The sequence below is a fragment of the Stegostoma tigrinum genome, chromosome 11 (assembly GCF_030684315.1).
Source record: "Stegostoma tigrinum isolate sSteTig4 chromosome 11, sSteTig4.hap1, whole genome shotgun sequence".
Taxonomy (NCBI): domain Eukaryota; kingdom Metazoa; phylum Chordata; class Chondrichthyes; order Orectolobiformes; family Stegostomatidae; genus Stegostoma; species Stegostoma tigrinum.
In genome coordinates, this window is record NC_081364.1 from 12352833 (window position 1) to 12412671 (window position 59839).

At 41.4% G+C, this 59839-nt stretch overlaps 2 protein-coding genes across 11 annotated transcripts; one reads left to right on the top strand and one right to left on the bottom strand.

Annotated features, from left to right (window-relative positions):
* Positions 1 to 1309: 1309 nt before the first annotated feature.
* Positions 1310 to 29586, bottom strand: glyctk (glycerate kinase). 10 transcript variants are annotated; one of them, XM_059649757.1, is made up of 7 exons: positions 29105 to 29586; positions 19287 to 19418; positions 16941 to 16998; positions 16174 to 16687; positions 11740 to 11891; positions 7976 to 8151; positions 1310 to 3288 (listed from the first exon to the last, which is right to left on the bottom strand). In XM_059649757.1, the coding sequence occupies exons 4-7, from the start codon at positions 16563 to 16565 to the stop codon at positions 2374 to 2376; spliced, it is 1635 nt and encodes a 544-aa protein (XP_059505740.1). In that variant the 5' UTR covers positions 16566 to 16687; positions 16941 to 16998; positions 19287 to 19418; positions 29105 to 29586; the 3' UTR covers positions 1310 to 2373. The 10 variants fall into 10 exon arrangements, with proteins under 10 accessions (XP_059505740.1, XP_059505742.1, XP_059505745.1 ...); XM_059649759.1 differs by lacking the exon at positions 29105 to 29586 and adding an exon at positions 24227 to 24472; XM_059649762.1 differs by lacking the exon at positions 19287 to 19418 and having other exon boundaries at positions 16174 to 16605.
* On the top strand, positions 28771 to 56257 carry wdr82 (WD repeat domain 82). The gene is made up of 9 exons (XM_048547449.2): positions 28771 to 29174; positions 31207 to 31304; positions 35926 to 35992; positions 38406 to 38505; positions 46855 to 46971; positions 47846 to 48001; positions 49754 to 49823; positions 50739 to 50881; positions 52856 to 56257. The coding sequence occupies exons 1-9, from the start codon at positions 29014 to 29016 to the stop codon at positions 52883 to 52885; spliced, it is 942 nt and encodes a 313-aa protein (XP_048403406.1). The 5' UTR covers positions 28771 to 29013; the 3' UTR covers positions 52886 to 56257.
* The last annotated feature ends 3582 nt before the right edge of the window (positions 56258 to 59839 follow it).

The window sequence follows — 59839 nt, forward strand, 5'->3', positions numbered from 1 at the left end:
GTTCAGGATTGTCTTAAGGATAACTTGCAGCTTCAATTGGCTGTTAGGAAGCCATATGCAATATTAGCTTTCATTGCGAGAGGGCTAGAATACAAGAGCAAGGAAATACTGCTGAGACTGTATAAGGCTCTGGTCAGGCCAAATTAGGAATGTTCTGGTCAGTTTTGTGCCCCATATAAAAAAGGATGCGCTGGCTTTGGTGGGGGTTCAAAGGAGGTTCACAAAAACGTTCCTGGGTATGAACAGTTTATTATATGAAGAGCGGTTGAGGACCCTAGGTCTGTAATCATTGGAATTTAGAGAAAAGGTCGGGGTGGATTCTCATTGAAATGTACAGAATACTGAGATAGAACACAGAACATAGAACATAGAACAGTACAGCACAGAACAGGCCCTTCAGCCCACAATGTAGTGCCGACCATTGATCCTCATGTATGCACCCTCAAATTTCTGTGACCATATACATGTCCAGCAGTCTCTTAAATGACCCCAATGACCTTGCTTCCACAACTGCTGCTGGCAACGCATTCCATGCTCCCACAACTCTCTGCGTAAAGAACCTGCCTCTGACATCCCCTCTATACTTTCCTCCAAACAGCTTAAAACTATGACCCCTCGTGCTAGCCATTTCTGCCCTGGGAAATAGTCTCTGGCTATCAACTCTATCTATGCCTCTCATTATCTTGTATACCTCAATTAGGTCCCCTCTCCTCCTCCTTTTCTCCAATGAAAAGAGACCAAGCTCAGTCAACCTCTCTTCATAAGATAAGCCCTCCAGTCCAGGCAGCATCCTGGTAAACCTCCTCTGAACCCTCTCCAAAGCATCCACATCTTTCCTATAATAGGGCGCCCAGAACTGGATGCAGTATTCCAAGTGCGGTCTAACCAAAGTTTTATAGAGCTGCAACAAGATCTCACGACTCTTAAACTCAATCCCCCTGTTAATGAAAGCCAAAACACCATATGCTTTCTTAACAACCCTGTCCACTTGGGTGGCCATTTTAAGGGATCTATGTATCTGCACACTAAGATCCCTCTGTTCCTCCACGCTGCCAAGAATCCTATCCTTAATCCTGTACTCAGCTTTCAAATTCGACCTTCCAAAATGCATCACCTCGCATTTATCCAGGTTGAACTCCATCTGCCACCTCTCAGCCCATCTCTGCATCCTGTCAATGTCCCGCTGCAGCCTACAACAGCCCTCTACACTGTCAACGACACCTCCGACCTTTGTGTCGTCTGCAAACTTGCTGACCCATCCTTCAATCCCCTCGTCCAAGTCATTAATAAAAATTACAAACAGTAGAGGCCCAAGGACAGAGCCCTGTGGAACTCCACTCACCACTGACTTCCAGGCAGAATATTTTCCTTCTACTACCACTCGCTGTCTTCTGTTGGCCAGCCAATTCTGTATCCAAGCAGCTAAGTTCCCCTGTATCCCATTCCTCCTGACCTTCTGAATGAGCCTACCATCTGGAACCTTATCAAATGCCTTACTGAAGTCCATTGATGCCTGGATGGAGTGGACTTGGTGAAGATACTTCCATTAGAAGGAGAGACTAAGACTTGAGGGCACAGCCTAGGTGAAGGGATGACCCTTTAGAACTGAGATGAGAAATTTCATAGTCAGAAGGTGGTTAATCTGTGGAACTCATTGCTGCCGACCTATGGAGGCCAGATCATTTGAGTATCTTTAAGACAGAGATAGATACGTTACTGATTAGTAAAGAGATTAAAGGTTAAGGGGAAAAGGCTGGAGAATGAGAAACACATCAGCCATGTTTGTTTGGCAGAGCAGGGTGGGCTGAAAGGCCTAATTTTTCTCCTATATCTTACGGTCTTAAAACAAGAAATTGAGTTTGGGTCTTTTCTGGTTTATCCAAAGGTATTCAACATGATGTTGCAAATAGGTATGCAGCTATAGCAGGGTCTTCCCTAATGCCATACACCAAAAACAAAACCCAGTAGTCTGCTTTTTCTGTTGATTGTGGATATAAGTTCCAATTCAGTTTTGTTTTACTGGGTTACTGGGGGAATTAGGTATGTAATTTACAAACCCTTAAAATTCTAAAAAAATTATAACCATGGCTTGTGTCAAAAAATATTGCCTAGATCTTAGAGCACTAATTTGAGGAAAACTTGAATGTTTACATCTTTATTTGAATAGCTTTGTCTGTGAGGTATGCAATAATGGCTCTCAAAATGCTGTGGCATATCTGATCCAACATCATTTGCTTTAACATGTAATGCCAATGCTCAACTTTGTTTCCTTTGCTGATAAAATACTATGTGAGGACAATATTATGTCTCTTTTTAAAGAAATTAGATACTTCTTCATCTCCCTTTATGTTGAGTGAAAGGCTAATGCTTGATTTAAATTTCATTGTATTGAATAATGATTGCTTGCACATCCATAACATTGGTATTTGTCAGTCCTGTCACAATTTGATCCATTCCATTATTAAACTTGTTAAAGAAGGTAAAGGAGTCATTGTTGTTTACAAAGTCCTCTGTGTTGAGCCCTTCAGCAAAGGCCTTGTCAACCAGTTCACAGTAAGCAAATGCACCAGCTGCTTCCGTGGGCCCATCCTGTCCATCAGTCCCGGCAGTAAGAAAAATAACTTCATGCTTTGTAAGTAGATCTTGTGGAAACTTTGATTTTGCACTGTGAAGTTCCAACGCTACATGCAAGGCCAGCTCTTGATTTCGACCCCCTTTACCTTTACCCTGGAGTTGAACTGTAGTTTCACCCCCTGCCAAAAGGCAAATTGATTTCTTGGAACTCTGTGCCTCCTCCAACAGTTTCAAACAGCCGTCTAGTTGAAAGTCAGGAAGCTCCAAGTTTACGACCATCTGCAGGATCTCATCTTTCAGTTTGCTTACATGTACGTATTTTGAACTGGCAGCTGCCAGAACTGAATACGCATATCTAATCAAAAGACTGTACAATTTAGCCACAGTCCTGACATCTCCACTGACTGCAGTAGACAGGACATAAGTATTATAACCCAAGCTTTCTGATTTGTGTTTTGCTTCCTCTAAAGCAACTGCATTTGATCCCACAATAAAATTGCAAACATGAGCAAATGTTTGAATTTCCTCTTTGTCCACTTTCATGCTGGACTGAGACAGAACTTCTTTTACAGATTCTGGCATGGATAATAATAAGTTATATTTTGACAGTATCTTGTGACAGTCATCTTTGCTTTGTAAGTTAAGTACAGTTGGGCCACTGGCTATAAACTCCAAATTGTCGCCAATAATATCAGACATGATGAGACTCACCACCTGCCAAATAAAGAGTTATGTTTTATATTTCTCTATATTTCAATCTCTCATACATACAATCAAACCTGATTATAATACAAGATAACAAAGTGTGAAGGTGGATGAACACAGCAGGCCAAGCAGCATCTCAGGAGCACAAAAGCTAACATTTCGGGTCTAGACCCTTCATCAGAGAGGGGGATGGGGAGAAGGAACTGGAATAAATAGGGAGAGAGGAGGAGGCGGACTGAAGATGGAGAGAAAATAATATAATTTGGAGTCTTCTGTTTAAGTAAAATGTATTTAGAATCCTAAATCCAAAGATGATCTCAATTATTAATACAATTTCTAATCAAAAGTGCCTGTTGGTTATATATTGTAATGCTCTGACCTTTTTATTGAAGTAACAGTTACTAAGTGTGCACATATAAATACTGTCTGCTTATTGAACTTGTCATTAAATCATTTTGTAATCCATCCATCCATGGGTGAACACACTACGTGGTGTGGTACTGCGTCATACATTCCAGTTTTAATTCCTAAGTTAGGTGGTGTAGGTAAAGAGGTGGAAGGGCTACAAATAAGCTCAGCACTGATCAAACTACAAAGGAATAAACAAGATTTTAATTTCAGCTCTTGACTGCCACCTCCTCTGCCCTTACTGCAAGTACTACCCTGTGACTGTGACAAAATTACAGGACTGGTTTCTCTGCTCTTATGAGCTGTTTAGGTATGTCCAACGAGAATAATCACCTGGTTTAGGTATTCAAGGGCAGTCAGCACTCTGAATCACACCTAACTTTGACTAGGTATCTGACTGAAGGAGTGGAGGTTGGGGGTAGAAAATAGACTAAAAACCTTTCAGATTCAACTCTGCCAATTTCAAAGAAAGAGACATCACCTGTAGGGAAAGCAAGTGAAGTTTCAGACTGTATGGAAAGTACCTTTGAGAGATAAATATGACAAATCTTTGTGATTTCTGCACTTAAGTTACTGTGCCTAGTTTTGGCCACTGTACATAGTGAAGGATATTGAGGGTCTTGAAATTGTAACTAAGGCATCTCACTTATGGGAATATTCCAAGAGTTCGAATTGTCACTTGAACATCAAAGACATTGTGGGATACATGGTTTTAAAAAAATGTAAAAATCCTGGATAATTTACTTGACAGGGTGAACTAAATGAAGGTAAAGAATCAGGTTAGAAAGAATCAGAGCTTTTATTTTCACAAGGATTCATTGCTCAGTATTAGAATATCTGAACTTGTAGTCCGTTAATGAAAAATGTGAGTGACGGTATGTTCAGTGAGAGAGATCTAAGGTACCAATAAAAATGAGGATTTGTGAGCAGCAAACAAAAATCGTTATTTTTCAGATAACACGGTGTGAAGCTGGATGAACACAGCGGGCCAAGCAGCATCAGAGGAGCAGGAAAGTCTGACGTTTCGGGTCGAGACCCTTCTTCAGAAATGGGGGAGGGGGAAGGGGAATCTGAAATAAATAGGGAGTCAGGGGAGGCAGATAGAAGATGGATAAAGGAGAAGATAGGGTGAGAGGGGACAGACAGGTCAAAGAGGCGGGGTTAAAGCCAGTGAAGGTGAATGTAGGTGGGGAGTTAGGGAGGGGATAGGTCAGTCTGGGGAGGATGGACAGGTCAAGGAGGTGGGGTGGGTCTTGAGGTGGGAGGAATGGTTAGGGAGGCGGGGACTAGCTGGGCTGGTTTTAGGACGTGGTCAGGGTAGGGGAGATTTTGAAGCTTGTGAAGTCCACATAGGAACCCTGCAGCCCAAGGGTATCAAAGTGAAACATGAGATGCTGTTCCTGCATCTTTCAGGTGGCGTCATTGTAGCAATGCAGGAGAGCCCCAGGATGGACACTTCGTCCGGGGGGGAAGGAGTTGAAATGGTTCGCGACTGGGAGATGCAGTTGTTTGTTGCGAACTGAGGGGAGGTGTTCTGCAAAGAGGTCCCCAAGCCTCTGTTTGTTTCCCCGATGTAGAGGAGGCCACAAGGGGAACAGCAGATACAGTATATCACATTAACAGATGTGTAGGTGAACACCTGTTTGATGTGAAAAGTCTTCTTACGGCCTGGGATGGGGGTGAGGGGGGAGTTGTAGCACTTACTTTGGTTGCAGGGAAAAGTGCCGGGGGTGGTGGGGATGGAGGGGAGAGTGGAGTGGGAAAAATGTCTTTGGTAGTGGTGTCAGATTGCATTCTCCCTCCCCACTCTTATGTGCTTTTCAGAGGGACCACTCTCTCTGTGATTCCCTTGTCCGCTCCACACTCCCTTCCAGCACCACTACCCCCGGCACTCTTCCCTGCAACCGAAGGTACTACACCTTCCCCCTCACCCCCATCTCAGGCCCAAAGAAGACTTTTCACATCAAACAGGTGTTCACCTGCACATCTGTTAATGTGATATACTGTATCTGCTGTTCCCCTTGTGGCCTCCTCTACATCGGGGAAACTGAACAGAGGCTTGGGGACCTCTTTGCAGAACACCTACGCTCAGTTCACAACTAACAGCTACACCTCCCAATCGTGAGCCATTTCAAATCCCCCCCCAACTCCTTGGACAACATGTCCATCCTGGGCCTCCTGTATTGCCACAACGGCACCACCCGAAAGATGCAGGAACAGCACCTCATATTTAGTTCGGGAACCCTGCAGCCCAAGGGTATCAATGTGGACTTCACGAGCTTCAAAATCTCTCCTCCCCCGACCACATCCCAAAACCAGCCCAGCTAGTCCCTGTCTCCCTAACCATTCCACCCACTTCAAACCCCAGCCCCCATCTCCTACCCACTAACCTCATCCCACCTCCTTGACCTGTCTGTCCACCCTGGTCTGACCTATCCCCTCTCTAACTCTCCACCTACATTCATTTTCACTGGCTCCAACCCTGCCTCTTTGACCTGTCTGTCCCCTCTCACCCTATCTTCTCCTTTATCCATTTTCTATCCGCCTCCCCCGTCTCCGTATTTATTTCAAAATCCCCTTCCCTTCCCCCATTTCTGAAGAAGGGTCTCAACCCGAAACATCAAATTTTCCTTCTCCTCTGATGCTGCTTGGCCTGCTGCGTTCACCCAGCTTCACAGTGTTATCTCAGATTTGCCAGCATGGGCAGTTCCGACTATCTCTGTAACATCGTTATTTTTCAGCTGGAAATGCACATACAATATAAACTCAGGGGTAATTTCTCCCCCACATTCCCCTTATAATTCAGTAGCCAGTTGACCCTTCTGGTCTTGTCTGATATAAAAACAAAATGAGTATTTAAACATAATGGAACATCGATACAGCATAACTAAGCATTTCACCAGCTTCAAAATCTCCCCTCCCCGCACTGCATCCCAAAACCAGCTCAGCTTGTCTCTGCCTCCCTAACCTGTTCTTCCTCTCAACTATCCCCTCCTCCCACCTCAAGCCACACCTCCATTTCCTACCTACTAACCTCATCCCACTCGCTTGACCTGTCCGTCTTCCCCGGACTGACCTGTCCCCTCCCTACCTCCCCACTCTACCTATCCTCTCCTCTATCCATCTTCGGTCTGCCTGCCTCTCCCTCCCTATTTATTTCAGAACCCTCTCCCCATCCCCCTTTTCTGATGAAGGGTCTAGGCCGAACCGTCAGCTTTTGTGCTCCTAAGACGCTGCTTGGCCTGCTGTGTTCATCCAGCTCTACACTTTGTTATCACCAGCAGGGGTTACTTGCTGGGTGGGAGAGATGAAAAATTGGAATTTGCGCTTTGTAACATACTATGAAGTACTTATATACAGGAAAGATGTTGTGAAACTTAAAAAATTCAGAAATGATTTACAAGGATATTGTCACGGTTGGAGCGTTTGAGCTATACAGAGAGGCAGAATTGGTTATTTTCCCTGGAGGGTTGGCGGCTGAGTGGTAACCTTCTGGAGGTTTATAAAATCATGAGTGGCAAGGATAGAGTGAATAGCCAAGGTCTTTTTCACAGGGTAGGAGAGTCAAAACTACAGGACATAGGTTTAAAGTGAGAGGGGAAAGATTTAAAAGGGACCTGAGGGGCAACATTTTCATGTAGAAGGTGATGCGTATATAGAATGAGATGCCAGAGGAAGTGGTAAAGGCTGGTACAATTCCAACATTTAAAAATCATCTGAATTGGTACATAAATAGGAAGGGTTTAGAGGGATATGGGCCAAGTGCTGGCAAATGGCTCTAGATTAATTTAGGACATCTAGCTGGCATGGACAATTTGGACCGAAGGGTCTGTTTCTGTGCTGTCCAACTCTATGACCCTAGCCCCTTTATAACCTCTCAGAATCTCAATTGCTTTATGTAATGTAATAGCTATAATGTCGGAAAAGCAGAAGTCAATAGCAGAAATAACAGTATGACAATAACTGGATAATTGTTGAAGTGATGTTGGTTTACAGATAAATGTTATCTAAGCCATTGGGAAATACTTTGTAATCTCACAGAGATTTTTTTGCATCTATTTCTCACAAAAAGGACAGAAGCTCCGACAATGTGGCACTGGCCCAGTACTGTATTGGAGTGTCGTTCTAAATGATGTGCTAAGGACTCTGGTGGGACTTGAACGTGTAATCTGACACACAGCTGACATTTTGACTACCACTATTACAGATTAAGGCCAAAAATTGATCATAATCTCATTCAAGGTTTCACAATCAACACATTCAGGCAAGAAACAGAAAGGTTACAAACCTGTGCAGGATAGGCAGCCCTTGCCAAACCTCCACCCTTCAACACTGACAGCATCTTGCGCACTGTATTGAGTTCCTGAATTGTTGCCCCCTTAGCAGCAAGTTGTTTGGTCACATATTGTTTCTCCTCCAAAGTGATAGGGGGAATTGGAGCTGGCAATAAAGCTGAACCCCCACCTGAAGAAGCAGTATTTAAGTATTGTTACAGACCTGAACATGCCGCGTCATTAGCACACTATTATTGTGTGGCCTAATGCAAGCTTAGGCGTAAAGTTCACATAGGTTATGTTAGGAACTGGGGAAAAAAAAATCCTGCCTGAAACTAGTGGGCATGTGAACTTGCTCAGTAGGAAGTTAACTTGTGGCCAAACAGACTAGTGGAAACGGTTGAAACTTGTTGAAAATTATAATTATGATTTAAGATATTGAACAATGTTTGATTTTCCCTTTCTCGTGCAGGTAGGGGATAGAAAGGTTTGGTAAGCAGAATAGCCTTTGCTTGTTCCTTATCTCCTCATGTAACCTTGTGTCTGCAATTTTACAAACACGTAGTGCATGTGGGGCATGCCGAACTGAAACCAATATCCCCGGGAAGCGGGAAAGGAAATTACGTTGTGAGTCAAGTATTTCAGATACTTCTCCACAGCTGGCTACAAACAGAAGCAAATTACTACAGATATTGGACATCCGTTATCAAAGATCTGAAATCAGAATACGAATGCAATTTTTTTTTGTTTAAGCTCAGGACATTGAAAGAGCCAGAACCTGCACAGAGGGTGAATCCCAAGGAATTACAGAAACGTATTTAGTTAAGTATTTTGGGGTTACTGTTTAGCTAGTTTATTTATTTAACTGGTTCGTGTTTCTCATGTTAGTTAAGCAGTCACAAATCCCTTAAGCTAAACAAACGATACTTAATAACTGGAAGCCAATATAGTAGAATGGCTGGGACATCTCTATACACATCATACACTCTATGAGTTGTCTACAACACTTCATAAGTTCTGGAACATCACATATGCAGCCTTCACAACCAGTTGCTCCAGTGTTACTTGAGGGCACATGGTATTATTAGAGTGCACGTGCAAGAGAAAGAAAAGCCATTAGGCCCTCAGAAACCTGCTTTTCTATTTAAAAAGATTAAGACATGCTCCACGTCAATACATTTTCTTACCCTATCCCTACATTCTTCTGGTGTCCAAATATCTTATCAGTCACATCTTGAATATCCTCAGTGACTGAGCATTTACAGCCATCTGTACTAGATAACTCCAAAGATTCATGAACCTCTTGAGTGCATTTCTCCTCATCTCAATCTTAAGTGGCCAACTTGCTATCCCAAGACTATTAAGGGGGAAACAACAACTCAGTGTTTATTTTGTCAAGTCCTAAGAATGACAACTTTGTGGACAGTATGTTTCACTAAGGTTCACCAGGCTGATTCTTGGGATGGCAGGACTGACATATGAGGAAATACTGGAATCAACTAGGCTTGTACTGACTGAAATTTAGAAGATTGAGGGGGGAGGAATCTCATAGAAACATATAAAATCCTGATAGGATTGGACTCGCCAGCTGTGGGAAGAATGTTCCCAATGTTGGGGAAGACCAAGACTAGGGGTCACAATCCATTCTGGACTGAGATTTCCAACAATTACTTCACTTAAGAGTTGTGAAGGTTCCCTATTCATTCACAGGATGAGGGGGCGTCGCTAGCTGGGCAGCATTTATTACCTATTGCTAATTGCCCTGATGGCAGTTAAGACCCATCGGTGTGTGTCTGGAGTCACATGTAGGTCAGACCAGGTAAAGATGGTAGTTTCCTTTCCTAAAGGACATTAGTGAACCAGCTGGGTTTTTCAAGCAATAGACAACAGAATCACTGTCATCGTTCAATTCTCAATTCCAGAACTTTATTGAATTCAAATTCCACCATCTGTTGTGGTGGGATTCGAACCCAGGTCCCCAGAACGTTATCTAGGTTGCTGGATTAACAGTCCAGTTGATAATACCTTTTGGCCATCATCTCGCCCCCTTAAAAATTCCTGCAGGAAGCACCTACAGGAAGCTGTTAGGGCCAGTTCATTAGATATATTGAAGACGGAGCTGGATGTGGCTGTTGTGGCTAAAGGGATCAAGGGGTCTGGTGAGAAAGCGGGAATAGGATACTGAGATTGCATGATCAATCATGATCAAATTGAACGGGTGGTGCGAGTTTGAAGGGGCCTTCTCCTGCACCTACGTTTCCATGACCACCCTGTAGCTACAGAGTTTAAAAGATCAAACAGTGCAAGATTCCTTTAGGAATGTAGAGCCCAAAGAATGGTACTCAGTGCTGGGTAATAGTGCATGCAACAACACCTTTAGAAAGTACAGTCAGAAGATAATCCACAATACAGAGAAATTTGGCTGTAGGGAGAATAAGAAAGCGTCGAATGCAATATTGTGTCTTTAAAACTATAAAGTGCTCAAATAGCAACAACTAATTTTTCGATTCAACATGGTAAAATTTCCATGACTCAACACTGAGTTCAGCTATTTCGGATCACAACTCTTGTCCCTATTTTGGGCCAAGGCTGCTGGTGGCAATGAGTCACCTTTCTCATGTTTTTCTTCTTTACTTGTCTCAGTAGCATTTCATTTGACTTGTCCCATCATCCCTTACATCATTTATGGATGTGACTTTGCTTGCTGAGCTGGAAGGTTAGTTTTCAGACATTTCGTCACCATTCTAGGTAACATCAACAATGAGCCTCCGGTGAAGCGCTGGTGTTATGTCCCACTTTCTATTTATCTGTTTAGGTTTCTTTGGGTTGGTGATGTCATTTCCTGTTCTTTTTCTCAGAGGATGGTAGATGAGCTCCAAATCAATGTGTTTGTTGATGGAGTTCCAGTTGGAATGTCATGCTTCTAGGACACGCACGAGTATTCCTAGAAGCATGGCATTCCAAACGGAACACCATCAACAAACACATTGATTTGGAGCCCATCTACCATCCTCTGAGAAAAAGAACAGGCAATGACATCACCAACCCAAGGAAACCTAAACAGATAAATAGAAAGTGGGACATAACACCAGCGCTTCACCGGAGGCTCACTGATGGATGTTACCTAGAATGGTGACGAAATGTCTGAAAACTAACGTTCCAGCTCAGCAAACTCACATCCAGAACCTCAACCTGAGCTACAAATCTTCTCAAAACTCACTTACATCATTTATCTCTCCTGCCTTTCACTTATTCTCTCTCTCTCTCTCTCTCTCTCTCTCTCTTTCTCTCACACCCTTCCCTCCCTTCCTCCAGTGCTTTGTTTTATTATAAGCAGCGATCAGGTCCAGCACCCGTACAACAGATGGCACTGCATTAACTCAATAAAGACTCTAAGACAGTCATTTTATTCATTTTAGTAAATATTTGAAAACTTGAGTTTTGAGAAGATTTGTAGCTCAGGTTGAGGTTCTGGATGTGAGTTTGCTCGCTGAGCTGGAAGGTTAGTTTTCAGACGTTTCGTCACCATTCTAGGTAACATCATCAGTGAGCCTCCGATGAAGCGCTGGTGTTATGTCCCGCTTTGATGTAACCTAGAATGGTGACGAAACGTCTGAAAACTAACCTTGCAACTCAGCGAGCAAACTCACATCCAGATTTGAAAACTTTTCCAATAGCAGTGCAGTCAACCTGCCGTAGGAATGATGGATATTGATCTGTGCTAAACTGTAGCTGATGGATTAATCTCTATGGTCAATTAACAAGAGGATTTACGTACCTGAGATAAGCACAAACAGCAGGTCATCTGCAGCAAGTCCTTCCACCAAATGACGGATAGTGTTGGCTGCCTTTAAAGCATTCTCATCAGGGAGGTTATGTCTGGCTCCTTCCATTGCTTGTATTTTTGTATTAGGTTTTAAAAGCATGTCCCTGTGGAATTATCCAGAATGAAGCGGTTAAACAGTGCATGACAATATGACGTATTGAAGAACTGTACTACTTCAATTCATAGGCATTTGCAAAGCATAATGCAAATTCAAGTTTGGATTGTTTTCTCAATAAATAATTTCCTCCCTTTCCTGGAGGCTTTGATTCCTCTTGAACACAATTCATTGACCACAAGTACTTGGTCCAGGTAGACATCTTGAATATGTGAACCTTGATAGTGCCTATTAAACCATGAAGGGTATCACAACTATGATTACTTTCACTTAATCTTGATCTCAAGAGCAAGCAGCCAGCAAAGCCCATCTCCCATGAGTGGGAAAAATAACCATTCTTATTTCAACCACAGCTCCACTCAACATCAACTGCAACTTGATATGATCCTAGTTAAATTATGTTGTAATGAACTCAGGTACACTGAGTCCAATTCTAATGTTTCCATCGCTGGTATTGTTGCAATAATCTAACTCAGCACAAAGTGAGAAATCAAACCCATTCCTGGAATTCCCTCCCCAACGGCATTGAGTCAACCAGCAATATGTGGCCTGCAGTGGTTCAAGATGGCAACTCACTACCTCATGAAGGGCAACCAGGGATGGGCAATAAAATACTGCCCAGCCAGCGATGGCCATGTCTCACAACTGAATAAAAACAAAATGTAAGTTCTGCAAATTGAGTAATTCAGTTAGCTACTGGAGGAAACCTCATGCTGTTATTCTTCATTGTACTAAATATCTGAAGTGGAGGAATGTGCAGGGACTTGAGGAGTGAATGGGAGTGTATAGCAATGCATTATTTTTTCCTTATGAAAGTCAGCATGAATATAATTGGTTGAATACATTTTTTCCTGTAATCTAACAATGCTATGGTCTATTCTATGCTGTGCAAACCCCTTACAGTGGGAGACCAATTCTGTAAGTTTTGCACCTGTATAGCTATCAGACTTTAACTGCACAAACAATTATTGGATAGTACTTTTATTCATTCATGGGAGTTTGAGCATTGTTGGTCAGGTCAACACTTATTGCCCATCCCTGACTGCTTCAAGGTGGTGGTGGTGAGCAATGTTTCTGCAACCTTGTTCCATGTTAATTATTGTACATAAAATGGTTTACAAAAAGACTGGAACTGAACACCGCACTGAAAAAAAAAACACTGGCCAACCACAACATGAAATTTTAAATGGGAAAGTTGCTGGTGAGATGTCAACTGAGTAATTTGCTAGGCAGTTTTATGGGCACTTAACACTCAGTCATATTAAAAGCATTTCCTAATGGAGTTATCAAGAATGAAGTAGTTACACAGTGTGATTGTTGTGAGTTGTATTGACCAACTCCACCCTTTCTTCTCTTTTACATTTTCAAATGTATAATTTGAAATGCAAATCAATTTTTGATTTGCTTCTTCTCAACTAATTTCCTGGGTCCACAGTCACGTATAGGTCAGACTTTAATGAACCAGATGGGTTTTTATGATAATTTGGTTGTCTCACACTTACCATTACTGATATTAAGCTTTTTATTGCAGATATTAATGTAAATAATTTAATTTAAATTTTCCAGGTGCAATGCTGGACTTGAACTCATTTCTCCAGATCAATAGCCCAGCTTCCAGATCGCTGGTTCAGTAACTCAACTATCATACTACTGCGCTGGAGGTTAATGTTTTAACATTTGCAATTTCCAACATTTTACTACAGATTTAAACTACAACAGCGTCAATGTGATATGGTTTACTTTGCATTATTACTCTACCTACAGCATAAGTTGGAGTCTAAATCAGGAGTCAAGGCAGACTACATCAAACCTCCAGAGCCTTGACACTCAATTTACACGAGAAATTTAGCATTAGCTATGCAAATGATGGTATATTAGTTGCTTTATTCGTGGATTGTGCTGGAGTAAGGTCCATGATAAGGTACAAAAGTGAGTTGGAGAGGTCATATAGAGGTAGATCATTACACAAGACCATAAGACATAGGAGTGGAAGTAAGGCCATTCGGCCCATCAAGTCCACTCTGCCATTTAAATCATGGCTAATGGGCATTTCAACACCACTTCCCTGCACTCTCCCTGTAGCCCTTGATTCCTTTTGAGATCAAGAATTTGTCGATCTCTGCCTTGAAGGCATCCAACGTCCTGGCCTCCACTGCACTCTGTGGCAATGAATTCCACAAGCCCACCACTCTCTAGCTGAAGAAATGTCATCTCATTTCAGTTTTAAATTTACCCCCTCTAATTTTAAGGCTGTGCCCACAGGTCCTAGTCTCCCCGCCTAACGGAAACAATTTCCTAGCAACCACCCCTACTAAACCAATCTTGTAAGTTTCTGTTAGATCTCCCCTCAACCTTCTAAACTGTAATGAGTACAATCCCAGGATCCTTAGCCGTTCATCATACGTTAAACCTACCATTCCAGGGATCATCTGTGTGAATCTCCACTGGACACGCTCCAGGGCTAGGAGCAAGGACAAGGAGCAATATCCTCTTAGCATCTACCCTGTCAAACTATCAGAATCTTAGAAGTTTCAATAAGATAAACTTCTTGTCCTAAGATGGTGATTAGTTGTAGCAAAGTACGATGGTTATTGGGCATCCTCAGTACCATGCCAAAAGTCCCAATTTTCTTAAAAATCGGAGTGTAGTCAGTGTTGAAAAATAATTCAACAATTTCCAATTCTGACCTCACTCGATATGAACAATTAGCTAAGAGTCAGGTGCACAGACAACAGTCCAGCTATCAAAGAAGTACTGGGACCAACTGTAGCTCCCATTTTTCTCCCCCAGCTGAGGTTACTTAAATCAACAAGAGTAGAAAATGAATCTGCAATAACAATGATCAGAAAAAGTCTATTTCACACTGGACAACAAATTTACCAACTAAGTTATTTAAGCAATCCCAAAACTAACTGGTACTTTTCCTAGAGATAATGGGAACTGCAGATGCTGGAGAATTCCAAGATAATAAAACGTGAGGCTGGATGAACACAGTAGGCCAAGCAGCATCTCAGGAGCACAAAAGCTGACGTTTCGGGCCTAGACCCTTCATCAGAGAGGGAGATGGGGAGAGGGAACTGGAATAAATAGGGAGAGAGGGGGAGGCGGACCTTCTCACACACCACCCTACCAACCTCCGGATTCTCACACACCACCCTACCAACCTCCGGATACAACGCATCATCTTCCGACACTTTCGCCATTTACAATCCGACCCCACCACCCAAGACATTTTTCCATCCCCACCCCTGTCTGCTTTCTGGAGAGACCACTCTCTCCGTGACTCCCTTGTTCGCTCCACACTGCCCTCCAACCCCACCACACCCGGCACCTTACCCTGCAACCGCAGGAAATGCTACACTTGCCCCCACACCTCCTCCCTCACCCCTATCCCAGGCCCCAAGATGACATTCCACATTAAGCAGAGGTTCACCTGCACATCTGCCAATGTGGTATACTGCATCCACTGTACCTGGTGTGGCTTCCTCTACATTGGGGAAACCAAGCGGAGGCTTGGAGACCGCTTTGCAGAACACCTCCGCTCAGTTCGCAACAAACAACTGCACCTCCCAATCGCAAACCATTTCCACTCCCCCTCCCATTCTCTAGATGACATGTCCATCATGGGCCTCCTGCACTGCCACAATGATGCCACCCGAAGGTTGCAGGAACAGCAACTCATATTCTGCCTGGGAACCCTGCAGCCTAATGGTATCAATGTGGACTTCACCAGTTTCAAAATCTCCCCTTCCCCTACTGCATCCCTAAACCAGCCCAGTTCGTCCCCTCCCCCCACTGCATCCCAAAACCAGTCCAACCTGTCTCTGCCTCCCTAACCGGTTCCTCCTCTCACCCATCCCTTCTTCCCACCCCAAGTCGCACCCCCATCTACCTACTAACCTCATCCCACCTCCTTGACCTGTCCGTCTTCCCTGGACTGACCTATCCCCTCCCTACCTCCCCACCTATACTCTCTCCACCTATCTTCTTTACTCTCCATCTTCGGTCCGCCTCCCCCTCTCTCCCTATTTATTCCAGTTCCCTCTCCCCATCCCCCTCTCTGATGAAGGGTCTAGGCCCGAAACGTCAGCTTTTGTGCTCCTGAGATGCTGCTTGGCCTGCTGTGTTCATCCAGCCTCACATTTTATTATCTTGGTACTTTTCCTTCCAGTTTGATGTCTGTGATTGGGTTTGTTAGGGAAGGATTGGGACGGAGCATTACTGTTGAATAGAAAAGAAAAATCCACATGATTATTTTTGTAGTTTCTTACTCTTTTCCTGCCTCACAAAGAATCCTTTGAATGCCAAGAGGAATACTGATCGCTCCTTGGAGTAGATGGTCTCCCAAGATCTCTTCCATAACAGCTGCCATTCCCAAAACAGCCTTTCCAAATCCAACAAGGGAGACATTTTTATGGACAGGGAAGCACTGATTTTGTATCATCAACCTGTCTCCTTCTATACTAATATTCTTCTTCATCATGTTTTGAGGCAAAACGGCATTGATTGCTGCCTGAAAGATCTGCAGACCATGCTGCCGAAGGGCCATTTCTTTATTAATTACAGAAGCACTGTGAAGATGAAGCCTCTTTAGGTTCCAGGTCTTGTAAATGAGTCGATTGTTGGAATGAAGCCACAAGTATCTTCCAAATGCAGTGACCATCTTAACCACAGAGATTCATTGATTGCTGAATAATTTCATCCTGCCAGAGACCACATGGGAAGCCAGTAAGAAGTTATTCAGTTCTGCAGTGTAGCAAGCACAGACGCAGCATCAAATTAAACCTGTAGGGTAAATTCCACAAGAAATAGTTAGATCTGTAATTCTCCACAAACTGCTTCCTTATCTTCTGGTTTCCAAATTCTCATTCCAGTGTACTTCAAAAATTTATATTTCCAAATGTCATTTTTATTTCATTTATTTTAAAATCCTACAAGAAGTGTTAGTAAAGTATAAACAGGAGTGCAATTGACAACTAAGACTTTATTTGTATTTTAACGATTTATACCAGGTAGATTACTAACTAGTGACTTGTACCTTCAATTCTTATTTCACAGTTCCTGGATTAACAGGGTTCAGAGTTCATTCAGTGTTACTTAGTGACAAAAGAAATAATAATTAAACAATTGCAAGTGCCATAAGTATTATAAAATTAAAAATGTCTGTTTTCACGCCTTACTCGGTTTGGTTGATCTAGTTCATAAAGGCTTCAACATCTTTGTAAATTAAATAAAAATATTATCATAAATTAAGTAGAAATGCAATCATAAATCATTTTGTTCCAATTTTGCAAAATAATTCAACTTAATTTACATGCACCTGTCGTTCATTCCAACTTGAAGGAGCTCAATGGTCTTAGCAATGAAGGCCAAGGTATTTCAAAGAATTCAAGACTCTTCTCACACAGTGCTACTGCTGTTACCCCTGAACCAGGAGGCCTGGATTCAATTCCCACTTGCTCCAGAAGTGAGAGATATTTTTCTAACTTGACCAGTTAAGAAAAGAAATACACAATCTGAAGAGATAGTAGGAACTGCTGATGCTGGATAATCTGAGATAACAAGGAGTAGAGCTGGATGAACACAGTAGGGCAAGCAGCAGAGGAGCAGGAAAGCTAGCGTTTTGGGTCGAGACCCTTCTTCAGAAATTCTGCCTAGCCTGCTGTGTTCATTCAGCTTCACACCTTGTTATCTCACACTATCTGAAGAAGAGTCTTTAACAGCGATCTTGTGGCATAGTCCCTATCTCTGTTCTGGAAAGTCTGGGCTTAAGTCCCAGACGTTCCAGATATGTTGTAACATATACAAACACATTGAAATAGATATTCTCTAATCAAAGAATTACAAAGAACAAGCCATTCAGAAATTATGTTCCATTCAAATTGCTCCCTCTCCTAAATTAATCCTATTTACATATTCTTTTGTTCCTTTATTCCTCATCCAGTTTTCTCAAAATAAAGGAACATGCTGTGACACGAATGAAGTCTTATGGCACTGTGGATAGCGTCTCTAAGCCACTGAGGTTGAGTCCCACTACAGTACTTGAAGGACAAGAAAGGTCCATACGTCGTGCATCCAAACAGGTTAAGTATCGATCTGAAAATCCTTTCAATGAGGAAATAAGACTAGGAGAGATTTCTAGTCAGTCATGCAATGTAAAAAACACCAGTGCCTTCACCATTACAATCTAGAATTACAGACTGCAACATATACATAGAAATGTATATGCTATTTGAAATCTCTGAATGAGCTCTAACTGACTACCATGACATTGTGGTACTCTCAGTTAAAGGCAGTTTCCAGATGGTTGCAATGGAAAACAAAAGTTGATTCCAATTTACCACAAAAGATAATTCAGAAAAGGAATATATTCAGCTTTACAAGTAGAAGAGGAATGTCTAGGAAAATTAGCAAGTGAACATTGCTTCGATAAAAAGGACTGAAGAGAAAGCAAACAGCACAAGCCACTGACTCCTTGCTATGCATGGAACTTGTGTCTCCTTCAAGCTGGAGTGAGCAATAGGTGTATGTAGATTAAGTTGAATGATTTGTAAAATTAAAACAAAATGACTCATCATAATATTGTTCCTTATGATATTTCTGCTTAATGCGCAAAGCTGTGAAAGTTATTCAATGTTCCAACTATAATTTTGTTTACATTTTAACAATGTAAAGATATGTATTTTTACAAAGACTTTCAAGATCTTATGTCATCCAAAAGCAGTCAATTAAGTCGTTTTGAATTGCAGTCACTGTTCAAATGTAGGAAAATAGTGCAAGTTGTTGTTAACATTCCCTTATATTGCAGGGACATAAAGAGAGGTTGCAATTGGTGCAAATCTGAACATTTTAAATATTTTTGGAATATGTAACCTGTATTCTATTAAATTAATTTATCAGTGCAACAAGCATACAGTAAGACAACAACCAGACAAAGGTGATTACACTTGTTGAGTTAGGACAATGTAGATCAGTTGTTGCATACCATATTCAGTGAGCTTACTGCTGTTCATTCAACCACCACCATAAGAGATGTGGACTGTCTCCAATGCCAGTGCATCTTTCTTTCGATCATGGGCCCAAAATTGTTCACAATATTTCAACTCTGGTAAAACTCGTGCCTTGTATAGTTTTAACAAGGCTTCCCTTTTTGTTAATATTCTATTTCCTTTGAAATAAAGGCCAATATTCCATGTGCCTTCCCAATGACCTGTGTGTATGCTAGCTTTTAGTGATTTTTGTACAAGGGCTGTACTGGTCATGGCATTTTATAAGATGTTCAGTGGTCACAAAGCAAATACATACATTTAAATAAAATTTAAATTGATAAATTTGTAAAATACAAGAACAACACAGATCAAAAAGATTTATTTGAAGGTCTTACACTGATATGTGTGGCTGTGAATCCACAAGACGGCATAGTTTAGGATAATGAAAGGCTCAAAGTGTTGAAGGCACCAGGCATCTCAAGTAATAGCAGTGCATGAGTAATCTGAGATAATGGGAACTGCAGATGCTGGAGAATCAAAGATAACAAAGTGTGAGAGATAATGGGAACTGCAGATGCTGGAGATTCCAAGATAATAAAATGTGAGGCTGGATGAACACAGCAGGCCAAGCAGCATCTCAGGAGCACAAAAGCTGACGTTTCGGGCTTAGACCCTTCATCAGAGAGGGGGATGGGGGGAGGGAACTGGAATAAATAGGGAGAGAGGGGGAGGCGGACCGAAGATGGAGAGTAAAGAAGATAGGTGGAGAGGGTGTAGGTGGGGAGGTAGGGAGGGGATAGGTCAGTCCAGGGAAGACGGACAGGTCAAGGAGGTGGGATGAGGTTAGTAGGTAGCTGGGGGTGCGGCTTGGGGTGGGAGGAAGGGATGGGTGAGAGGAAGAACCGGTTAGGGAGGCAGAGACAGGTTGGACTGGTTTTGGGATGCAGTGGGTGGGGGGGAAGAGCTGGGCTGGTTGTGTGGTGCAGTGGGGGGAGGGGATGAACTGGGCTGGTTTAGGGATGCAGTAGGGGAAGGGGAGATTTTGAAACTGGTGAAGTCCACATTGATACCATATGGCAACCAGCTTGTAACTGATGTCCATTTCAAGCCCACCGACTCCCACAGTTACCTAGAATACACCTCCTCCCACCCACCCTCCTGCAAAAATTCCATCCCCTATTCCCAATTCCTCCGCCTCCGCCGCATCTGCTCCCACGATAAGACATTCCACTCCCGCACATCCCAGATGTCCAAGTTCTTTAAGGACCGCAACTTTCCCCCCACGGTGATTGAGAACGCCCTTGACCGCGTCTCCCGCATTTCCGCGACACATCCCTCACACCCCGCCCCCGCCACAACCGCCCCAAGAGGATCCCCCTCGTTCTCACACACCACCCTACCAACCTCCGGATACAACGCATTATCCTCCGACACTTCCGCCATTTACAATCCGACCCCACCACCCAAGACATTTTTCCATCCCCTCCCCTGTCTGCTTTCCGGAGAGACCACTCTCTCCGTGACTCCCTTGTTCGCTCCACACTGCCCTCCAACCCCACCACACCCGGCACCTTCCCCTGCAACCGCAGGAAATGCTACACTTGTCCCCACACCTCCTTCTTCACCCCCATCCCAGGCCCCAAGATGACATTCCACATTAAGCAGAGGTTCACCTGCACATCTGCCAATGTGGTATACTGCATCCATTGTACCCGGTGCGGCTTCCTCTACATTGGGGAAACCAAGCGGAGGCTTGGGGACCGCTTTGCAGAACACCTCCGCTCAGTTCGCAACAAACAACTGCACCTCCCAGTCGCAAACCATTTCCACTCCCCCTCCCATTCTCTTGATGACATGTCCATCATGGGCCTCCTGCAGTGCCACAATGATGCCACCCGAAGGTTGCAGGAACAGCAACTCATATTCTGCCTGGGAACCCTGCAGCCATATGGTATCAATGTGGACTTCACCAGTTTCAAAATCTCCCCTTCCCCTACTGCATCCCTAAACCAGCCCAGTTCATCCCCTCCCCCCACTGCACCACACAACCAGCCCAGCTCTTCCCCCCCACCCACTGCATCCCAAAACCAGTCCAACCTGTCTCTGCCTCCCTAACCGGTTCTTCCTCTCACCCATCCCTTCCTCCCACCCCAAGCCGCACCCCCAGCTACCTACTAACCTCATCCCACCTCCTTGACCTGTCCGTCTTCCCTGGACTGACCTATCCCCTCCCTACCTCCCCACCTACACCCTCTCCACCTATCTTCTTTACTCTCCATCTTCGGTCCGCCTCCCCCTCTCTCCCTATTTATTCCAGTTCCCTCCCCCCATCCCCCTCTCTGATGAAGGGTCTAGGCCCGAAACGTCAGCTTTTGTGCTCCTGAGATGCTGCTTGGCCTGCTGTGTTCATCCAGCCTCACATTTTATTATCTTATAACAAAGTGTGAAGCTGGATGAACACAGCAGGCCAAGCAGCATCTCAGGACCACAAAAGCTGACGTTTCGGGCCTAGACCCTTCATCAGAGATGGGGATGGGGAGAGGGTTTTGAAATAAATAGGGAGAGAGGGGGAGGCGGACCGAAGATGGATAGAGGAGAAGATAGGTGGAGAGGGGATAGGTCAGTCCGGGGAGGACGGACAGGTCAAGGAGGCGGGATTGGGTTAGTAGGTAGAAAATGGAGGTGTGGCTTGAGGTGGGAGGAGGGGATAGGAGAGAGGAAGAACAGGTTAGGGAGGCAGGGACGAGCTGGGCTGGTTTTGGGATGCAGTGGGGGGAGGGGATGAGCTGGGCTGGTTTTGGGATGCAGTAGGGGAGGGGGAGATCCCAACTCATCCCCTCCCCTCCACTGCATCCCAAAACCAGCCCAGCTCGTCCCCGCCTCCCTAACCTGTTCTTCCTCTCACCTATCCCCTCCTCCCACCTCAAGCCGCACCTCCATTTCCTACCGACTAACCTCATCCTGCCCCCTTGACCTGTCTGTCCTCCCCAGACTGACCTCTCTCCTTCCCATCTCCCCACCTGTAATCTCCTCCCCACCTATCTTCTCCTCTATCCATCTTCGATCCGCCTGCCCCCTCTCCCTATTTATTTCAGAACCCTCTCCGATGAAGGGTCTAGGCCCGAAAAGTCAGCTCTTGTGCTCCTGAGATGCTGCTTGGCCTGCTGTGTTCATCCAGCTCCACACTTTGTTATCGTGCATGAGTAATCTCTTTATTTTACTATTGTCATTCCACTGGAAAAAATTACTTCACTTCTATATTGTTAGGCCATAAAAATCTGCTGTTGTGTCACATTTCAGGATCCTTGACTCTAAGAATACAAACTTAAATACATGTAATAGGTATAAAGACAATACTAATCACAAGAAAAAATACTAGGGAAACTTAATGGAGTTAAAACTAATAAGTTCCTTAGACATGATAGGATGTAGAGGTTCAGATTTTAATGGCTTGGATGAGGAAAGTTTGAGAATGAAAGAAAAATAAATGCAAAAGAAAGTGGAATATGGGAAAATGTGAGATTATGCACTTTTGCAGAAAGCACAGAGAAGCTGAATATTATTTAAATAGAAAAGCACAGAGGGATTTGGGAATCAATGTGCAAAAAAAATCACTAAAAGCTAGTATACATTCAGATAACAAGGAAGGCATAGGGAATGGTGGGTTTTACTTCAAAAGAAATTAAAGATAAAAGAAAAGGAAGCCTTGTTAAAACAATACCAGGCACTAGTCAGACCACAGCTGAAATTTTGTGTACAATTTTGAGCCCATTATTGAAAGATAGATATACTAGCATTGTCGGCAGTCCACAAAAGGTTGACTAGGTTGGAATGTGTAACCTGTATTCTATTAAATTAATTTATCAGTGCAACAAGCATACAGTAAGACAACAACCAGACAAAGGTGATTACACTTGTTGAGTTAGGACAATGTAGATCTGGATTTGGGGGCGGGGGGGGGGGGGGGAAGACAGTCTTAGGAGGAGAGGGTGACTCGGCTGGGCCTATATACACACTGGAATTTAGGAGAATGAATTGCAATGTTACTGAAACATACAAGATTCTTAGGGGGCTTGACAAGACAGTTTGTTCCCCTTGTGGGGGGTATTTAGGACCAGACAGCATAATGTCAGAATGAGGACTGCCCTTCTAAAACTGATGAAAAGGAATTTATTCTCTCAGAAGGTAGTGAATTTGTGTATTTTTTCTTGGCACACAGGTGTAGAGGAGGCTGGGTCATTAGGTGATACTTAGGCCCACGGATTGCTCAGGTCCTTGGATCAATTTCAAGATGGGCTTAGTTAATTGACCTCAATATGAACAGACAGCTGCTGAACTGATATAGAGAGGAAACATCAATCTAGACTTTGATTCTAATTGTAATCCAACTGCTGGTCAGCATTAACAGATTTTCGTGAAAGAGTTCTTGTGGCATAGTGTGAAAATCCCTGTCTCAGGACCAGACACCTAGGTTCCCTGTCAAAGATGTCACATAACATGTCCAAACAGGGGACTGACTGAACATAATTGTTGAATGTTTGTGAATTTGGACTCAGACTTGGTTCTGCTATTCAAACTGTTTGCCAATTTCATTGTCCTAGCTTTAATGCAAAGACAGTGCACAGGAATAAAGGAGGAAGCCACTCAGACCCTTGGTCAAATCTGACTATTTAGTTCTAATTCTAATTCTATCTCAGTCAATTCCATAAACTCTTACCTTCACCAAATAAAAACGTCATTTTAGCATTAGCATTTACTGAGAATAACTGACAGGCACTGGAGAGCTGATATCAACACCTAGTACCCAGTTAGGGGCATTACCTTTAGGGTGGGCAGGAGAGAAGAAAATTGTTGCGGGTGTAGATTAAAAATTTGAAAGGGAAGTACTGAAATCTCATTGGCTACCTTACTTCACTTCTTCAGATCAACAATTAAAAAGTCTCAAAAAATCAAATTGCTCAAAAAGTAAATTCAGAGTTGCTTCCGACAATCTAATTTATTATTTCATACCGGTAGAAGGACATAGCAGATTAAGAAAGGGACCATAATTACGAAATAACAGGGCACAGAAATATCCAACCGAGATGAGTGATAATCTCTTGCCAAATCAAAAGTTAATTATTAATAGAATACCGGTCACCACTGGAATGTTAATCTTTTTTGGAAAACAATCCTGACCCCAAGTTGTCCTGACTTCTTTTCGACACAAAACAGCGAGCTCGACGTTTAAAAGTTGCCACTGGACTTTTAAAGTTGCCAGGTCTTGATGATAAAGGGATTTTGAAAATTTAGCACCTGGGTGTCAGTTAAGTGTTATCTTCGCTTTCAGCCTCACCTTGCGCTCCAGTCTGGAAACTCTCCTTTTCTAGTATCAACCGCTACACTTGGACAATGTGGAACTGAGGCGCAGGGCGATTTGCAGGAGCAACTAACCCCTTGATCAATGCTCTTAACTTTGGTCCAGCGATGGCCGGCCTTTATCGGCGAAACTGCACCGGACAGAGAGGCTGTCGGCTCATGTGTGGAATGATAAGCGTTGGACAGGCATGCCCTGCCCCTCCTCAATCGCAACACTTCTGTGTTCTCCCCAGCTCCTCCTCTTCCCACCCACCCACTATCTCTACTACTACTTCCCTCACAGCGGTTTACGAAGCAACATTATTTAGTTATTAAAAGTTGCAGAGAAGATGGATCATGGTTGGGGAGGAGAAGGGCGTGGGCGTGAGACCAAATGAATATGCGGTACCCAGTACAATGAAGCACGGGAACAGGACCTTCAGTCCACCAGGATACCATTCTAAATTAAACCTAAAATATTCTTAATTCTGTAGTAAATGAGGACTAATCATTTGTAAATCCTGTTCACGGATCAAGAGCCAAATGGCACAGAGTTAGCTCATGTTGACACTGCTACTTATCATTGCTTTAAGGGCAGATAAAAGGCACTAGTATAGTTTGGTGGTTTGTTGGTCAGCATTGATACGGTGGGCTGAAGGACCTGTTTTTATGCTGTACGATTCTATGAGAAACAGCACTCATACAAGTGTGTGGTTAAGGCAATGTTTCCAAAACTTTTCTTTCCCACTGTGACCCTTGAAATTGTCAAGAGCAGGAAAAAGGCCAGTGATATAGAGGTGGGGAGTTTGAAATTTGCAAAGTTTCATTCAACTTGTGAACCCCATTTGGTGTCCTGGACCCATGCCCTCACTTTGGTAAGCCCTTGGTTACAGACTGCCATCCAGAGTGCTGGAGACAGGTTCAATCAAGCCATCCACTTCGGGATCATGGTTACCTGAAATGGAAGGATGTCAGGGCTGTGCAGAGAAGGCCAGAGGGGAAGAGTGGAAATAGCACCAGGGGAATTTCTTCTTCAGAGAACTAGCACAGACATGATAGGCCAGTTGGCTTCCTCCTAAAATGTAGTTGTTATGTGAATTCATAAGGAGTTCAGAATGTTTTCTTTTATCCAGGCAGTGATATTGGATCACACCATCACAAGAAATAATTTGAAGTGAAAGTTAAGAGCAAGTTGTATTTACATGGAAGCTAAATACACAGGTGGGAGACAGAAATGGAAAGGCATGTTCATTGGGTTAAATGGATTCAATTGGGAGGAGATTTTCATGAAGTATTAATGCTGGCATGGACCAGTGGGCACGATGGCCTGTTTCTCCTCTTCATATTTGTCAATCAGCACAACACTAGGATATTCAATCCTTCTTGGTGTCCCAGTTGTCTAATAGGACATTTTTCTGTACTGTAAATTCTATGTAAAAGTAAATATCAAGCGGTTCAAGGAGATAAAATATGACAGAGTAGATAGAGAAAATTTATTCTCTGTTGCAAGCAAATCATTAAGAATAATTCATTGATTTTAAAAAGTTGACAAAGATATGGAGAGGTAATGAGAAAATGTTTTTCATGCAGAATGTTAGTAGAACCTGGAATCGTCTACTTGAAAAATTGGTGCTAGCAGATTCTAACAATAATGTTAAAAGAGATTTGGTCGAATACTTGAGAATGTCGAACTAGCAGGACAGATAGAAAAAAAGCAGGGGCAGGGATGGGAGGAAAAGTGAGGCATGATGGGCCGAATGGTCTTCTTCTGTGCTGTAAATTTTAAAGATTCTATTACATGCAATAAACTGGAAATAGTGGAAACACAGAACAAGGTAGGCAGCATACTATAGAGAAAGAAAGTTAAAGTCTGAAGTGAATTACATTGTGTTAGGATTTGGAAAATCGAGAGGTGGAGCAGGTTTTAAACAATCTCAAGGACAGGACAGTTTGCAGGAGATGCTGGAATACTGCTAACTACACCAGGCTAGCAATCCGTAGGCCCAGGTTAATGCTCTGGGAAACACAGGTTCAAATTATACCGTGCCAGCTGGTGGAATTTATATTCAGATTATTCAAAATAATTCTGTACTATATAAAGAATATGACAACTATTTCCAATTGTTGTAAAAGCCAATCTGGTTCAATAATGCCCTTCAGGGAGGGAATTTGCCATCCAGTGAGACAAAAGAGAGGCAGGAGACGTGATTAGTTTGGATTTCCAGAAGGTCTTCAACAAGGTGCTGCACTGAACACCGCTCAATTAGATAAGAATCGATGTATTAGGGTCAAGGTATGGACAGAAGATCGGCTGGCTGGCTGAAGGTAGAGAATGGAGAAAAAAAGGTGTCTTCTCCAGGATGGCGGTCAAAGACTAGTGGAATACTGCAAGCATCAGTGTTGGGATCACACTATTCATATTATACATTACTGATATGCATTAAGGAACTGAGGGCATTGTTGCTAAGTCTGTAGATAACACAAAGACAGGGACAGGTAGTGTTACAGAAGCAGGGAGGCTGCAGAAAGACTTAGGCTAGCAGAGTGGACAAAGAAGTGGCAGATGGAATGCAATGTGGGAAAGTGTTAGGTTATATATTTTGGTAGGACCAATAGAGGCACAGACCATTTTCTAAATGGGGAAATTTGAAGCAGTAAGGGACTTAGGAGTCCGTATTCAGAATTCTCTTAAGGTTAACATACAAGTTCATTTTGGTAGTTAGAAAGGCAAATGCAATGGCAGCATTCAGTTCGAGAGGACTAGAATACAAATGCAGAGATGTACTGCTGAGGCGAAATAAGGCTCTGACCAGACCACATTTGGAAGCAGTTTTGAGTCCCAAATCTAAGGATGTGCTAATCTTGGATGAAGTCTAGGGGATATTTACTAGAATGATTCCAGGAATGAACAGCTTGTCATTTGATGAGAGTTTGAGAACTCTGGGTCTGTACTCAATGGAATTTAGAGGAATGAGATTTGAATCTGATTGAAGCTTGCAGAACACTGAGGGGGCTGGATGGTGTGGATGTGGAGAAGATATTTCCAATGGCAGTAGAGTCGAGGACCCAATGACACAGCCTCAGAGTGAAGGGGTGATTCTTTAGAGCTGAATTGTGGAGGAATTTCTTCAGCCAGAGGGTGGAGAATCTACGGAACTCGTTGACACAGGAGGCTGTGGAGGCCAAGTTATTGAGACAGAGATTTGAGACAAGTAGACATTGGTTCTTGATTTGTAAGTAGATCAAAGGTTAAAGGGAAATGGCAGAAGAATGGGTTTGAGAAACATACCAGCCATGAATGAATGGTGGAGCCGACACAATGGGCTGAATAACCCAATTCTGTTCCTGTATCTCACTAAATCATGGTCTTATCTGGTCAGGTCTAATTGTGATTCTAGACAAACTGCAATGTGGTTCAATCTTACCTGTCCTCTGAAATTATCAATGAAACCATTCCATTCAACGGTAATTAGAGATGGCAACAAATGCTTACCAGAGATATCCACTTAGTAAGAACAAATAAAGAAAAATTATAAGGTGAGCAAAGAACAAAATTCATATTTGATATGGTAGCAAGGAGAGTTTAAATAACAAAAGAGATTGTGACGCAGGTAAAAGGGGTGACAATGGCTTTGACCTGATAAAAGATGCAAAATGTGTAACTAGAAAAGCTCTAAATGGAAAAATACAGAATCATCGCTTATGGATGTCATTTAAAATAATGCGGTTAAGTTTATAATCTGAAATTGATGAACTCAGTGCTAAATCCTGAAGGCTGTAATGTAACTTGATGAAAGATGAGCTGTTCCTCAACGTCACGTTTGAACTTCATAGAAAAGTCATGAGATCTCCAAACAAGATAATGTTAGAAATGGGCCAATGTAGGAAACTGAGGTCAGTGTTCAAGTGGAGAATCAAAACAAATAAGTCACATTGCAGGTGAGAGCATGCATATTGCTTGAAAGAGACACATGTAGCTGAAGCTTTTTATCATGTGCACTCATCAAGACAAATGCAAAAATGCCACACGTCAAATGATGTTCATACGATAGGGGAAGGATTGGTTGGCAAGCTGATTTCAGTTGGTCAAATGGTGACATGAGGGGGATGCAAATGATGAACAAAAGCTCTAATGAAAGGAATCCTAAAATAAAGCGTTAAAATAACAAAAGGGAGGAAAGTGTGCAAAATGGAAAAAGAGAATCATCACAGACTGGCCATCCAGTGGAACCGCCCTTTAGCAAAACAGCGACCGACTCAACTCCAGCACCTTGAACGCACATGCGCTGCAAGAGTAGAGCCGTATCTCCCTGACAACCAGGACTGGGCTTTATGGGTAATATCATGCCGCAGACCAAAATGTTGGCTGACGTCATGGTCATTTGCCAGTGGGTGGGTTTTGAAGAAGATGGCAACGGTCATGAGACACCGCCTCCGCCGCCGGGTTGTCATGGAGACGACGGGGGCGTTGACACATCATCTCCATAACGACCGAGGGCGGGGGATTAGGTATTATGGGTAGCGGCGCGTTCGCGCCAACCGCGGCTTGGTATCCACAATGCCCCGCGGTTAGGGTGAAGGGCTGTCGCTTTTGAGTCTGGGTCGTGCGCCGCCATTTTAGTCGTGTTTAAATATCGGAGAAAGAAAAAAATACACAAAACTCTCTCCCCTCAGATGCTCAAAAGAAAAAATTAAAGGCGCATCTCGCAGCTTTTTTTTAAAGAAACCGTCCTATTCCTCCCATCTGTAAGCCCCTCCCTGCACCACCGAGCAAAGAAGAACGAGATGAAGCTGACGGATAATGTGCTGCGCAGCTTCCGAGTGGCTAAGGTATTCCGAGAGAACACAGACAAGATCAACTGCTTCGATTTCTCACCCAACGGAGAGACGCTCATCTCCAGCAGCGATGACGACTCCATCGTTCTTTACGACTGCCAGGAGGGCAAGTGAGTACTTTCACCGCCCCCCCCCCCCCCGCTCTCATTTCAGATCAAAAAGACCCTCCCCTCTCTGGGAGGCCTAGAAATCCCGGCCTTGATTTTCACAAAAGACCCTGAGCTCGGGTTGCGTTGCGCGGTCAGGAGAGAGAGAGTTGGGGGCTGATTGCAGAGCCAGCCTGCGGCGAGGAGAAGCTGGAAAGTAATCAGTTGCCTTGGATTATTAACTGGATTTAGGAAGAGGGCAGTCTCACGTTGGAGGCGGGAAATAGTGATCTGCAACACGATGTTCTGGGTTCAGACCGTCGTCTGTGGTGATCACTAATAATGTCTCTTCGATATGCTTCGTAGCGAAGAGTGCATCTGTAGGATTTCTTTCCCAAATGTTGCAGATAACAGCCATTCAAGGTGGAAATCGTAGCCAAACAAATCACGATGTTAGTAGCCTACCTCGATGCAGAGCACATGCGCTCAACATGCTACAGTTGAGGCAGACACCTTGCATCTGTTTACCGTGTAATTCAGTAAAGTTAACCAGACTTTTATAAATCCATGTAATAAATCCGTAAAGCTGGCACTTAGTGTGACCCAAAATCTGTGCACAGTTTAGGTCTTGTGGTGGAATGTGTAGCGCTCATGTCTCTGAGTTAGAGCTCTGGATTCGATTTCTATCCGCGAACTTTTGATATGTCTGGATTAAGTCCTGTCTGTCCTGGAGATGTGCCATTGTGTGTCAGAACAAGTTGTTTAGCAAACTGCAAGAGAATATGGGCTAGTATAGTGTGGTGTGGTGTAGTGCCACTGTGTCTGGGCCCAAACGTCTAGATTCAAATCCTACAAAAGTGTTACATAATTTTATTCATCCTGTTTAGATATATTATTTTAGAATTGTAACTTGATGGAGAACAAAGACGCATCAATAATGAATTTCAGAATTTAGGCCCTAAATAGCTGAAAGCATAGCCATTCAAGTTTTGAAGAAAATATACATAGTAGATCTGAGAAATGGAAGGGACAAGATTGTAGAATGGTTACCACATAAAGGGGAACTATTTATTTATATTTTAGTGCCCTAGATGCTGTTTTTCATGAGAGATGTAGTTTAAGTCTTTTTGAAGAAAATTGACTTGTATTTGTTTTTGCCTTGTATTCTTTGCATTGTGTTTTTCCTGTGACAGAGTTTTGTGGTCACTAGACTTCAGTATGTAAATCTCAACAGTAAGTGTTGGCAGGTTAATCCATTATTACAGGTGGCCTCAGTTGAGTATGTTATTGTTGTTCTTTATTGTCCCTCCATGCTGATTTCCAGCCTGTCGCAGCTAATTCTGTAAAATTGATGTGTAGCCTTATATTAATTTGAGTAATTCAGTTTATAAAATAAGTGTCATTCTGATAGAGAGCTCTGAATGTTATCAGGATATCTGAGTTACATTTTAAAGTAGTAAATTGTTTGATCGTCTCCGACTAAGGTAGAGGATGTCATAACTGCTTCAGTACCTGTTGAGCTGTGTGGTTGGCACTGAGTATGATGTAAGAGGTTTGCAATTTCCTTGTTTTCTCTTCACAGTAATGATGCATGTGGTTTGTGATTTTTGTTGGTGTCGCTGTTACTGAAAATCAGGTCAGCTAATGAGTCAGTAAGTCATAAGGTGTCCTTTAGTTGACCTAGTTTATTTCCTTTTTATGGATGGTCTTGTAACCAAGCCGTAGTGTTTCTGATTCTGGGTCAGAGGTATGTCAAAAACATGCCTGAGCAGGTCCATTTTCTTGTGGTCAAGAAAATACTTGACTGTTTTAACAAAGGACAGCATTATATGTCAGTTAGTTAATCAGTTACATACAGAAGCATGCATCGATGATTTTGTTGCCTTTTCTGATATTTGGGCATGACTACATAAGGGAGGCCTTGAAACTAGACAACAGTAAAATTTGGAAAGAACAGTTATGTGAACTTCTCTGCAACAGTGTGTTGAGGTTAAATTAGACATCTTTTCTGATAAAACTTAACATCACTTAATGTAATTTCTTTCTTACCTGTCAGACCAAAGAGGACACTGTACAGTAAGAAGTATGGGGTAGACCTGATCAGATACACACATGCAGCGAATACAGTGGTTTACAGCTCTAACAAAATCGATGGTAAGTTAGCTTGTGTTGTACAGATCTCCAGCTGTTTAGTTTCTCTTGCTGTGAACTTCTCCAAATCTGGGACATCCTTTGCATCTCTGCAGAATCAGGTTGTGGTGTAAAGTTTGTATTTATCTGTTACCAGTACATTAACAGTTTTTATAGAATTAATGTTTTGCCAGTTTAACACAACAATAGTTTGTAACTTTTTATTTTGTTTGTTTGGAAGTCTCGCCACCTCTTAAAACATATTTGATCCTTTGTTCTCAGTTTGCCATTGTTTTGGCTGCCTTTATAATTTTTCTAAAACTTTAGACCTGCCTGTCAAATTGCTGGGGGACCAATGTGTATTTGCATTTGCAGTTTGGTTTTGAAAGCAAGTCAGTCTTTTTATTATTTCCAAATCAAAATAACTGTGAATTTGATTTTAATATTTCAATTGATCTGGAAGTTGAAATTTGTAGATTAGAAGATGTGTCGAATTAATTAACTTTTGAGGGGGAATAAACCAGCAAGAAATAGAGAGGAAGAATGTAATTTTTGGGGCAGTTGTTTTCTATGCAAAGTGTTGATACTATTTGAAAGGAAAGTAACCAATACCTTACTACCTCATTGAAGTGGGTGTTATTTACATGAGACATGCCACCAAACTATCTGATACGTTTTAAAGGAGAGAATTGTGATCATCACAATGGAACCTCGTCAAATTAGCTATTTTCCTTCTTGTACACAGGGACACTTCACAAGGATGATGTTGACTCAGTGTGGTCTGATTCTTTGCTTCCTTTTTTGGCCCTTTGATCGAGGCCTCCAGCATGGAGGGTATGGCAGCCGGTTGTGTTCAATGCCTCACTAGTTAGGCTTGGCTTCCTCAGTACAGAGTGGAAATACAAGCATGCACGCACTTTATTATGACAGCTTTTGAACAAAAATTTTGTTACAGTAGCTTTGAAATTAAATGGTTAAAGTATGAAAAATTGTTAGGAGCCAAAAGAGATGGTGTAGTGTGCTGCTATTCTGTGTGTAACTTGCTTATGCTGATGTTACCCTTTTTGATTTCAAGTGTTATCGATGCCCAGTTTTTAAAGAGAAAACTTGTGATAAATTTAAATGTCATTATGTCCTTAATCTGATATTGTGCGTATTTTTGTTTCACTGGGTTCTAATGAAACACTAAGTACTGCTTCGGATGAGTTACTAAACCCAATCATGTGAGAAATGGGAATTGACTTGTTGAAGCTGAAGCATCTTGGGGGTGCTTGGCAAGTGAATGATGTTGATTCCTTTACCTCATTCTGTTCTGTAGTTTAACTCTTCAGAGAATAATGTGATCTGTAGGGACATGATTGCAGTGGAAAATACTTGCACAAATCAGTCACATGTATTATTATAAATAACTAAGTGTTCACGTTTCATCAGTTTATAGTACTGCAGCATCATGGTGTGTCTTTGAGTGGAAGAATCTCATGTCTAACTGTCCTTGACAGCGTTAGTGTTGATTATTGAAATTGGTGTAATATATTATAATGTAAATGTGCAATCTTTTATTGGATAATTAAGTGTAAAATTTTACATACTTGTGATTGCAATTTGAATACATTCTACAGGTTATTTCAGAGAAATCTGTAATTGAAGAGTGCCTACTAACTGGCAGTTTTCCAGTTTGTTTGGTATGTCCAGTCCCCATAAAACATAACAAATGTAATCAAGTTAATTGTGGCCCCAATAACTTATCCATCACTTTGTTGATGAGAGTACTGTCATCATCAGTGTTGTCAGGCAGTGCTTACTCACCCATAACATGCACTGTTTCTTAGTTTGGGTTCGACTCAGCTGTAGATCTCATTTGAGTCTGACGCCTAGCAGAGAAAAGAGCTGAATTTCCAGTGGTTGTAATGTAGCTGATGTTGACGTAGTAATTAACTTGTCATAGCATTAATGAATCTTAGTAAAAAAGAATTTAGTAGGAATCTAGAGGAGCTCCCTTCACAGGTTGCACCTAACACAAGGTGAATAAACTTGTACTAAGTGAAGATCAACTGTATTAATCCTGGAGTTTATAAAATCATGAGGGACATAGATAAGATGAATGACAAGGGTCTCCCCCCCCCCCTCCCCAATGGGGGAGTTCAGAACCGGGGGTATACTTTAAAGTTGAGAGGTGAAAGATTTTAAAAGGACCCAAAGCGCAACTTTTTTTTAGAAGAATGGTTTGTGTGTGGAATGATTTGCCAGGGAGAGTGGTGGATGCAGGAGCACTTACCATGTTTAAAAGATATTGGATAAGTTCATGAGGAAATGTGGTGGGGTCTGGGCCCAATACAGGCAGGCAGGGCCAGTTTAGTTTGGGAACAGGAACAAGGTGGACTGGTTGGACCGAAGGGTCTGTTTCTGTGCTATTTGACTGTATGACTTGAATCAGAAGATTTCTGTGTAATTTAAGATTGAAAGGAGTAGTGTGAAATCATCTGACAAGACAGCTTTCTGCCGCCATCAATAGCTATTTCCTTCCTGTCTTTGTTTGCTAGATAATGAGAAGATTTAATAATCAGCTTGGCATTCGGTTCCTGTAAAATGACGATGATGCAGGTTGTGTAGTTATTTTGATTATGCTGCAGTCATTAAAAAGTTTGCTCTGCTTTTGCAATTGATAAGCTTTCTTATTAGGAACAATCTTTTAATAACAACGTCATTGTGACTTGAACATTTGTTGGATTTAGTTTTTGAATATCTGCTAAGAAATGAGTTGCAGCTGCTTTTTATTTGCAGTTCAGTGGTGGCATTTGTGTCCATGTTTTTATTCAGCCACAACAGCAGATATCCATACGCTATTCTGCCTGTGCCCATGCAGAGGTAGTTGTTTGTACAGTTTGAGGGTTTGTGACACCACCCGGTTGATGGAGATAACTGTACAAGCCACTGCCTTGCCTGGGCCAGAGACCAGCATCGCCAGTAACGGACCATGAGCTGCTGCTTGGATGAATCCATTATCTTCGGAAGATTAAAGAATTCCACTCTTGATAAAGTTTAACAAAGTTTTTTTTCCCCCCCCCACTTGGAACTTGTTTAAATTTTAAAGTGTTATGTTACAAACAGATTAGTGTTTGAACTCCTGTTGAATCATGCAGAGTCGGTAATCTTTTATATAGTTATAATTTTGTAGTTTACAATTTACGGGGCTCTATTTCCTTTAGAAACCATTTCTAATATCAGTTTCAATTAACTATGGGGTAAATGATTAATTAGACTACCTTTTAAATGCTGGTGGCTAAACATAACTGGAGTTGTCAAAACTTAGTGTCTCATTTTGGGATCTCACTGATTTTCCTTTTTGGAGAATCATTATCTGAAAGCTGCCATTTCCCATTGCGCAGGCCTGTTCTTTAGAACTAAGGCTCTGTTATCCCTGCAAAATCTGCAGTTGTAAATGGAAATAAGAGACCTCCTTTCTATCAAATCCCATGCAAATGTAGACAAAAGGTGTACCCATTATAGGCCTAAAGGCCTCAGATTTCAGAAATTGTCGAAAATAGCTGACTGTTCGTGTTCTGGTGTACTTTTCATTTGTCTACCCAACTAGTTACTACGTTTCAAAAAAAAAATTGAAGCACTTGAATGTTTTGAAATTGCTGTCAAACAAATACAATAGTAATTTCCTCTAATTACAATGGAGAATGCCCAAGTAACCATTTGGTTGATATACAAAAACAGAAGCTGCTGCAAAAGCTCTGCAGGTCTGGCAGCATCTGAATTTCGATTTTAAAAAATTGAAAGATTTTTAAATTCGTTGAAGTAGTTTCAGTGGTTGACATGAAAAGGCCAGACTGGGGCAACTGTTTCCCAAAGACCAAACTGCATTTTGCAGTCAATCTCCCAATATTACTTGCACTACCACTTCTAAATCAAATGTTACTTCTGGGACCAAGCAACATTGTAAACTTTTAGGCAAACTAGTGAAACCAGACCCATGCTCTGACAAATGGGCAGCTCAGTGTTTAGCACTGCTGTCGCATACTACCATGGACCCAGATGCGATTCCAGCTTTGGGCACCTGTCTTTGGAGTTTGCACATTCTCCCTGTGTTTGCATCGGTTTCCTCCCACGTCCAAAGTGTGCAGGTTGGGTGGATGGGCCAAAACTAAATGCTCGTAGTGCCCAGGGCTGTGCAGGCTAGGTTGACGAGCTGTGGCAATCCCCAGGATGGGGTAGGGAGGTGAGTCTTATTGGGATGCTCCTTGGAGGGTTTGATGGGCTGAATAGTCTGTATGTACTGTCAGGATTCTGAAATCCTGAAACTGCAACCATAATCATTTGCATCATGTTTCAATACAACAACTGAGGGCAGTTTAGTCTGTAAGGTGATGCAAGTTTGAGACTTGGGACACTTGATCATGGAGGAAGGATAGCATGCAGTACAAAGTAGTACATGTGTAAACTCAGCTATTGACAAAATGTACAAATATATTCTACCATTCTGTGATGCACAAGCAACAGAAAATGTTGTATTCTGTTAAGTTAGACAAGTTAATGAGTATTCTAGTAAGTCCAGATGAAGCAAAAAATGATCAAAATGCATGAACTGAAATACTTGAGATGTTGCTCCTTTTCAGTTGAATACATCCTTTCTTTTTAGATACCATCCGGTACTTGTCACTTCATGACAACAAATACATTAGATATTTCCATGGTCACAGCAAGAGGTAGGTCAAGTATTTTTATTGTTCAGTTCTACTTAGATTGAACTTTTCTGTGGGGTACACTTCAGCAATGATGTACAAAGAACAGTATAGTACAGAACAGGCCCTTCAGCCCACCAAGTCTGCACTGACATGTGATGCCTTTCTAAACTAAAAATGTCTTTATGCGGTCCATACCCCTCTGTTCCCTGCCTATTCATATGTCTATCTATTCATATATCTATCAAGGTGCCCCTTGAAATGTTACTGTTGTATCTGCACCTACTGTCGCCTCTGGCAACAAATCCCAGGCATTTACAACCCTCTGTTTTTTGATTAAAAAAACCTTTGGCATCTCTTTTAAACTTTACCCCTTTTGCCTTTAAACCTACATTCCCTAGTAATTGATGTTTATACTTTGTGGAAAAATACTCTGCTTATCCAAGCTCTTTCTGCCTCTTGTAAGCCTCTATCAGGTTGCCCCTCAGATGTTCAAGCAAAAATTAAGTTTTTCCCACTCTTTCCTTGTAGCTAACACCCTCCAAACCTCTTCTGTATCCTTTCTAAAATCTCCAATTTCTTCTGGTGGCGTGACAACCAGATCTCTACGCAAATTCCAAACATACCCAAATACAGCAGCATCATGACTTGCCAATTTTTACACTCTGTGCCCTGATTGAGGGTAAGCATGCCATATGCCTCTTTACTACTTTATCTGCTATGTCACTACTTTAAGGGAACTGTGGACTTTATGCCTAATATCCAACGCCACCACCTCTTTAATATTGACATGTCTTGAGTACCCCTTTCTAGACTTATCATCCACCATCTACCTCTGCTTTATGAATTCCAGTGCAAAGTACTTAAGGACCTAACCCACCTCCTGTGCTCCACACATTTCCTCCTTTGCCCGTGAGTGGATTTACCCTTTCTCTAAATACCCTCTTGCTCAATAAGTTCTTCTGAATCCCTGTTTAAGTTCTTCTCTGCTTTCTTTGTGTTCCTTGAGGACTCTGTCTTCAGTTTCTTGAACCTGTATGCATGCTTCCTTTTTCTTTGACTAAGCTCATAATTTCTCTTGTCCAAGGTTCCCGAATCTTAGCATCCTTGTCGTCTTTTGCACAAGAATATGCTGGTGTTGAACTCGTATTCACTGGCCTCAAACAGCTGCCCCCCAGTCTACATTCCCTAGTTCCTGCCTGATTATTATCCTACTAAGCCTTCTCCCAACTTACTTTCGCCCTTGGACTATCCTTCTTATCCATAAGTAACTTAAAACTTATGAGATTATAACCACCGAAAATGCTCCCCCACTGAATTTTCCATTGCCTAGCTGGACCCATTCCCTAAAATTTGCCCTAATTTGGCCCCCTTCCTATTTGGGCTATTTATATATTTTTTGTCACTTATATAAATGATTTGGATGAGAATGTAGAAAACGTGGTTAGTAAGTTTGTGACAATATCAAAATTGGTGACATACAGTGAAAAAGGTTTTCTACGATTGCAAAGATATTTTGATCAAGTGGGTCAGTTGGCTGACAAATGGTGATGGAGTTTGATTTTGGGTGAATGCAAAGTATTGCACTGCTGGAACAAACAGAGGCTGAACTTGAACAGTTAATGATGGGGCCTTGGGTAGTGTTGTAGAACAGAGGGACATTATTCTTTGAAGTTTGCATTACACGTACATAGGGTGGTTAGGAAGACGTTTAGCACACTTGCCCTCATTGCAATCCTTTGAATATAGCAGTTGGGAAGACGTGTTGAGGTTGTACAATTGGGGCCTGTTTCTTAACTCCCAACCTCTATCTTTGATCACTTAAAAAGAAGTTCTGACAGCCTTTAGATAATTTGCTTGTTCTTTATTCGTGAGTCTGTATGCTCAAGTTTAAGTGTTTGACCATGGAACCATTGCTGTCCAGCCAGATCTTAATCATCATTTCACATCCATTCAGAGATAGTAAGATCTGCACTGTGTAGATCTGCAGATGCTGGAGTCAGGGATGACACAGTATGGAGCTGGAGGAACACAGCTGGCCAGGCAGCATCAGAGAAGCAGGAAAGTTGACGGTTCAGGTTGGGACCCTTTTTCTGAAGAAGGGTCCTGACTCGAAATGTCAACTTCCCTGCTCCTCTGCGCCTTAACATCCATGCATCTGTATTTTGATCAATGGTAGCTGAATACCAATGTGGAGCAATAGTGTTCATAGTCTTACTGCAAAATATGTAACCCCCTCTTTCTCCCCCCCACCAAAAAAAAATTTCAGCTGCAACATAATCATTCAGAAGTTATGTATGTGATTGTTTCATGACTCTACAAGGATGGTCGCTACTTTGAGAAGTTTTGTACTAAAGCAAATGTCATGTTGCACTGTGTAGAGATGTGAAAATGTATTTTGAAGCTCTTTACGTTGTACTTGTTTTTCTTTGTTTAGAGTTGTAGCATTGTGTATGTCTCCTGTGGATGACACTTTCATGTCCAGTTCCTTGGATAAAACAATTAGACTGTGGGACCTCAGGTCACCCAATTGCCAGGTAGGTTTTAACTAACCGTATTGCAACAACTGTAAGCTTTATGGAGAGAGATCTGTAACTATGAATTTGCAGAGTCAGCTTGCGTTAAAACACTGCTTTCTGAGTTAAGAGCTAATTGCTTCAAATTTGGCTCCAGGATTTGAGAGCGTAATTTGGGCTGAGATTAACGTTTCACGTCCTCTGAAGAATGGTGATAACAGATTTGATGTTAACTTGTTTTCTTTCTCTGCAGATGCTGCCAGGCCTTGTTGAGTTTCTCCAGAATTCTGTTTTGGCTCCAGTGTCTGTAGTTGTTGCTTTTATGCATCAAAAGTGCCTCTTTGTATAATATTAAGAAATTGCATGGTTCTAAATCAAGGGCTGTTTCATCAATTATTATGAATAGCAAGAGTGTGTTAACCTGTGGAAAGAAGCAAGTGACTTGTGGTTGAAAATTCCTTCAGGCAAATTTAAAAATAAACTAGGAGATTGAACAAGAACGTCCACTTTCTCCATTCACTTATCAGTGTTGATTTGTAGTACTGTACTTTAATTTTGTAATTCAGGATTCCTGCATATTCTCAAAAAGACCAACTCTGGTGATAAGACAAATGACATCCTATCAAACGTGTTCCCAGGAAGTGCACTTGTTAGACAAATGCAATGTAGAAATGATCAGCCGCTGCATTTGACAGGAAAAGGTTTACGTTGGGAACTTCTTTGTGAAGTGTTGCATTATAGGTTACACACCCATTTCTTGTGTATTTATCTATGGATTTTTTTTTAGCATTTTCTGCTTTTACTTCAGATTTCATGCATTCACAGTTTATTTTGATACTCAACAATAATTTAACCTTGACCCAGTAAGGGAAGAAAGCAAATTTATCCAAGAGCGATAACACTGATATAGCATTGATAAGAAATATTACAGTAGTAGAATGGTGTCTTCTGAGGCGGCATAGTAAATAATGTTTTCAAGGCTTAGCAAGAAAGCCCTGAAATTGAAAAGGTTTGTAGAAGTTGAAATCTGGAGAATCACTCGCATCCCATAAGTGAGTTTGTAATGACAGACCTGGCACCTGAGGACAGTGTTGACCAGTTGGTCTACCATATACACTCATGTAATAGTCAATCTTGTATAAATGTTTGCCACAATTAGTCTGAACTCTGTTTACATGTCCCTGCTCATCATCCCTCAAAGGCCAACTCTCCCCTTCCCTAGATAACAAGGTGTAGAGCTGGATGAACACAGCAGGCCTTCTGAAGAAGGATCTGGGCCCGAAACATCAGCCTTCCTGCTGTGTTCATCCAGCTGTACACCTTGTTATCTCAGATTCTCCAGCATCTGCAGTACCTACTATCTCTCCCCTTCCCTACTCCGTGTTGCTTATTGGCTGCTTCCAAGCGTGTTGCAGTACAAGCTGGCAGTGGATGTTGGGCAGGGGAGCAGCAAGTGTTAGAGACTGTTTCAAAATGGTGCCACTTGGGTTGTACAAACAATGTTAGCCCCACAAAAAAGAATGCCAAAGCAAAAGTCCCAATGCCCAGTGCTTTTCCTTGATGAACATGCATGGATTTTAGGGCTGTGACCAATTGGAAGTATTACTAGTTTATGACTGAACCCCTTTTTGTGTAAAAATCTGATATAAAAAATTGAGTTCAACCTGAACACACTGTCTTCAGTGGAACACTGCATCATGCTGGAGTGTTTGTTCCTGTCAAGTTCAAAATGGCTGCTTAGGTGATCAACTGAACTACCCATGTAGTAATAAAAATTCATCATCCATATCATTTCAGCTTTTGGTAGCAATATAAAAATCAAGCATAAAATGATGACTTGAATTTGTAAAATAAAGTTAACATACATTCCACCTAGATACAGTGAATATCTTTAATCCAAACACACTGAAATCACATACTGAGCCAATATAATTTGATTTATTGTCGCACGTACCTAATTACTTTGAAAAGCTTTGTCTGTAAGCATTCAGGCACATCATGGTAAGCAAGAACATACAGCTCATAGGGTGAAAAATCTTGGACAGAGTGAGGCATACAGCTTACATTGCACAGGATGTGCATGAGGCAAGAACTAAATTTAATGAGATCAACAAAGAGAGTCCATTCATCAATCTAATAATGACAGGGAGGAAGCTGTTCTTGAACCTGCTGGTGTGTGTTCAAACTTCTGTACCTTCTGCCTGACGGAAGAGGTTGTAGAAGAACGTTACTGGGTGGATGGGTCTTTGATGTTGGCAGCATTTCCATGGCAATGAAAGATATAAATGGAGCCAATGGATGGGAAGTTGGCTTCTGTGATGGTCTGGGCTGTGCACACCGCCTACTGTAGTTTATTAATGTCCTGGGCAGAGCAATTGCGATGCACCTAGACAGTATGCTTTCTATGATGCGTCTGTAAAATTTAGTGAGGGTCCTTACGGACAGGCCAAAATTCCTGAGCTGCCTGAGGAAGAAATTTGTTGTGATTTCCTGACTGTCATGTCCAAGTGGGAAGCCCGGGACAGGTTGTTGGCTATCGTCACTTCTTGGAACTTGACACACTGAATTTTTGCTCCATTCATGTAAATGGGGGCATATTCTCTTCTGTCTCTCGAAGTCGTTGATTGCTACTTTAGTTCTGCTGACATTGAGAGGTTGTTATCGTTATACCACGTCGCCAAGCCCTCTACCTCCTTCCTGTATTCTGACTCTGTTGTTTGATATCCGTCTTACCACAGTGGTGTTGTGAGCAAACTTGTAGATGGCATTTGTTTGGAATTTGGCTCCATAGCCATGGGTGCGCAGAGAGCACCGTATCGGCTTGAGGACGCATCCCTGGAGGCGCTCCTGCGTTGCGTTATCGTGGAAGAGGTGCAGTTGTCTTCCCCGGTAGCTGAGGATCCAGTTGCAGAGGGTGGAGCTGAGATCTAGGTCTTGGAATAGTGAGTTTTGAGAAGATTTGTAGCTCAGGTTGAGTTTCTGGATGTGAGTTTGCTCGCTGAGCTGGAAGGTCCATTTTCAGACGTTTTGTCACCATTCTAGGTAACATCATCAGTGAGCCTCTGGTGAAGCGCTGGTGTTATGTCCTGCTTTCTATTTATCTGTTTAGGTTTCCTTGGGTTGGTGATGTCATTTCCTGCGGGACATAACACCAGCACTTCACCAGAGGCTCACTGATGTTGTTACCTAGAATGGTGACGAAATGTCTGAAAACGAACCTTCCAGCTCAGCGAGCAAACTCACATCCAGGTCTTCGAATTTTGAGATCACACTGGAGGGGATTATGGCTTTGAAGGCGGAGCTATAGTCAATGAGCAGGAGTCTGACATGTCCAATAGGCATGTTGCTGTAGTAATGATTATGACCAAACGAATCCTGTTGGCAATTGTATGATCTCTCAGACCTAGCAATCAGCCCCACAGTGTATGTAGCCTCTTCTTCATGTACATGCCTAAAATCTAAAAGCACACCAAGCTTTGGCCCAGCCTACATATGGTATCCCTGGAAGGGTAAGATATTTCAAAGGTTTGAGCAAAATGTGAAGCTCCCTATTTTATGCTATTGCTATGCAGTAGCAACCTGTGTAATGTTTGGTACAAACAGGACTGTGCCATCAAACCAAAAGGCATTCTGCCTACCATACAAATAACTAATTTGGGTGGCATGTGAATTTCATTGTGGTTGTGATGCCAGTTATGTAGGCAGCATGTCCCAAAGACTGACAGATCCTGTGAAGTAGCATGGTATTTGCCTGTTTGGAACAAGTAAGATACTGACCTACCCTTCAAGCCTGTGCTTGCAAAACTCCAGTGTCTAAAATTAAATGTGATTCTGCAGTTAGATAACATTTGCTGAATAATCTTGCATTTAAGAGGAATTGTGCTGATAATCAATTTGGGACTCAGTTGGTTTCACCATATAGTGCACCTGTGTATACTGGAAACTACATATTAATAAATAGGGCCTTGTTCGCAGAGAGAAAGAACACACTGCACTTGTTTCATCGCAACAGAATGGAAAACAGCCATTTGCTGGCTCATTGATCAGGACATTGAGAAATCAGCCAGCCTGCCTGATTTAAATTTTAACAAGACCTGCTGTTAACTGTCAATCTACAAAATATCCATAGTGCAAGATGAAAAGCTTTGCCAGTGTCTTTTTTTCGACAATGCTCCTGTTCTGTCCTACCAAGAAGGCTATAATGACTGAAGCCCATTCTTTGTTATCTAATGCCTTTCACATTAGGTCTTGTGCTTCTGTCATTATTAAATAAACATTCAAATGAGTAGTACCTAAGGAAAACAAATTTGTAAGAACATTTCATAGGTTTGCTATAGTACTAAATTAGTAACACTGATTTGCTTTTTGGCTTTCACCTTAAAATTATTTTGGCTTTAATCTTAAAAAAAAATGAATGAGGTTTTTCAGGCATGACCTACTTGTCGCGAATCCATGCTGGCTCTCCCTGAGCAGCTAAAATTTTCTAGGTGATAAGTTACCCCACCCTTGATTACTCGCTTCAATGATGTCCCCACCACAGAAGTTAGGCTAACTGGTCTGTAATTCCCTGGTTTTCCTGTTCTGCGTTTCTGAAAAAGCAGAGTGACATGTAATTTTCCAATCCAGAAGGACAACTCCTGTATCTAAAAAAAAATGATACCTACAATCTGCTCCTCTGCTTCCTTTTAAAACATTTGGATGGAAACCACTAGGTCCTGGGGATTTTGACTCTATTTCTATTAATGTACTCATCAGTGATGTTTAACTTAAATTTCATTCAGACCCTGTTCCTGATCCACTCTTAATTTCCTCGGGACTTGCAGCAAGCTATCCTCTTCGCCTTAAGTACTGAGGCAAAATAATTATTCTTCATGTTTGCCATTTTCTCACTGTCATTAGACAGTATCCCTATTTTCAGTCTTTAATGGGCCAACATTGCCCCCAACCACCCACTTTCTCTTTTTATAATAACAAAATTTTTGTTTATTGATTTTGATGCTCTGACAAGTTTCTTTTTCATACTGTCCCATAGTAGCTCTTACAAATTGCAGTGTAACCCTTTGCTAGCCTTTTTATCTTTTCCCATTCAGCAGAATCTGTGCTGTGCGGTGTTTTTTCTTGCATTTTGTAAGCCTTTTTAGTTGTATGTTGTCTGTTTATTTTCTGGTCAAGTGTAGCTTTTCTGTCTCTGGGCTATAAACTGATTTTTATCACTAAATGTTTCTTCAAACACTCTCCACTGCTCAGTTACTTCATCCATTATCAGATTTCCCCTTTCACTGTGTACAGTCTCTGTCTGGTCTCGTTAAAGTCAGCCTTGCCTAAATCTAAAATTTGAGTAGCTTTGATTTTATGCCTTTCACCTTTCCTGAACTACATTGAACTCCGTTAAGTGTTCATGCACAATTGGGTTACTCTTAAATCTGGCTCATTATTCATTCCTAAATCAAATATTGTTTGTTACCTTGTTGCATCTAGGACACATTGCTGTAGAAAACTGCCCTGGACATGCTTCAGAAATTAGCTACCTTTCTGATAAATTATGAGAAGTAAAGAAATACCTATGTTAAGGTTAAAATCCCCCATTAACAGTACTGTGGCTTTGCCACCTGCTTGTGTAAGTACAGAAATTAGGCAGTCTAGCAGTTCGGAGCTAATGCTGGGGGATTGTACACTACATTTATTACAATTTTGATCCTTTGCAGTTCCTCAGTTCCAACCATATAATCCCCACGGCTTTTCACTCATTGCCTCTCATCAGTGAAGTAATTTTGTTTCTAACCAATAAGGCGGCTACTCCTGTCTATCCTGTAAACCTTTATAACCTGATCTATTTGATTCCCAATTCTAACTGTCCTGCAGCCATGTCTCAATAGCTACTGTGTACAATAATCTCTGGTTTGAATTTGTGCCTGTAGCTCATTTAATTTATTCCTTGTTCTCTGTGCATTCGTATATAGAACTCTTACTTGGGCCATAAACTAACCTGTCTTTCAGCACTGATGCTGTTATTCACTGTTTATTGTCTCTCTCCTCCAGTTTAATCAGCGCACCTCTTAGAGTTTTGCCATTTCCAGCCAATCATGAAGTAGGACTCCTGACTATGTTTATTTACTGTGTGCCCTGTTACTTGATTTTTAAACTGTATTGACTTTTTATACTTGTTCCCAACCTGCTTCCTAATTTACCGTATTAGGCTTTTGTCTAGGACTTTAGGTCCAGATCTGTTCAATTGGAGCCCATCCCTTTTAGACAGTTCCTTCCTGTCCCAGTACTGATGCTGGCACCCCATGAAATGGAACTCCTCTTTCCTGCGCTAGTACTCTAATGTTTACTTCCTACTCAACTCTGCCAATTTTCATATAGCTTGGTCATAACCCTGAGTTATAACCCTTGAGGTCCTGTTGTTAAATTTTATTCCTAATTCCTGATATTCCCCAAAAAGGAACCTCTTGCCTTTGGTCCCAACATGGACCATAACAATCATATCCTTCCCTCTCCCACACCAATGCCCTTTCATGTTAATTCAGGGTGTTCATTGACTTGGTACAGGATAGCAGCGCACACCCTGTGGGATTCTCAATCCTGCTAACAAAGGATGCTATCTATACCTCTGTTTTACCCTGTGTCTGTTATAACTGAAGCATAACCTTCTATTTCCTTCGGTAAGCAATGACATTCTGGTGGTTTTCATAATTGCTTGCTTTACCTGCAGACTTATTTTCGAATTCATGCATGAGATATCCAAATTCCTCTGTAACTCAGACCCCTGAAATCTCTTGCCATTTAAATAACCTGCTCTTTTTATCCCTACCAAAATCAGATTTTATACTCCATTTGCTGCATTTTTGCCCACTCGTTTAACATTTTCTTGTTTCCTTGTGACAACTTTTCAACATGATTGCCTACTCATCTTTCTGTCATCAGAAGTTTAGGCAACAGTCCCTTCCATCCATTCATACAAGTCATTGATACAAGTACAGCGAGGTCCTCTGCTGCTCTTTATGGCAGACCACTTTTACATAACTGTCATTGTTGTATAAAATTGCTTCCTCTTAGCCAGCCAAGTTGTTTTTTAATCTATGCTGAAATGATACCCCTACACTGAGCTTCTATTTTCCACAGTAATCTTTGCGTGTTTTTTTTTAAAAGATTAGATTCCCTACAGTGTGGAAACAGGCCCTTTGGCCCAACAAGTCCATACTGCCCCTTGAAGCATCCCACACACCCCTGAACAGTATGGGCAATTTAGCACGGCCGATCCACCTAACCTGCACATCTTTGGACTGTGGGGGGGAAACCGGAGCACTGGGAGGAAACCCATGCAGACATCGGGAGAATGTGCAGACTCCACACAGACAGTTGCCTGAGGCTGGAATTGAACCTGGGTCCCTGGTGCTGTGAGGCTGCAGTGCTAACCACTGAGCCACTGTGCCACCCCCTTTGTTAAAGTCTTCAAGAAATCCAAGTGCATTACATCAAATGCGTAACCCTTCTTCAAAAAAGACTAACTGATTGTTTAATATGGTTTCCTCTTCACAAAACCATGTTGACTGACTTTCTTGAATTTTTCTGTACCTCCCACTAAATGACTTTCAGAGCTTCAAACATTTTCCTTCACTTCTCAAGCTCCTGCATCTGTTCTGCTTAATGATTTTACATCTACTTTTGGGATAGGACTTGTGTCCAAAAGGAAAGACTGGTGCACAGTACCTGTTCAATTCATCTGCCATTTCATTCTTTTTAGGCTCACTTTCTAGAGGGCCAACAGCCTCTGTGTCTTTTTTTAGAAGCTGTAGAAACTTAGCCTTCTAAAGTTTTAGCTAGCTTTCTTTTGTATTCTTTCAATTTTTTCCTCATTTTTAGTTATTCTTTAGCTTGTGTTTTGTCCACTTTTCTGACCTGTCACCTGTATTTGCACAATTACGCTTTTACCTTTTTTTGTGCTATATTTAATCTATTTTTTATAGTTAAATCACAAATGGTGGGTCTGGCCCTTGGAATTTTCCTACTCTAAATCATTTAATCTTTGTACCAAGTAAGTTGGACTGAATAGTACGGTTGTGTGATCCTGCAGTTCTACACAGTATGCTTGGTGATACTGCATTGGGAGAGGTAGTGAGCAATAGACCTCTGCTTTATCAAGCAGACAAAGAATCACTTGGAGCTCCCCCTCTGAGGCCTGGCAGCAGATCCATCTTGACACAGATGTGAAAACAAAACAATAGAATAGTGAAGTTGATTATAAAAATTATGGATATTTTTCACCTTTTTTAATGAGAAGCTTAAAAGCACAGCATTTAGTCACAACTTTATTCTGTCAGCCTTGTTACTTGCTGGTACTCATTGATGTTTTCATTATTTGTCCAGGGATTAATGCATCTTCAAGGGAGGCCAACGTGTTCTTTCGATCCTGAAGGACTTATATTTGCAGCTGGTGTGAATTCTGAAATAATCAAACTTTATGATCTACGATCGTTTGACAAGGTGGAATCTCCTCATTTAACTTGCTATACAATCCAAGAGCATTAAATTCAAATGTGTGTGATTGATTTCCTGCAGAGACAGATAATGTATAGCGTTGTATTTTCTTACAGGTAGACTAAGGTAACTTTTGTGATACTCTTTACACCAGCTTGGAAGCACATTGCTTCTGTACAACTTTGGGAAGTAGTTTAACAGAGATAAGGTTTTAGGCAGTATCACTATTGCATAGCACCTTCTCTCAAAGACACTGCCACCTTTTGAGAGGTATATGCTGAAAACTGTTCGGAAGAGTAAAATGTTTTCATGGTTTTGATTGAATGAGGTCCTCATTTGTGCTCTATGGCAATAGAGACATTTCATTTTTCTCCTCGAGAAATACAGTTAGCTTTCAGTCTCTGGTAGACATACAAAAAGACACCATGATATTACTGCAGAAAAATGGCGATACTTTGTACTAAGTTTAGCTATTGCTGTAAAAATTGCATCTTCTTTCAATCACTGCACCTGTGCCACTCTACCTGTGAAACACAACTGGTAGCAGATTATTTGTGCACAACGTTGCTATACTGGCAGTTGTGGACTGTGAATTTGTCGAGTTAGTTTCTCATTGCATCTATGGTGTTTGGCATGGGAGACAGTGAAGAAAAGCTGATAGAATATGCTGCGCCATGCATAGTAGTCTCATTGAATCATTGCGCATTTGTGAGTGACATCACCTGAACCTGTAAGTTAGGTAACCTTTACTTGATCAGGGAAGGAGATGGAATGTAGTGAACTTGGGAGTTACAGAAAATTAAATACATTGTGAAGTTTTTATCCAATAAGAGTGAAGATTATCCAAAAAGTGAAAGTAGTTTCCTACTTGTTTTGTCAGGGTCCTTTTGCCACTTTTAAAATGCAGTATGAGCGGACGTGTGAGTGGACAGGATTGAAATTCAGCAATGATGGAAAACTGATGCTGGTGTCTACCAATGGTGGTATGGTCAGACTCATCGATGCGTTTAAAGGAGCAGTACTTCAGACATTTGGGGTAGGTGGAATTTTGATAAGCAGTTGGAAACTTTTGCATTAAAGGTTGATTTTTGTTTTCAGCAAAGGGTTAATCATGTAATTTGGGCATCAACAACAGACCATTAGAGTCCAAGAAATTTACAACACAATGAGGAAGCCAGCTGTGTATATAATGAGTTTGCTTACAGACTCATTGCTCTGTTCTGACCCCATAGTCCCCTGTTTCTTCTTTTAATATTTATCTGTATTGCCTTAAAAAAATGTGCTGGTATCTGCCTCAATCCTGTAATAAAGCATTTGTGCTCTCAGAGAAATGTGAGCTTTTCCTGTTGATGACCACTTGTCACTGACTCTCCAGAGTAAATAATCTTTCCCTTTTACTGGATAAAAGCATTTCATATTTTTAACAAAAACTGAAATGTTGTCTGGACCTTTTTTATGTCAGTAAACATGTACTAGCTTCTCAAATACTTGTTGCTGTTGTACTACCTAACAAATCTACAGTGCAGTCTCATCCACACCCATTTTATGAAACTCATTATTATTGGCTTTTTCTTTGCAGCTTTACTGGTACAGGTCAGGGCTTTTTGTGCTTGACCTGCTACAGTTCTGTGCATCCCCAAGTTTTAACTGTAATCCCTGTTTTTCCTGAAATATCTTGGTGCCCTTTCTGTCTGCATTGAATTGGTCACTCTTCTACCGTTTGCATTACCATCTGACCTCTTAAGCATTTTACATTCCTGCTTGCCCCCCCCCCCCCCCCCCCCCCCCCAATTGTGTCTCATCAGCAAATTTCAAATCCTGTTCTTTGTGCTAAAATTCATATTGTTGCTTGATCCATTACAGCTCTTGGCAAATACACTCAGCCTGAGATGCAGCCATTTCAGATCACCCTCAACTTGAGCAAAGCCCATTAAATGTACCACTGCATTCCCTATCTGTGGTGCTCTTACAATTCTTTCATACCGTAAGCAGGACCTTTTTTGTAATGAACCAGCTCTAAAGTGATTTCATTTTATTTTTCAAACATTCTGTCTCAGATTGGGCATTTTCTTTAAAAATAATTATTAACTTTGTGTCCAATACTGTATGTATCCCAAATATTTAGCTGTCCTCATTTAAAAGTGCATTTCTAAGTACTCACCAGTTTTAGGCATTTGTAAGACTTTTTTGCAAGAATTACCATGAACCTAATTGATCTGGAGTTACCAAGATGGTTATTCTTTTCCTTTTGGACTGCAAGAATTTCAGTGGTATTATTTAAGACAGATGTGTGAAAACAATGTAGTGCTTGTTCACTTTGTTGCCTGTGCTTGGGGAAACAGCCGTTGTACCTGGGATGCGGGCATGACTTATTGCCCATCCTGAATTGCTCAGCGCACACTTAAGAGTCGGCTGTATTGTCTGCATTGGTCTGGAGTTACATGAAGGCCAGACCAGGAATTGATGTAAATTTTTCTTGGACATTAGTAAATCAGTTAGGTTTTTACAACAGTCAGTAATGGTCTTTATCTTCTGATTCTATATTTTGATTGAATTCAAATTTCAACATCTGCTTGATGGGTTTCAAACACGTGGTTGAGGGTTCTGGATTACTTGTCCAATATGCTACTACCTCCCCAGTTGGGAAAGAAGCAGTACTGCAAAATGTAGGCTAATTCCCAGTGCTGCTCTAAAAGGGATTGCACAATTTTAAAACTAATACCCTGTTCATTAATTTCTCAGTTAACAGAACACTGACTTTGTGCTGAATCATGTTATTTTGTTTTAGGGATACAACAACAACAAAGGTATTAGTTTGGAAGCATCATTCACACCAGATTCTCAGTTTGTGATGATAGGTAAGTTTGGGAATTCCAATTCAAGTATTTACCTCCATTCAGCTGTCAGAACAAAGAATGGGGGAATATACTGAAAGAGTTGAGCATCCCAGTTCTGCTCAAATACTGCCCACATCATACACTTATATGACAGCTGCTCACTGTTCATCCATTGTGAGACAAGTGTTAGTTTTGATCTGTCCTCTCATCCCTTTCCTTGGAAACATGAGCAGTGGAAAAACAATTCAAAGTTGATGTCAGTAGAAATTCCTAAAGAGGACTTGAGTTCTGCAGTTTTGAATAAAAGCACTTTCATGTCAAGAGACTGAGGCCAGCAACATTGCACCAAAGCTCCGACTGCTGCAGGTAGGATGGAAGTTGACATAAACACACTGCACCACACAGTGAACTAAACTGATGGTATCATAGTTTCCACTCTATCCATTGGCAGTCACAATCTTAGTAATTTCTATCAGGTTGTGCCCCCACCCCACACCACCCAAGCCCTGTGTTCCAGTAAAGGCAAACCCAATCTATCCAACCTTTCTTCATTGCTAAAATTCCCCCATCACAGGCAGTATCCTAGTAAACCTTTTTCTTTACCCTGTCCAAAGCATCCACATCTTTCTGGTAGTTTGACCATGTGTGCTCTTTTGTGGTATCTTTTAGGTAATTAGTAATGGGTCATTCAGTTTGCCCTTTTTGTGTGCAGTTGTCTAGGGTCTCCACACAACTCTCTTTTATAATTGCAAATTACACCTTACAGCAAAAGATAAATTGATTGCATTGAGTGTTTAATAGATCTGTCTCCAAACCCACCTAGGTCACTGCAGGTTTTTTTTGTTTTGAGTTTAAGAAAGAGTGTTGGTTTTAACTTTCAGTGTGAAATCAATGAATCCGTATTATTGTGCAATTTAAGTATGTTTTGGCTTTCAGGATCTGAAGATGGTAAAGTCCACGTGTGGAACGCAGAAAGTGGGTTAAAGGTGGCTGTTTTGGATGGAAAGCATACAGGCCCTGTCTCTTGCCTCCAGTTTAATCCCAAATTTATGACATTTGCCAGTGCATGTTCAAACATGGTATGTATACAAAGCAATTTGTGAGGAAACAAATGGTTGCCAGGATATCTATTGTGGACTTGTAAGACTTAAGATTATCCCTGCTGTTTTGATAGTACCTCAGTTATTAGCCCAGTAAGGGTCAGCTAATCCAGCAAATATCTGGATTCTGTGATAATGGGAACTGCAGATGCTGGAGTATCCAAGATAATGAAATGTGAGGCTGAATGAACACAGCAGGCCCAGCAGCATCTCAGGAGCACAAAAGCTGACGTTTCGGGCCTAGACCCTTCATCAGAGGGGTGAGGGTTCTGGAATAAATGGGAGAGAGGGGGAGGCGGACCGAAGATGGAGAGAAAAGAAGATAGGTGGGGAGGTAGGGAGGGGATAGGTCAGTCCAGGGAAGACGGACAGGTCAAAGAGGTGGGATGAGGTTAGGAGGTAGGAAATGGAGGTGCGGCTTGGGGTGGGAGGAAGGGATGGGTGAGAGGAAGAACAGGTTAGGGAGGCAGAGACAGGTTGGACTGGTTTTGGGATGCAGTGGGTGGAGGGGAAGAGCAGGGCTGGTTGTGTGGTGCAGTGGGGGGAGGGGACGAACTGGGCTGGTTTTGGGATGCGGTGGGGGAAGGGGAGATTTTTGGGTGCCACAATGATGCCACCCGAAGGTTGCAGGAACAGCAACTCCTATTCCGCTTGGGAACCCTGCAGCCCAATGGTATTAATGTGGACTTCACCAGCTTCAAAATCTCCCCTTCCCCCACCGCATCCCAAAACCAGCCCAGTTCGTCCCCTCCCCCCACTGCACCACACAACCAGCCCAGATCTTCCCCTCCACCCACTGCATCCCAAAACCAGTCCAACCTGTCTCTGCCTCCCTAACCTGTTCTTCCTCTCACCCATCCCTTCTCCCACCCCAAGCCGCACCTCCATCTCCTACCTACTAACCTCATCCCACCTCCTTGACCTGTCCGTCTTCCCTGGACTGACCTATCCCCTCCCTACCTCCCCACCTATCCTCTCCTCTCCACCTATCTTTTCTCTCCATCTTCGGTCCGCCTCCCCCTCTCTCCCCTATTTATTCCAGAACCCTCACCCCATTCCCCTCTCTGATGAAGGGTCTAGGCCCGAAACGTCAGCTTTTGTGCTCCTGAGATGCTGCTGGGCCTGCTGTGTTCATCCAGCCTCACATTTCAAATATCTTGATTCTCCCCAGTTTAGTAGAATGGGTTTCACACTGTGGAACACACTTGCTGCATGGCCCAGTCAGCCAGTTGCCAGAGCAGAGCAAGTAATCTTCCCCTGTCTCTTTCCTATCCTTTTTAAATGCTAGCAACCTTAGAAGATGATAATGAACAACTGCTGTGAGGCCATCAGAAAATTTTGCATTTCAACGGTAAATTTGCATTAAGATGTATTAGTTTAGGCAGTTTGATTACTTTATTGCCCTCTGGCAAACCACACCAAGAACAGCAATTTACAAACAGAAGAATTGAGCATCCTATGTAAATTAACTACATTTATGTAGTAAATGTTTTGCATTGCACTATTTGATCATAAAGTTAACAATCAAATGTGGCTAGATTTAGAAAACTGGTTTTCAGCTTAGGTTCCCTATCCGCTGACCTCTACCAGAAGTTTCCTAAGGTCCTAAAATATTTCTGTATTCCTGTCCTCAATGATCTGTTTTATTAATTGTTCAATGGCTTTCTGGTACTTACCTCTGCTCTGTGTTAAACTCATTTTCTGCACAACAGCACACTTTTGTCCCTTTTTTAATATAAAATACTTTTTCTGAAATTAGAGTAGGGGGTCTAGATGTATCAATGTTTTTTTTTGCGGACCATTAGACAATTTTTCAAAACCTTTGACGTGGATGCTGCTAGCAGCATGTTTGATGTAGAATTGGAATGTAGACGAGTGATTTTGTTCACTTTGGTGTAATAGTGTTTTTAGTTGGTTGAAAATCTCTACTAATTGTTTTGATTTTCTTCACAGGCATTTTGGCTGCCTACAATTGATGACTGAAGAAAGAAATAAATTGGTATTCTTTAAATTGACTGAGAAATCAGTGACAAGGTGAATGCTCAGGTTTTCTGAGTCTCTGTGCAGAGATGTGAACTAGATTACAGGCTGACAAGGAAATCTTCATGCTCAGGTATCATTGGCCATGGTGGTGGTTATTTCTACATATACTCTTGAAGGCGAAGTCAAGACTTTTTTTGTCCTCGTCATGAAACAGTCTTCAGATTTTGAACTCATCCCTGGCTGCGTGATAGTTCTCTTGGTCATGTGCCAACTGCATTTAAAACTTATTGAATATACTGGAATTTCTTTTCAGTAGGGCTTTGCAAGTTGTCTAGGAACATGAACACAGTGGTAGCCACAAGATATTGAGGCTGAGTGTCTGTATGGCTGATTTCACTTCAGATTCCATCCAAAATTAGACTAGGTGCTCACAGACTGAAGGTGCAATTCAGCATTTCATCAAAATGGATGTCAACATGTGAAGAACAGAATCTCCTTGTATGGATCATATGGCAAGTTTTACAGAAAAAACCAAGCTAAAATCTGAAGATGCTATATGTTCGGCTGTGTCAACCAGCATCTGGAAAGAGAAACAGTTAACCCTTCGAGCCGCTGACATTTCGTCATAGCTGTCATCAATTGAATCATCAAATCTCTCATTTTCCAGAGAGTTTCAGCATCAGTGGCATTGTGCTTTTAAGAATTGAGCCAGTTGATTTTCTGTGGTGATCTGAACCGCTTTCTTTCAATTGCTCTTGAATTTTAATTGGAAGTATATCACTGTTACTAGATTGTATATTTGTATAGTTCAAAACCTGGTTTCAGTTCAGAACAAACTATTCTTTAAAATGTTCTTGATAATATCCTTTGTGAATACAATGGGGTGATTTCAGTTCTTGTTTTATATTTTCTTTCAATATTCTGTCAAGGAAGCTTAAACTTGCCAAGTTCGAAATATTATTAAATGCACTCCCGCGTATGAATTTTAATGTTTTTGTTCGTGTTGCCCCTTTTTCCATCAGCATTTTGAAGTATAAAAACTCCAGAAAACGTATTGTACTGAGATGTGGTCTGCAGCTTTGAATACATTTGCTTATATCATTAGGATGTTTTGATGTGCCAAAGAAACCTTTCTGCCACAACTAGGAAAGTATTATTTACTATGCAAAAGTTGAGAATCTCTGATTCTTCGTTAAATATTTGAAACCACTACAGCCCCGGAAGATGGAATTTTTTGGGATGAGGTTTAAAACAATTAATTGCACACAACTTGTAGGAAAAAAAATCCTCTAGGCTTTTGCCGTGCCTGGAAAATTTTGAATGATCTGAAGTACTGAATTGACGTTCCAGTTTACAGTCAGGATCAGAATCTCACACTCTTCATGTGCAATTGTTCCATTAATCAGAACTGGAGAGGGAGGGAAAAGTGGTTCCTCCTTTGTTAAATGTCTTGGCAAGATCATCAAGAAATGATGCTCGCCAGTTGCAGAGAATTGTTTAATGGGCAGGAGAAATGCAACTTTCTGATGAGAGGATAATGCAATTTTTTTAAATGTGGGGATTGGAAAATTAGTCTTAATGGAATTGTTAGTGGAGTTATCTGCAAAATACCATTTTACTTCCAGTAATTATACAAAGATGCAACGTTCTGTAGTGCCCTTAAGTACAGATTCTGTACTTAAACTGCTATGGTTGTTTTCACATTACGCTATCAATTTGCAACTCAGGTTTTTGGGTGAGTGCCTCAACTTTGTCCTGATGGAAAGTTAAAGAATTAGATTAAGTACCAAAATCATCATCATTTGAAGTAAGCTTTTATTTTTGAGAGTCATGGACTATAACAAATCTTGCAGCTGGCATAGGGTTGTTTTGGCAAAGCTCTTAAACTTGAGACTTGAATTTGGGATGCGTCTTGAGATTTTTAACACAACCTTGTTAATGCAGAATTTCTATCCAGTCTGAAAATAAATATGGTTGACAGGATACAGTTGAAGGAACAAGTAGTTTGTGAAGTCTAGTTTTTTTTAATTGTGGTGGGATTATGAAATACTCTAGACTTTTTTTGATCTTCCCAATTCTGTTTTGCCTGCTGTGTTTTACCAGTGTTCATTTTTCCAGCGTTTGCATGTTGCTTTTTAACTATTTTATTTATGTTCCGTTAGTGTGACATAGTGGAATTAGCTATTTCTTTTCTGTATTTCCTTGGTTGTTTTAAATTCAACATTTTCCAGTACCTTTGTTTAGTAGATTATGGGCTTCATGTTTTTATTTGAATGCCCTCTCCCCACCCAAGAAGAAAACAGTACAATACAAATGGCTTGAGGTGAATAGTAATTCTTCTGCAGGTCCATAGCTTTGAGCAATACGTGCAATTACTCAAGTTTATAAAAACATAATTAGTGTTGGAATTCATGTTGGTCTGAGTATCTGAGGTTGATATAGAATCCAGAAGTATGTTCAAGAAGTATCTTTGCATCTTGACTCCTGAGAGCGTTCTGAGTTGTACACTGCTTGACACCTGTAGCTTTCAGTATTGAACTTATGGATCACATGATTGCCATAGTGACAGCTGATCATGTACAACATCACGACCATAAACTTCTGCCATATTAGGAGTCTCATGCAGTATAACTGTCTTAAAATTGAATTATGAAACATATGCAAGTTCTAATGTGCAGCAGTACTTGAGTTTTGGCACTGCCTAAAACGTAGTAAATGGTTTCTGGTACATTAAATGTGATGTTTCGCATGTCCTTGCAATAAATTATATTTAATGTGTGTGTGTGTGTATACCCATAGTAATTAAACAAAACTGTTAGTGATTTTAATCCCTGGTATTTTCAGAGCTAATCATACTGCTGTAAATCCTGTACCCCGCAAGCTTCTGTAGTTTTATTCCTTGTGGTAATCCTATTACTTTGTATTCCTATGGTATTTAACATTTTGTATGGTTTCGACAATTTTTTTTCAAAAGAAAAGGACCAGTGACTGTTTGCTGTTGAAAATGCAAGGATTCAGTTTTGTTGGTAGCTAATCTGGTGCTTCCTCATATGCATCAAAGCAATTTTGGCAGGTTTATTCTCCACGGATGATCCCGTCATGTTCTTGCCATTAAGTCACTTTCCACTCTCTTGGCTCTGAGTATATCTGTCAGAGAGGTGCTTGAAAGAGAGGCAAAACCTTTACATTTTGTTTTAAATGGAGCACAGGGAAAATGTTTTAAACCGTGTAATTTGTTCTTGAATATGCTGAAGTTGTCCTCATTAGCTATAAAGCTATTGTATTGCAAAATTTTGTATAAAGCTTTTGCAGATTGCTACTATAAACATAAAAATTTGCTTGGAAATATTTCTGTAAACTGGTAAAATTAAATTAGACATTTATTTCACCAACACAGATGCTATCTGTTCAATTTTTTAAAAGAAAATTCCAATCAAGTAAACAAGCAGAAGTATTTGAAGTGAAAAGTTGGAATTATTTTTATATGAAAATGACAAACTGCATATAAACTCTCCCGTTCTGTATAACAGATGGAGAGGTGGGTGTGAGTGTTACATGTGGAATATTGTTTTTGTTTTAATTAAGTTTCCATGGGTCACTTGGCACTACTGCCTTGCAGAATTTGTCCCATGTGTTCATTGTTCAGACAATTTGGCAGCAGCTCTATCTATGCGGTCCAAGGATATTGTGTTTCAGTCAGCCTGTTCCCATTCTGTGTGTGTGTGTTGCTCTGCCACGTTATATAATACTGTCGGATCTCATCTCCAAACCCTTTAACTCATTGCTAATTTAAAAAATCGCCTCCTCAAATTTATTCAGTAACCTGTCATCTGCTGCACTTTAGGGCTAGTGAATTTTAGATTCATGACCCTTTGAGAGAAGTAATTCCTCCTCATTTCTTTTAAATCTGTCATCCCTTAGCCTAAAACTATGACTACTCATTCTGTATTTCCCCATGGGGAAAGACAAATTCTACATCTACTTTGTCAATTCCCTTTAGTGTTTTATATACTTAAGCTGCTAACATGTTCTCATCTCATCAGTCGGTCAACCTAAAGCATCTTGTTGAAATGCCTCAACAAAAATTGATCAGTATTTTTGCTTTTAATTACTCATAACATCTTTTTGTTTTGTAAGGGTAAGGTGTGGTATGGGTTTGGCATAACAGTGGAAGTCTGTTTTCAGTTTGTTAATTTGTTTTCTAATGTTGCACTTAACTATTTATTTAAGTCCTAGTACAAACCATATGGCATTTATTGTTCCATGATCAGCCAACAAAAATAGATTAATGGTAATTTTAAAGGGACAGAAGTGAAGGAATGTAATCCTAAATCTGAATGTCTGTTAGGCAGATATTGAAACTTTTTACAGTGTGCTTGACTTTATTCAGAAGTTCTTCTCGTGTTTAGTATCAACATCATGCTAGGGGATGTATCTCAGTCGAGAACCTGGATCATTGAAAATGCTATCCTTGTTCTGCCAAGGGATTTGCTTGGTTTTTTATGTTAGCGCAAGCTGAAGTCAGAAAGTTAATCCATTCATGCATGTCATCCGTTAATTCACTGCACAGTTTGGTGCATCATGAAACCATCTGGCCTTCTCAAGTTGGAAATTGCACCAGTAGTAACGATGGCATGAGAGAAAAGCACAAAGCATTTAAGTTGTTTCACTTTATCCTTCTCGTTTAATTTCTGTTGAGTCTGTACCTCATCAAATGAATAAATACTTTTATAAATTCCTACATAAAGGGGGGACTTAATGTTACCCATTATAAGTCATTTTGCTTCAGAGGGATAAATGAATTTTTCACTTGCAAGGATTTTGTGCTGGGTCTGATGTGGGGCCTTTGCTATTCCCTGACACAGTTTCTCTGCCAACTTTTGACACTTCTGTTGCTTCCTATTTCTTCTGCACCTTGATCCTCTTGCTGACGCAATGGTCTGTTACACAACACCTAAAAATTGAAGTTTTCGTACCTGCTTCTGGTCATTTTATTTCCGGAACCCTTGCTTGTGGTGGTGGTTCAGGGGAGGGAAGTGGTGACCAGATGAATGACCCAGGAGGATTGGGGGAGGCAAGCTCTGCTAACCAGTGAGGAGGGGCAGAATTGACGATTAATAGGGCTGACAGCAAGTGGGAGGTAATTTGTAGCTTTTTATTTGAAGGTGACAGTCATTGGTCAGGTTAGCATTTATTGCCCATTTCTTAAAAATATGGGGAGCTGCTGCCTTGAATTGCCATAACTTTATAGTCTTGTCATAATGCTGTTCAAAAGAGTGCAGGTTTTTGACCCAATGGCATTAAAGGAATAGAAATATTGTGCAAAATCACATTTGCTATGTGACTTGAAAGAAAAGTTGCAGGTAGTGTTGCTCCCATGCATTTGCTGTCCTTGCTCTAAGTGGTAGTGTGTGCACGCATTTGGGAGGTGCTGTCAACGGTCTTGAGTAGCTGCTTCACTGTGTCTTGGTAATGGTGCACAATGCCACTATTGTCTGTCAGTGGTGACGGGTTTGCATGCTGGAAGTGGTGAATGGGGGGGTATCATCAAGTGGGCTTTTTATCCTGTATGGTGTCAAGCTTCTTGAGTACTCTTTTTATACGTGCAGACATCGGGCAAGTGGAGAGTTTTCCATTTCCACGGCTGCCTTTTGTTTAGCCAAGAAGAATTCACAGGAGTAAACAGGAATCTGGAACTATACAAAGCTTAAAATGCACCCAAAGGCTGTATGGAAATCCCAACCACTGTAATCCATCTTTACATATAGTATCTGCCTGCACCCTAACTTCCTCATTTCCAATTTATTTGAAGGATGTTGGCATTATTGATAAGATCAGCCTTTCGTTGCTATCCTAGCTCCCTTCAGCTGAATTGCTACAGTCCATGTAAATTGGTTCTTTGTATTTGTATTTGTTTTGGCATAATTTTAGACTTTCAGAGGGCACTTAAGAATCAACCACATCAGTTCACGTCTACCAAAAACATGTGAAATAAGTTCCCTTTAAGGGAATTAGTGATCCAGTTGATATTTAATGACCCCCATCTGGCAAATTTTATGCTCATCAGTACTGATATTAATTTGCTAAATTAAAAATCCTACAAAAGAAAATAATACTTTAGTTTTTTCCATATCTAGTCTAGGCTTGGTGGATTGCCAGTCTAGAATCATAACCATTCTGTCCTCTATTCTAAGCTTAATTTGTTTAAAATGTACCATCACCTCAGTCTGCCAGACACTGATTTTTATACTGGCTGTCCCCAGTATATTGAAAGTAAAATGTCTTTGAATGTTTCTAACATTGTCTCCTCTACCCAAGTGGGCACACCTACCTTCATTCGAATGCTGGCAGCAGGTGCTGCAGACGCTTTATTTTTACCACGCGGGATGTTTTTCTCTAAATCGCACCAGCCCTTCCCTATTTTGCATTCCGTGATTCCACTAACCTTCTGTCACGCATTTATTACAGTAGGGCTGATTGTCCATTTCCTTGATCCATATCTTATTTTTCTGTGTTAACTGTGATTGCTAAACGTATAATATATAAAATAATCAGCAGGTGGTGCAATGGAACAAGAAAGAGCAAATGCTGATTGTACGCGAATTCTGAAAGCAAGACAGTTGAAAGAAAAGGTTCCAGTAATTGTCAAAACCTAATGTATGAAAACTTGGCAAGAAAAATACCTTCACATCATTGCAATCTGAACAAAAGAGAATGTGCAATACTTGTTTGTGCATAACATTGATTTAGTGTGTACAGTGCAAGAATTATTGGCTATCTTTATGGGAAGGGGGAAGAGGAGCAGAGCTGTAATCATTGGGGACTCCATAGTTTGGGGGACAGATAGGAGGTTCTGTAGGGACGAGAGAGACTCACGGTTGGTGTGTTGCCTCCCAGGTGCCAGGGTGCGTGATGTCTCTGATCGTGTTTTTGGGATCCCGGGGGAGGGGGAGC

What these genes read in the sequence shown, in the direction of transcription:
- glyctk (XM_059649756.1), bottom strand. Translation starts at nt 16,565, where the DNA reads ATGGTCACTGCATTTGGAAGATACTTGTGGCTTCATTCCAACAATCGA. An exon ending in GCTGTTTGTGCTTATCTCAG is followed by an intron (nt 8,152 to 11,739) that starts GTACGTAAATCC and finishes CTGCTTCTTCAG; the next exon opens with GTGGGGGTTCAGCTTTATTG. An exon ending in GGGCTGCCTATCCTGCACAG is followed by an intron (nt 3,289 to 7,975) that starts GTTTGTAACCTT and finishes TTTATTTGGCAG; the next exon opens with GTGGTGAGTCTCATCATGTC.
- wdr82 (XM_048547449.2), top strand. Translation starts at nt 29,014, where the DNA reads ATGAAGCTGACGGATAATGTGCTGCGCAGCTTCCGAGTGGCTAAGGTA. An exon ending in TACGACTGCCAGGAGGGCAA is followed by an intron (nt 29,175 to 31,206) that starts GTGAGTACTTTC and finishes CTTACCTGTCAG; the next exon opens with ACCAAAGAGGACACTGTACA. An exon ending in CAGTACTTCAGACATTTGGG is followed by an intron (nt 48,002 to 49,753) that starts GTAGGTGGAATT and finishes ATTTTGTTTTAG; the next exon opens with GGATACAACAACAACAAAGG.